The following is a 72,089-nucleotide window of genomic DNA, read 5'->3' on the forward strand; positions in this document are numbered from 1 at the left end:
CTGCGTCCTAGCGGGTTTTTGCCTAAGGTTCTATCAGAAAAGATAAGAAAATATTCCTCCATTGATTTATTCTATTATATGTGAAATTCTATGTTAAAATGTATGAAATTTGGTGTTATTAAATTAAATTACATTAATTGAGAGATTAGTTTGGCGCGTAGAGCTTTGGTTAAGACTTGGATTGGATTGTGAAGGAAATTCAATTAGATTCACGCCCAAATTTATCGTCAAAATTAATGACAGATTAAGGAATTTGACGATATATTATTTGGATGATGAAAAATTATGTCAAACCGACGAAAAATTTGACGATATTATGCCGTTCTAAATTTAATGGTAAATTCAGAGATAATCAATAAATTTTTTGTAGTGTAAAATATGAGATGAGAACATATATGAGAAATGTATGGTATTATCTAGAGGTGTAAGTTACCGAACCGAACTGAAAAATACCGTAAAACCGAACCAAAAATTACAACAACCAAATAAAAAACCGAAAAAATTGGTTTTTTTTTTGTTTTTTTCGAATTAAACCGATCGATTCGGTTCGGTTTTTGGTTGGTTTGGTAAAAACCGAACCGAGACAGATGTTCTCTAATAGTTGTTTTTACTAGTTTACCCTTAGTTTAACCTAGGTATAAAAGCCTAAATCTGAAACCCCTTCACTCTCTTTCCCTTTCACTCACGCAGCCTCACTCACACAGACACCCACTTTCCCTTCCATCTTCCATTCTTCCTCCTCCATGCGGCCACGACTGAGAGAATAAGAGGTTGAGAGAGCCAGAGAGCCAGAGAGCGTCATCCACCATCAAGGAATCCCTCCACCGTCGCTCGAAGCCGTTGCAAGTCATCCGTTCATCTCTATCGCTCGAAGCCGTCGCAAGTCATCAGTTCATCTCTGTCGCAGACTCGCAGGCGTAGCAAAGAGCAGTGCCGTCGTGTAGCCAGAAGCCCAGAAGCATCATCCAGTTCGCGCCCTCCACCGTCGCTCGAAGCCGCCGTCCAGTCATAAGCCGTGGCAACAAACCCTAAGCGGAGCAGCACTCCAGTCGCCGAGCAGCACTCCCATCCCAGTTTTATTTTTTTGCTTTTTTTTTTACTAATACCTGCATTATGGGCTTAAACTTTAAGAATAATGTTGTGTTGGAATACTGTGTGCTGCCCCAGGACTGCTTTTTCGTTTCTGTGGTTATCAGAAACAAACCTGCGTTGTTGGACAAGCCTGTAGCTGTATGTCACTCAAATAATTCGAAGGGAACATCTGAGATTTCCTCTGCAAATTACCCAGCTCGTAGTTATGGTTGGATATATACCAATTTATATATAACTCAATCAGCCATATTGTTTGCTCAGTTTTTTGGTTTCAAACTATGCTCTATGGTTGAAGATCCTGAACTTTTGGCTTCATCAATTAGAAAAGAGATCTATGAAACCAATAGGTGTACAGCAAGTGCTGGTATAGGGGGAATATGCTTATGGCTCGTATTGCTACTAGGACTGCAAAACCAAATGATCAATGTTACACAACTCCAGAGAGAGTATGTTTTGGAGTATTATGTGATTCACAACCTTATATCTTTCTTTCTTGTTCGTAAGCAAATTTTACTTATCTCATTTAGCGATAATAGTGTTTGTGCCATGAATTTTATGCTGAATCTCATATCCTTGTATATTTGCAGATCATAGTATCGATGTACTTGGTGCACTTGTTATTCTCTTTTTTTATTGTTGTCTATTATTCTTTATTTATAACATTTAAATGAGAAATAGCTCTTTTGTTCTTGATGGCAATTGGTAGTTGTAGAGATTATCTTCTTATTAAGTTCCATTACATATGTAGATTTTGCTCAAAAGTGATAATTCTAAGTTTCACTTGTATTGTGTATTATTGGAAGTGACTCTTTATGGTTCACTAGGAAGAGCTTATGATAGTTTATGTTCAATGTTTTCGATATATCTTATTCAATAACCTCTGGAACTTTTTTAGATCCCATTTCCGTTCTCAATGGACGATGGATGAAGTTTCTCTCCATCTATAATTTATTTGGTGATGTATAATTTTTCAGATCTTCATGAAAATCATTTTAAACAACTTTGCAATGCACTTTTACAAATAAAACATTTTTCGGAGTTTGTTCAGCTCTTTCTTCCTTCAATTGTTCCCTTGACTTCATAATTGATAATGCTAATATATGAATTTGTTATGGATGTGAAAGAATCAAGGTGGTGTTTGAGGTGGACACGTTGTATTTGAGAAGTAACATGTGGCAACTATGCTTGGGAGGTGTACACGTTGCGTTTGAGAAGTAACATGACATATTCTACATTGTTCTCACTTCTAAGAATTCTTAAAGCATTATTATTATTATTATTATTATTATTATTGTTGTTGTTATTATTATTTCTTGAACATGTTTTAATGCTGAATTTGTTGTTGGAAACAATACTTTTAGTGCTGATTTTTCTTAAAGCATTATGTTTATGTTTATAATCTATAATTCTATATTGATTTTTTTGTTTTGTTTTTGTAGAAATTGTACCAACCGGGGAAGATGATGATGAGTCTGGTGTAGATTCAGATTAAACATGGTGGCTGTTTGGTTTTTATTTGGTTTAAAGTGGCTGTTTAGGTTTTTAGTATATTTTAAAATGCGTTTGTTTTTGTTGTTTGCTAGACATTTTTAATTGTTTTTGTTTTATGTTTAATTGTTGTGACAAGTTGAATTTGTATTGAATTTGGATGTGATATAATCTTGTTATTCTAGATTATTGATGGTTTTAAACTTGATTTTATAGTAATTTAAATTCTGATTATTAATTTCAAAAACCGAAAAAATCGATCAAACTAAACCGTTATTGGTTCGGTTCGGTTCGTTTCGATTGTCCAAATAATAACAAACCAAACGGTTGACATCAGTGAAAAACCAAACTTATCGATTCGATTAATTTTCGGTTCAAAACCGAACCAAACCGAACCGATTACACCCCTAGTATTATCCCATTATAAACTCGGATATATGAGAAACGTATATATCCTCCAATAATAATATGAGAAAAATATGAGATGCGAACATGAGATCGATGATCAAAATATTTTTGAATGTATGTATTATATTTATTTATACTATATATATATATTAGGAACTATGAGGAATTTGATGTACAACTTTTTTTTTCCCTAAAATATCTTTCTTTTTACAGATATCACTAAAAATATTTGAACGACTCAAGGGTCAAGACCTTTTTCAATAAAGCTAAACATTTATTATTTTAACTAGTTTCACGTGTGTTATTATTTATATATATTTCATTAATAAAAAGTGTATATGAACCAAAATTCTGAGAATCCAATTGAATTGGTCCATTCAATTGAGTTAATTAAGAATTGGTCAGTAAATCGATTCGATTGAAGTAAAAAATTAATTAGTAATGAATCGATCAAAGAATAAAAAATTTAATGAGAAAATTAGTTAATTAGATAAATCGATACATTCTATTAACAGTTAACCGGTTTAAAATAATAAAACATAAAAAAATATTTTTTTCAAAAAATATATATTTATAAATATGTTATTTTATTATATTCAATTCAATTCTGATTGAATCTCAGTTGAGTCTCTAAATTTTTAAATTTTTAACACTACTAAATTAATGACCGATTCAATTTTGAGAAACTTGAAGTTAACTCACTATTATATATAAATCACTTGTGCAATGGTGTTAATTAATAAGTCACTGTAACCTAATGTCGTGTCTTTAAAAAATGTTTAGTGCTGCTCTCTTATTCAATAAGATAAATTTGGAGAAACAACAAAAATTAAACGACATGAATTTTGGATGTGTACTTTTAAATTTTAAAATGTATGTTGTTTTTCTTTTTTTTTTTCTTTCTTTTTTTTATTTTTTGATTTTTGCTGTTTTTCTAATAACACTGCCTTAAAATATAGATAGAATTATTCACACAAAAAAATGAAAAGAAAAGAAAAAAGGAATCTAGATATTTTATTTTAAAGAAAGAAAAAGAGAATAATATCACTTAAATATAATTAAACATGTAAACTAGCTAGCTAGCTACTACATTAGAATATCATTGTGGATTTAAAGATTCAAATACAATTTGGTGGTCAACACAAAGACATTATTACAATATATATACCCTCTAGTAGTGCACATGCTAGGGAGTAGAATAAAGTTATTAGGTATAAAAATGACAAGATGATGATATTATTCTTGTTCATTTATTGCTAATAATTAAAATTAACCATTTTGCATTAAAGCATGATCCTAAGAACCCACCATGATTTTGCTGACCAATTTATTCTCTGTCTAGACGATTGTCAAGGCATCCCATTTAGATTTGGAACCACAAAAGCATTTCAAAAGATTTTCCATCATAAATTAAATGAAAGACCTTAAGTTGTTTTTGAATGATTAGTGATTATATAGTAAATAAATTATAATTTTAACCAAGTTAATAGATACCATATGATCTCTCAACCAAAGATTTCGAGCTTGAAATCTGTCAATAGATTGATTAAATTTATGTTAAAAGATTTTTATTTCATAAGACTTCTGTTTGGCTGCATCGGGTTAGTTGAATTTTTAATATGATCATATTATATATATAAAAAATTAATTATTAAATTAATTATTTATATAGAATACATAAAATACAAAATATATATATTGAAATAGAATTAAATAACACATATATTTACACACAATATTGAATGACTGATTTAGTTATTATTTTTTTGTGTGCATATATAGCATTTTTGTTTTTCTTTTTGTAATATATAGAACTCAAAAGTACTAACAAAACAAAAGAAAGAATATATAATTTCCAGAGATCAAATTCATGGTATTGGTCCCATAGCTAGATTAGAATATCCCTCTTAAAAACAACTGTTTTATCTCATAATTGCTCAATCAATATTGTTCGTTAAACAAACTTGGATCATATCCAAATACCTAATTGATATAGGAGGTGACGATAATTAATAGAACAATCTTGTGATGATGAGTGGAGTTGAAGAAAAATAAACAAATAAATATCATTAGAAAGAGCATGATTCTTTGCCGCTAAACTTTTGGCTTTAATTCATTCTCTTATTATTCCATTCTTATTCTTAGGTATATATATATATATATATTAAAGAAGAATAGTCCTACGAGTATTAAATTAATCGCATCCATATGAAGGATCAAACAAACGTTTACCTCATGATTTGAAGCTCATCGATCTTCTTCCTTTTTCTTTAATTGATTTGCATGTGGTTGTTAATATTCAATTCGTTATGGATCCCTAACAAATTCTAGTAAATTTTTTATTCGTTAAAAAAGAAATGAAAAGTAAAATGTATACTCCAAAAAGCTGCCTCTTGATTTTATTTAACCAACGTCACTCTTTCGAATATGTAATCTAAATATGCTAAACATGATTTAATCTTAAATAATTATAGTTTAGAAATGTAGAGTTACATTCTTGCAAATGATTATATATTTTAGCTTAATAATAAAAAAATTAAAATTAAATAAAAAAATTCAAAAAAAAATATTTTGACATTCAACCAATGAAAATGTTGACGGTTGATTCTAGAATCACAATATGCAAACTTTGATTAAAAAATCTAACTCCTAAACTCATAAATCGAGATAGTAATCAACGATGGATAGAAATTTTTTTTTTTTTTTGAACAAATGAGCTCAACACAGTAAAGTGGAGCGATAGAACAAACAGACAGGAAAACATGTAAAGACTATAAATAGACAACTATCTCTATTGTCATCTCCGATATTGCCATCAATAACAAAAGGGATCCAAGCTACTCCACTCTCTGAAATTGATTAAGGATTTTTGGAACACCTCCTCCGTACTCCCTTCCTTCATATTGAAAAGCCGCCCATTCCTTTCTAGCCAAACGTTCCAAATAACCGAAAAAAAAAAAACATATGAGCCACTTGTTGCGTTCTCCCTTCCTATTAGCAACACCTGTCCAGCTCTCAAAGTGTTCTTTTAGCGAGCCCGAAAAAGACCACAATCTCCCAAAGTCACGTAGCCAATAACACCACACCTGCCAAGTAAACTCACAGCCCAGAAACAAGTGGTGAATATATTCTACGTCTTTTTTACCCAACACGCATATGTTATCACCCTGGCTAATAATTCCCAGTCTACCCAGTCTTTCTTTAGTGTTAACTCTTCCTATCAAAGTAAACCAAATAAATAACTCTACTCGCGGCGGAACCAAACCTTTCCAAATGGTTCAGGTGAAGCTGTAGCTAGTTATTTCTTCCGGGAGGAATTTTAACTGCATCACCTGCACAAAAGAGTTAGTTGAAAATATACCTTCCTTGTCGAACTTCCAAACAACTCTGTCTTGCTTTCCATGAGCTAGCTTAATCGGCCTTAAGGTTTCATGTAGCCAGTCCACTAATTCCAGCTCCCATTGGTATAACTCTCTTCTCCACTGGAAATTTCAGATCCACTCTAACCATCCCAAAACCCACAGTCCCCTATAACAGATCCTGTTTGGTTTGAAACAGAGAAAAGTCTCGGAAAACTCATCTTTAACGGACCACTTTGTAACCAAACATCTTCCCAGAATCGAGTCCGCCTTCCATCACCTACCTCCATAGATAACCCCTCTATTATCTTCTCTCTCACATTACTGTCCCTGACCTGCAACTGACAGATATCCTTCCAAGAGCCCCCTCTAGTAGGTAATGTCTGAGCTGATAACATCACATTAAGGTTTAAGTCATAGCATGAGCACACGACCCTCTTCCAGAATGGACACTCCTCTTTTGAAAACCGCCACTACCACTTGAACAGAAGTGCAGTGTTTCTAATCACTGCATCACCCACCCCCAACCCACCCGCCTTTTTAGGGGCCTGAACAATCTCCCACTTTACTAGTGCCAAACCATTTCTGCCTCCCTCTTTGCTCCATAGGAACCTCCTCTACAACGATATCAACTTATCTGCCACAGCTTTTGGCATCTTATACAAGCTCAAATAGTACACCGGCAAGCTATTTAACACAGATTTGATAAGTACAAGCTTACCCGCTTTATTGAGAACTTTTGCCTTCCACAAGCTGAGCTTTCCCTCAACCTTGTCAATTATCGGTTTCCAGGTCCTGACCAATCTCAAATTTGCTCCTAAGGAAATACCGAGATATCTGACTAGAAGACTAGCCTCCTTGCATCCCAATAAGCTACACATGTTGTAAGTCCACTGCTGATCACAATTTATTGGGATTAAGCTTGACTTATCAAAGTTAATAGATAGCTCTGACATCATCTCAAAGCATCTTAGCAATCTAGCATAGTTCCTGATGGTCTCCTCCTCTGGTGGACAGAACAATATAGTGTTGTCTGCAAACTGCAAGTGTGATAACTCTATATTGTCCTTACCAACCAGTAGCGGCAAAATACGTTTGTTCCTAATTGCCTCCTCTACCATCCTATGAAGAATATCAACAACCAGAACAAACAGAAATGGAGATAGTGGATCATCTTGTCTCAAGCCCCTCTCCATCTTGAAAGGTTTAGATGGTGAGCCATTAATCAGGATCGACATAGACGCTGTACCCAGGCACTCCTTCACCCATTCCCTCCATCTCCATCCAAAGCCCATCTTCTGTAGCACAATATCCACAAAGCTCCACTTTACCCGGTCATAAGCCTTCTGGAAGTCTAACTTGATAATTGCCGCTTTCTTCCTCTTTGTCCTTAACCAGTGCACTGTTTCACATGCAATAAGAGCTCCATCATGTATTTTCTGTCCCTTCACAAATGTGCTCTGGGTCTCCCCCACTAGACCTGGCATGACTGATCTCATCCTCCTAACCATCACTTTGGAGATTACTTTATACACACAACCTACCATGCTGATCGGTCGAAGATCCTTGATCTCCTTTGCTCCTGTGAACTTTGGTGCAAGGGCCACCCAAGTAATATTGGAATCCGAAGGCAACCTTGACGATCGAAAGAAATTCAGAACAGCTATCATGAACTCTGCACCAATCTCGTCCCAGCATTTCTGGATGAAATTCATATTATATCCGTCACTCCCTGGAGCCTTGAAAGATTCACAATCCCAAACAGCTTCCTTTATCTCTTCCATTGTCGGTAATCTCTCCAGAGCTATTGAGTCTTCTACATCAATTTGATTTACCAGACTGTCTCTGAAACCCACAACCGGTGAACTCTCCTGGTGGTACAAATCTTTGTAAAAATCTCTGATCGCAATCTTGATCCGAGCTTGATTTCTTACCAACCTTCCGTTAATTACCAAGGCATCTAGTCTATTATTCCTCCTTCTTGCCGACGCCAGGTTATGGAAGTACCTAGTATTCATATCCATATCCTTCGCATGCCTGGAGCGCGACATCTGCTTCCAGTGTAATTCTTTTCTGACATACCACTGCTTGCAACAGCCTACTAAGGCCTTCCTTCTAGCCTCCACTGTATCATCATAAACTCCGTTTCCTACCAAATCATCTAGCTTCCTTATCTCCTCCTCAAAGCGCTGTATTTTCTTGTCCATGTCATCGAAATTGTCCTTGTGCCATCTTCCCAAAGGCATCCTTAAAGCCTTCAACTTATCTGTGAATTGTAGCTCACCAAGATCCCTCCATTCTTCTCTGACCATTCTTAGGAACCCGTCATGTGTAAACCAGGAGTCCAAGCTACGAAAAGGTCGTGGGCCGCCTCTAGAATTGGTATCCTCCACTATAATTGGGCAGTGATCTGACAGGCCTCTCGGTCCCCCTTTTAATCGAATCTCCGGGAACTCCTCCGTCCATTCTACACTCACTAGAACTCTATCAATGCGGCTGCAAGAGTTGCCTCTAAACCATGTAAATTTTCGGTCATTCAACGGTAGATCCATTAACTGCATATCTTGTATCCAACACTTAAAATCTTCTGCAGAGCCTGTTAACCTGTCCTGGCCTTTTCTCTCTTCAACCTGTGTAAACTCGTTAAAATCACCCATATAGCATATCGGAACGTGACATAGACCATCTATGAAACTCAGTTCCTCTCACACTGCAAGTTTTTCAACCCTTGTATGAGCATCATATACCAAACAGAAAGCACAGTGAAAATTATTTTTCAATAAGACTCCTTCGACACATAGCCATCTCTCTCCTTTATAACAGTTATGCATTCTAAAAAACAAGTCATCCCACATTAGCAGCAACCCCCCGGAGGTGCCATCCGAACCCACATACTCCCACCCCACAGCATCGCTTCCCCAAATACGTACTACATCAAACTTAGTCACAGCTTGCATTTTAGATTCAATCAGGCCTAACATATTCAGCTTCTGTTTCTTTTTGAGATCTTTTATCATACTCACCTTTCCAATCCCTCCTAACCCCCTAACATTCCAACAGCTAAAAATCATAATAAACCTTTGTTACACACCTTATTGAGCTTTTTCGGTCTGCATCTACGTGCCTTCTCTTTCTGCTTAGCCAGTCTCCTCTTTTGGGCAAGCGCTTCATTCTGTTCCTGTAAAATTACCATTATGTCATCATCTTCATCGCACTGCATTGCTCCAGATTCTACTGCCAGATCCCAAGTCTTTTTATCCTCAATCATCTGCGCTTCTCTTTCAAGAGCCTTACCATCACTGAATCTTTGGTCCCCGGTACCAGCACACACGTATGCACCGTTATCGCCACTGCCCTCAACAAGGCTAGCAGCAGCAGGGTGTATCATTCCTGCCCCATTACCGTCCTCAAGAGTCTTATCCTGGCCACGTGTAATTTCCTTCCCCAGCAATGAACTTGGCTTCTTTGTCTCTCCGTCAAACCCGTCTTCCCTGGAGACTTCATTTCCTCTTGTCACCGATGCATCAATCACTGAAGGCATAGGAATGCCTCCCTTAGGTATCATGTCAGCCGCGCAATTCCCAGCTCCAAAGCCTCGTGCTCCCGCCGCATCATTAGCGTCCAAGGCACCTCCTCCAGCAATGATATGTGCAGCGGCGCATGGGCTGATAGATGGGTCGTAACCTTCATGATGGAGTCCAACCTGATCCGGCATAGCGTGCATGGAAGGCATAGGGAGGCGGCCCAAAGGATTCATGTCAGCCGCGCAGTGCCCAGCCACAGCACCTGTAGCGCCGTGCACAACCCGACAGTCACCTGGCTCTTCAGTTCGAGTGGCGCTCCTGCCTGAAGCTCCATCTGCGTCATTAGGGTCCAGAGTAACCCCTCCAGCAGTGGCCTGTGCATCGCAGCACGATCCGGGAGAAGGACCGTACCAATCCAGACGGATCCCGACCCGACCCGGTCGCTGGAGCAAGCTTGCCGTGTCCTCTTCAGCAGCATCTGGGCCAGCAGATGATGAGGAGCAGCCCATTAACCTCTCTACAGCACATTTGCCATCCGCTTGATTTTTGGGCCAGCCCTTTTTGGTTATCATTTTCCCTCCAACAGTCACTAACATTCAGCCCGTCACACCTATAATCCCAGCTAACGGTTTTTTCAGAATCAGCATCAATAGCCAAATTCTGACCTTCCTTGAATCCAGCAATTCCCTCAATAACAGCATCCTCCGTTATCCTCGAACATTTAAGGCCAATTAAATTACAATAATTCCATTCATTCAAAATTTTTTCTGAAATTACCAATCTATCCTCATCAGCTACCTCCTCTCTTTGCACCACCATCGCCCCATCAACCACCGGATCTCTGCTTGTCACTGGTACTATCGATAGCACGTTGCTTGTACCCAAGGTCCCGCATTCTTCTGGGGGGCCGACTTTGCTATCGTCCTCAACGTTGCACTGCGAACCATAATTCTCATATCCAATTTCTCTGACTAGGACGTCGAATCCACTAATACCAATGGTGATGTGAATCCACTCATTGATAGTATCCATAATACAAGTGTCGATCTGAACCCGACCCACACTGAACGAGAGACATGATTTCGTCGTGCCTTCGTCGCATCCAACAACTTCTCCCCATTGACTTCCTATTAGCTTGAAAGTTTCCTCAAACCACGTATGCAAAGGAACACCAAAACACTCCAGCCACACCCTTCGAGTATCACTACGCTCTTCTTCATCCCATCCCCATACGCTATGGAAGAACTTCAAGCAATTGTTCATCTTGAACGTGAAGGCTTCTTCAGCACTTAGGATACTATCGAAAGTCAAGAGAGCTTTGTACGCCCCTAGTTCTCGTATCTCTATGACCTGCGGTAGATTCTTACTGATTGTGGTCCTTAAAGACTTGTAGTCGATCGCCTTAGTTGTACCGCCTATTAGACTTCTCTGCAACCAGACCAGGTTCTCCTTTGCCACAGATACTTCTATCTTCTTCGTCCACCCGTTGCCATGAGGGTCTCCTTTCTTTTCCTCTTTTCTCATCTCTTTCACGTTCTTCTCCGGTTCCCTTTGGCCGAGGTCATGTTGCGGATGGATCTTCACCATATTCTGAGCATTAGGTGCCTTCTGATGTCTCTTAATATCCGTCGTTTCATCTGTGCGATGATATCGCGCTTCGCCGATGGAAACCACCTTTCCCCGCAACCTCATTCTATTCATTTCCGCAATAGCCGTCAACGCTCCACCCTTTGTTGTATACCGGATGAACGCAAAGATGTATGGTCTTCCATTTTTTCGTTTACGTGATAAGTAAATATCATTTATTCGTCCCGTCCAGTTGAACAAATGAAATAGCTCCTTCTTCGATATATCTTCGGGAAGATGTTCTACAAAGATATTGAACGACTCGTTTTCCAATCGGTAGTACTCTTCTCGATTCTAAACCCTAGGATCTCTGCTCAAAGGCCTAGCTCTACCCCTCCCAGTATTTTCCACCCCCTCTCTCTCTCTACCTCTCATCTTTTGTTGATTTCAAGAATATGATCTAAGAACATGGATAGAAATTATGGTCAGAGTTCGGACTTTATATATAAGAAAAGTAAGCGAAATAAAAAGTTACTTCACCTTAAAGGATGAGACGTTTGGGTTGAGATCTGAAATTCGGAAAATCTTTCTCGAAAGAAAGACATACCGAGTTTGGGAGTTTGTTATAGAATATTTTTATAGACCCAATACTAAAATTGGGTTCAAGAGTATAAGAAATTCTAAGAAACCAGTTTGATAATTAAGTACACTCTCGAATTCCAAAGGATATGTTACAAAGAGGACACTAACTCCTCATAACTCATTCTAATGCCTAATAATTCAATTTTGAGGTTAATTGTTATCTTGTAACCATCATTCTACTATTAAAGGAGAATGTTACAATATTGACTATATAAAGGCCTAAGAGTATCATATGAAGGAAGACCATAATAAGACATCAAGCATCTTATGACGAGAATAGTTCATGAAAAGAGCAATCCACAAAAGAGAAGCTCATAACATCATAACCTCGTAATATATGTACTATTCCATATATGTGCACTAAGGTATGATATCTCTAACTTAGTTTCTCTTGTGACCCATGCTAACATAGAGCGTCGAAGTCCTTACAAGAACACTCCCCACCATTGGGATATTAGAAACTCGAAATAGGAGGATGGCAGTAATATCGTGTCTCCAACTTACTCTCTACAATTTTATTCAGATAACTTCTAAAGAGCAAAAACACTTCTGAAAAATGGCGCCATCTGTGAGGACACATCACTTGTCACGTTCTCTTCTTTCTAAGTTCTACCCCGAGATGAGTTTAACATGATACATGTTCACAAGATGAACAATATAAAAAAAGAGCAGAAAATACATGGTTATAAAAAGACAAACATTAAAGCACATAATACAAAATTTTTACCAAAAAAATGAAAAGGTTTACAAATTTAAATTTGTGATTATATCATTATATTTTCAAATGCTTATAATTGCTAAATCAATTAAATGGTTAATAATTTGGAAGGTTAGAGTAACAACGTAAAAATTGTGAAGCAAGAAATAAAAAAAATTGTAAATTTACCACAAAAAATACAACTTAAAACCCATAAATCGAAGTTTATAAAATTAGAAGACGAAAACTCGTTCTCATGTTAAAAATTCTAATTAAGTTCTTTGAAGCCAAACCACATTCATACTTAGACACGTAAATATATGATTTATTTTCTCTAAATTTTTTTAAAATATTTTAGAATATATTATTATTTAAAAAATAATAATATGAAAATTTGTGGTAGATCGAAATAAAAGAATAATTTCTAAATAGTTATGTATTAAAAAAATTCATGAGTCAATTAATTTAAATTAAAAAAATCTATCATTCAATTGTTAAAACAATTGCTTTAAATTGAAAAAGTTTCATTTAGATAGATTACACTTAAATGAAAAAATTCATCAAGCAATTATTTCAAAAAAAATAATTTCTTTATTTTAAACTCAACATGTTGATGATTGAATTACTATTTCATGCATAATAAATTTAATAATTATTAATTTTGAAAACTTGAATTTATTTTAATATTTCTTCATTGGAATCTCGAAAATTCGGACACTCTAGCTATAAACTACCAGTTGGAGGTATCTACCACGGGAAGTCCATGAAATCAAATAAAAAAATTCAAGAAAATCATTTTGACATTCAAAAAATAAAAGTATTGACTCTTAATCCTAGAATCACAATATGCAAACTTTAATTAAAAAAACTAATTCTCAAACTCATAAATCGAGGTAGTAATCTACGATTGATAGAATTCGGACTTTATAAGAAAAGTAAGCAAAATAAAAAGTTGCTCCACCTTAATGAATTAGACACTTGGGTTGAAATCTGAAACTCAAAAAACTTTTCTCAAAAAAAAAAAGACATCGAATCTAGAAATCTGTTCTGAAATATTTCTATAGGCTCAATACTAAAATCGGATTCAAAAGTATAAGAAGTTCTAAGAAATCGGTTTGATAATTAAGTATTCTCTTGAATTCCAAAGGATATGTTATAAAGAGGACATTAATTCCTCATAACTCATTTTAATGCCTAATAACTCAATTTTATGAAATTAATTGTTACATTATAACTATCATTCTACTATTAAAGGAGAATGTTGAGTGTATAAAGGCCTAAGAGCATCATATAAAAAGAGATCATAGTAAAACATCAATCATATTATGATGAGAGTAGTTCATGAAAAGAATAATCTACATAAAACATGTTCATAACATCACAATTTCACAATATATGCATTATTTTAAATATGTGTACTAAGACATGATCTCTAATTTAGTTTTTTTTGCAACTCATACTAAATTAAGCGTCCGAATCCTTGCAGAAATACTTCCACTATTAAAAATAACAAATTCGTGACATTAAAAATTTAGAATAAGAGAATAGTGATAACATCGTGTCTCCAATTTATTTTTTATATCTTAAATTTAGACGAGTAAAAACACTTTCGAACAGTATTTTTGTCTTAATAATAAATAATTTGATTAAAAAAAGAAAGGTGTAGGACCACACATCATCGTAATTCAAATTAAAAAGCATATACCAAATACGTGATGTCGAGAACTATTGTGCATATGTTGTGAATTTGGAAGGTTTATATCATCCCAATCAAGAAGGAGAACATGGGTCATGGACACGTAGCATATGTATACTTGTTTCTTTCACACATTGAAACGAACAGACAAAGAAAACAGTTACGAACAAAATCGCCTAGCAAATTAACATAGGTAAGAGATCTTGTTCCCTGAATTTTGCTACACGGGTTTGGTTCCGTACTAGCCCTCTCAACGTTTCCATTAGAAAAATGAATAATAGGAAGTAGGAACAGTAGATCTTTTGAAAAATTTGCGATAAATTTGACGTGTCTTTTTTTTATTATTATTTGAAAAATAACGTATCAAATTCTACATAATGTAGACTATATATAGACGAAAAAGGGGATTTATGTGCGTATAATGTAGTAGATGACATCATATCAATTCACATTCAATTATTTATCCTCAAAGTATGATATACCTTCCATTTGGATTCAATAATATTTATATATATAAAAGTATTTTTATCCATAATAACGTTATGAAAATATAAATCTTTTGAAATTATGTTAGCTTTATTCTAACATTATAAATTATGTTAGAAAAAATTTATAAAATTAAATTACTTTTAAAAAAAAGTAATATAGAACAAAGTTCTTATTATCTTAAAAAGACTAAATTAAATTTTTTATAGATAAAAATATTAAATAATAAATTTTTTAGTTATTATTTTTATAGAAAATAATTTAATTTTTTATTAATAATTAATTTTAATATTTATTATCTAAAATTTAAAAAAATTTAATGTGTATACTTTTATATTTTGATTAAGTGTTAAGTCTCTTGTACAAATAAAAGTACTTAACTTTTATGTTTGCTATTTGAAAAAAAAATCTCTATATATATATAATTAGATTTTAATTAGTATTAAAAAAGTGACATGTGATACATTTTAATTATAAAATTAGTAATTTTGGTTGTAAGATTTATATTAATAGTTATAAAATTAACTCAAAATTAATTTTTTTAAAGCAATTGAATCTTGATTCTAATTATTAATCATAACATTAGTATTTTTTCAAATAAATTATATTTAATAAATATTTAAAGGTAAAAAAGCAAAAATATAAATTAAAAATATAAACAATAAAATTTTGAAATTAAATAAAAAATTAAAAAAATATAAATATAATAATAATATATTTTTTAAATAATATTACTGGATTTTTTTAATTATTTTATTTTATTAAATTTATTTTTTGTAAAATAAAAAGATGGGGAGAGATAGAAATAAGAGAGAAAAAAAGAGAAAGATAAAGAAGAAGGAGAAGGAGAGATAAAGTTTGTTAATTTTGAAGAAAAATATTTTATTTTAATTGTAATAAAAGAATATCTCATGATATATTTTAATTTGTTAAATTAGTATTATAAAATATCAATTATAAGTTATATATAGAATGAGAAGGGTAGAAAGAAATAGAGGAGAAAAATATAAATAAAAGAATGAAGGAATAAAATTTATTAATTTTAAAAAAAAATATTTTATCTTAATGTTAATGAGAGAGTATTATATATAAATTACAATAATAATATAATATAATATAGTTATATCTCAATTTTAATTTTAATTATAATTAAAAATATTATGTTGTATATTTTAATTATCAAATTTATAATTAATCATTGATAATTATATATAAGAGAGATAAATTGAGTGAAAGAATAAGAGAGACATAGAGAATGGGTCAAAAAAATAGAGGATGAGGAGAGAACTTTTTAATTTTGAAAAAAAAATTAATTTCAATTACAATAAAAAAAATAACATATGACATATTTTGGTTATAAGATTAGTAATATTTAATAGATTTTAATTTCCTTAATGGTAGTAGTAGTGCAAGAGGGAACCATTAGCAATATTGACATAAGGTGTATTTTTAGTGGTAGACAAAGAAGAGAAAATATGACGCAAATGAGACATATGATTAAAGCAACCGGAATCAAAATACCATTTAAAATTACCTGAAGGAGTCAAAAAAGTAGCAGGAGAATTACTAGAAAGAGAGAGAGAAGATGTTTAAGAAGAGACGCAAAATTAGATAGAGAGACAGGAGAGGGGTTGAGCGGAGCAGAGGCGGTAGATTCAGTAGTAGCAGCAAGTTGGGATGAGAATGATACTTGAGGTAATTAGGACGTGGTAGGCGAGTAGGACATGTAGTAATCAAATGTCTCGAGAGCTTGCAGTAATGGCAGAACAGTTGTGGACAATTGTAGCTAATGTGACCTTTCTGTTGGTATTTGCGACATTCAACAGAAGGAAAGTTTGAGAAGAGGTGCCTAGAACGGTTACAGTTTAGACAGAATTTACCCTTTCTATCTATGGCAGTAAAAACATCTAATTTTTCCATAATAGTAGATGCAAAAATCAAAGAGATGAGAGAAAACTACAAATTCGGGGTCAAAAACGAGAAAACGGAAAGTAGAATTGGAAAGAGCTCACCAAAAAATCTTAGGGGGGTCCCACAATTTGCCACATCAGCGCCACATCAGCAGGGGTAGGCCACGTGGCAACGCGTGATAGGAGAAGGAAGATGCATTAGTGCTTACGCGAAGAAGGAGGTGGCACGCGGGTCAGAGAGGCGGGCCGGATCGGGTTCAACGTGGGCTGGGGCGGGCCGTGTGATGTTTTGGTTTCGACACGTGGAGCTCTGGGTGCTGTTGATCCTGGCAGTGGATCCAACGATGCTCGAGGTGTCTAGAGAGTGGAAAACCTGAAGCGAACACTGATCTTCAGGAGGCACGTGAGGGCGCGTCTGGCGGCGGCTGGCGACGAGTCTGGAGGCGTTGGAATCGTGACGACGAGACGAACACACTGGTGGCGGCGGTGATGAACCAAAGCGTTGGAAAATGATCGAAAAACAAAGGTAAAACACTGCCATAAGAGAAAGACAAAGGGGCTATGAATGAATTTTCATGGGAAAAAAAAAGAATCTATATTCTGAAATCATGTTAGAAACAAGAGAGTAATTTGAAGAGTGCATTATTCACGTTGTTGTTAAATGTACAATGCACAAGGGTATATATAGATATTAGAAGAATTAAAGTAATAAAAGTATAAAATATTACAATAAATACACAAATATGTTATATAAATATAGGTGATATTAATTGATCCTAATTTATTCTAATTATAATTTAATATTTTTAAAGAGCATTTATATTGAATATTTTTATCACATTTTAAAATATTATAAACATATTTTTAGTAATAACAAATTTGAAGGATATTTTTTCTTTAAACAAAAAAGGCAAAGCTTATATTTATCATTTCAAATATTACTATACATGTGTGGCTGACTGGCTGTGATGCATACTGGAAATATGAATATATAATTATGGACCAAAAAAAATAAAATAAAAAAAATGAATATCTTTCGTTCACAGTTATTGGAGAAGAATATAATATTTATCAAAATCATATATCCATTATATATATCTAATTTTGAGGCCAAAAATTGCCACGTGGCATCTTCTCATTATCCCTAAATAAAAAATGTTTCCCGCTTTTTTTACTCTATTCGCGCTTCTTTACTCCAATCTCAATCCCCAATTGTTGCATATTCAGATTAATGCTTAACAAAAAGTTTCTTCCAAATTTAACCATCTTTCACCTTTGAAATTCCCATGCCCTGTTCCGCTTGAACCTTGGTTTCCGCTTGAACCTTGGTCTCCAACAGCTTCCGCAACCTTCAGAGAACGCTGCCTTACAGTCACTTCACTGGATCTTCTTCTTCCATTTCCATCAACTGAGTCGCTCAATCATCTGCTCCCTAGCACTGTCGACGATTCAACTCACCACCTTACCACTGCATCAATTACTTCAGTTTCATGTGAGGCAGCTGTGTTATCCTTTCTATCCTTTCTACTCTTACCTTATGATTAGAGATTGGGTTTGTTCATAACTCTATGCTTATATTCAAGCAAGAGATTGGTCAATCCCTTTACTTTCTTTCACTGTATAGTACATGTTTGATGATTTTGAACTTAATAATCGGTGAATTACTTTACTTCTTTTTGTTTGCACATTACATGTTTGTTGAATTGCTATGCATAAACTTAGTTGCTGATTTTTTTGAAGCATTGCTTCCTTGCACATTACATGTTTGATGAATTGCTTTGTATTATAAATATTAGGTAGCCAAACTTAATAATCAGTGAATTGCATCACTTCCTTTCTCTTGCACAATACATGTTTGATGAATTGCTAGGCCTAAACTTAGTTGCTGATTTTTTAATAGCATTGCTTCATTGCGCATTACATGTTTGATTAATTGCTAGGCCTAAACTTAGTTGCTGATTTTTTATAGCATTCCTTTCTATTCCTTACTCTTCCTCTGTCTTTATTTTTCTTCTTCTTTCAAAAACAAAGAACACTTAACAAGAAGAAAGTCTTTTCACCAGGTCCTAGAAGCCTTCCAATAATTGAAAATCTTCACCAATTAGATACTTCTTCCCTTTATCTTTAGCTATTCCAATTCTTAAAGAAATATGGCCCTATATTCTCCATTCAATTAGGTCTAAGGCCATCAATTGTTATTTCATCCTGGCCAAAGAAGCATTGAAAAATCATGATCGTGAATTTGAAGGAAGACCAAACATGATTGCTCAACAAAAACTTTCCTATAATGGATTGGAGATCTTCTTTTAATTTTATATTCTTATAAGCACACTATAATATATTAATTCAGATTGAACTTTGTGTGGACCTAATCAGTGTGGTGTATTGCATTACATGATATAAATTGAAACTTTAATTATCACATGAACCTCATTTCAATCTATTATACATGCTATCATTCTTATTTCAATCACATATGGCATTTAACTTGAATTTATACATAAGTTGTTTATACATATCTAAGTAATACTTATTCATTAGTTTGTATAAATTTTATTAGACATCTTTAATTTAAATTGCTTTCTATTTTAAATTATTATATTATGATTTAGTATTTGATATTAGAGCTTATTAGTTTATTCTGTTATAATTTTTGCAGTTATTATTAGAAAGAAAAGAATGAATTCTACTAAAGATGAGTGCAAAAAGGCTAGATTAAGAAGAAAATCAATATTACTGCTGAAAAGAGGGCGACAAAAAAAAACTGGTGACTCTCAAACTAATGAAAGGAATATGAAAAATTTAGGAAAAAGAAAAGTGTTAGCTGAAATCACTAATAGAGAGTCAAAAAAGAAAAAGATTTTCATTGGTATTGGAGAAATTCAAAAAAAAGCTACAAGGATAGAGAGTTTGTTGCAAGTACTTCATACCTACCAGTACATATGTTGACTGATGAACTTGAAAGACTAGAGTCTTTTACACAAATATTTTTTAATCCAAATGCATTTCAATATGGAGTAGCTGCTGGTCAAGATTATTCAAATACAAAGAAATCTATGACACATCCAAGTTGTCATTTATCTTCTGGACGACATGTGATCAGTGGGATGAAGTTATTTTCTCAAGATTCTGAATTTGATATTTTAGAAGATGGATTAGTTTTTGTTAGAGTTGATTATGATTTCAACTATGATGATATTTCTGGTGAGTTTGCTATGAGAAATTAATTTTTTTATGCTATTAGTACTGTTACCTATTCTGAGTTAGTTTAGTGTTTAACTTTTCTATTTTATATGCAAGTAGCTTCTCAAAAATTTTACTCTCTGAGCATTGGTTTATATGAAAGTAACACTGATTTTCAAGAAGGTACTATTATGCTATGTTTTTATTATATTGTTTCACATATATTTATTTTGTCAATTACTTTTACATTTATTTCATTTTGAAGTTAAATTTATTTAGTTGAGAAATATTATATTTGATATGATACAGGTAATGGTCACCAAGAAAATAACTTTCAGTTCACATATGGAGGTAAAAGGTTACTTTTTACCTATAAATATTCTTTTTCTTTTGTATTGTATATTCTAAAGAAAAAAATTTGTCATATAATGCAGATTATTTTGATTTCGGTGATCCAATTTCAATTTGTCAAGAGTGTGGTGCTTTAATGTGGTATGATGAAAGAAATCGAAAAAATAGAAATTATATCATTCCAGAGTTTAGTCTATGCTGCAGTTTAGGAAAAGTGCAATTGCCTTTTCTAACAGAGCCTCCTGAAGTTCTAAAAGAGTTACTTTATGACTATGGTTCAAAGCATTACAAGAATTTTTAAAATAATATCAGAGCATATAATCAAATATTTGCATTTACTTCTTCTGCTGGAAAGGTGGACTCATCTATAAACAAAGGCCATAGACGTGCTCCAACGGTCTACAAGATTAGTGGAGAAAATGTTCATTATATTGGTAGTTTAATGCCTATGCCCGGTGAAAAACCTAAGTTTGCTCAGTTGTATATCTATGACACAGAAAACGAAGTATACAATAGGATAGCACCATTTAGGTAATTTGCTTTATCTAAACTCGATTACTAATATGTTTTTTTCCATTTATATTTTCTGTCTATTTTCTATATCATTTTGTTTAGCTATAGAAGTTCTTATTTTTTTTTACTTCTTTTTTATTGATGTTGTAGGTCAAATGATTCTGAATATGCTATTGACTCTGAGATTGTTGGCAAGTTACAAAAGATGTTAGATGAGAATAATGCTTTGGCAAAATCATTTAGAATGGCAAAAGAAAGATTTGCAGGTTCTAATACAGAACATGTAAGGTTGAAGCTTTTAAGTTCAAGGGAAAAAGATGGAAGAATTTATAATTTGCCTGATGTTTCTGAAGTGGCAGCTTTAGTTGTTGGTGATATTGATTCTCTTTCATCAACCAGAGATATAATCTTAGAAAGGCAAGATGGTCGCTTAAAGCGTATAAATGAGATTCATGTTGCTTATCTTGGTTTACAATATCCACTTCTTTTTCCATATGGAGAAGATGGCTACAGAATTGATATTCAACATAAAATCATCGGGAGTTTGAAACCTAACAAGAGGAGCAAATTGACCATGCGACAATTTTTTGCATTTAGGCTTCAAACCAGGAAAACAGAAGCTCCAACAATACTGGTTTCTAAAAAACTTTTTCAGCAATTTGTAGTGGATGCTTGCACTATGATTGAGTCAGAACGTTTGTTATATTTTAGGATTCATCAAAAGGAACTTAGAGCTAATGATTACAAGAGTTTGAAAATTGCTAAATCTACAGGTCAAATAAGTGGCTCAAGTGTAGGAAAAAGAATAGTTTTGCCATCAAGTTTTATAGGAGGTAGGCGTTATATGGATGGCTTATACCATGATTGTGTTGCAATTTGTGGCCATGTTGGTTATCCAGATTTGTTCATCACTTTCACATGTAATTCAGAATGGCCAGAGATCAAGCGACTCTTAGACCCTTTACATCTCAAACCAGTAGACCGTCCTGACATTGTTTGTCGAATGTTCAAAATGAAGCTTGATATGCTAATTAAATATTTGAAAAAGGAAAGATTCTTTGGTAAAGTTGTTGCTGGTAAGGTGTACATTAAAAAAAAGTATATACTATTTTAAGAACATCAAGTATATCTATAGTTGCTAATATGTACTATATTATGATTTATGTGCAGATGTTCATACAATTGAATTTCAGAAACGAGGTCTACCACATGCTCATATTTTGATATTCTTGGATTCTTTAAGCAAATTTCCAGATCCAAAAGATATAGATAAAGTAATTTGTGCTGAGATTCCTAATCAATTTGAGCATCCAGAGTTGTACAAGGCTGTAAAAAAATTTATGCTTCATGGTCCATGCGGTTCTATAAATATATTTTCACCATGCATGAAAGAAGGTCGTTGTTCAAAGTTCTATCCCAAGTCTTTTGCTGATTTAAAAACTATTGATGCTGAAGGGTATCCAATATATAGAAGAAGAAAGACTGGTTGTTATGCTGAAAAAGGAAATGTGGCTCTAGATAATCGCTATGTTGTTCCTTATAATCCTTCTTTGCTAATGAAATATCAAGCACACATGAATGTTGAGTGGTGTAATCAGAGCAGAGCAATTAAGTATCTCTTCAAATATATAAACAAGGGTTATGATCGCGTCACTGCTATTTTAGATAATGCTGATGATAGTGAATGCTCAAATAAAGTTATTGATGAAATAAAAAACTATCTTGATTGTAGATATATATCCCCATGTGAAGCTGTTTGGAGAATATTTGCATACCCTATTCATTCTAGAGAACCTGCTGTACAGAGATTGAGCTTTCATTTGCCTGGTCGGAATCCAATTCTATATGAAGATGGTGAAGATATTGATGATATTCTGTCAAAACCCGGGATTGATCAATCAATGTTTACTGCATGGATGGAGGCTAATAACAATTACTCGGAGGCTAAAGAGTTGATATATTCTGAGTTTCCAAGATTCTTTGTTTATAATAAAAAAGAAAAAATCTGGTCAAGAAGAAAGTGTGGCTATACTATTGGAAGGCTTTATTATGTACCTCCAACATGTGGAGAGTTATTTTATTTACGAATGATGTTGAATTTTGTTCGAGGTCCTACCAACTATGACCAAATCAAAAGTGCAAATGGTGTTATTCACAATAGCTTTAGAGATGCTTGCTTTGCTTTGGGATTACTTAATGATGATAGAGAATATATTGAAGCTATCAAAGAAGCTTCATGTTGGGGTTTAGGTGATTATCTAAGGAAGTTTTTCACTGTAATGTTGATGTCAAATAGTGTGAGCAGACCAGAACATGTTTGGAAAGAAACTTGGAGGCTTCTATCTGATGATATTTTGTATAATGAAAGAAAATTGTCTAAAAATTCAGGTTCTCCTTTGATTCTAATAAAAATTTATTTTTTAATGATTCATATTGTGTTTCTTACTATAACTATTTTATTTGTTCTTATATTGTTTTTTCTTTTTATTTGCAGATTTATCTTTGACTGATGAAGAGCTGAAAACAAGATGCTTATATGAAATTGAGATGATATTGCAAGATAATAGGAAGAGCTTAAAGGAATATCCTCATATGCCTTTTCCAGAATGTTTTGTGAGGCTGAAATTTCAAAATAGTTTAATTTATAAGGAGCTAAACTATGACAAGAACAATTTGAAAAATGAATTTCAAACATTATTCTCATCCTTAACACAAGAACAACAAGGTGTTTTTGAGAAAATTGTGGAAGCAGTTTCTAAAGAAGATGGTGGAGTATTCTTTGTATATGGCCATGGAGGAACAGGTAAGACTTATCTCTGGACAGTTTTGACTTCTTTTTTAAGGTCACAAGGAATGATTGTTCTTACTGTTACATTGAGTGGAATTGCTGCTTTGCTACTACCTGGAGGTAGAACAGCTCATTCTAGGTTTGCTATACCATTAACGGTGCATGAGGATTCTGTATGTAATATTAAACAAAATAGTGAACTAGCTGAGTTGTTAAAGCAAACAAAGCTTATCATATGGGATGAAGCATCTATGGTTCACAGATATAGTGTTGAGGCAGTTGATAAAAGTTTAAGAGACATTATGTCATCTACAAATAATAATAATGCTAATTTGCCTTTTGGTGGGAAGGTAGTGGTTTCTGGTGGAGATTTTAGACAAATTCTTCCTGTCATTCCTGGAGGTGGCAGGACAGAAATTGTTAATGCAAGCATATATTCCTCTTACATATGGGACTATTGTAGTGTTTTGAGACTTACAAAAAATATGAGATTAGAGGAATCTTCACATGCTGATAATGATGAATTGGCTTTGTTTTCACAATGGATCTTAAATGTTGGAGATGGCAATATAGGTGGGCCTAATGATGGCATCTCTGAGATTATGATTCCTACTGAGTTGCTCATATCAAATTTTGAAGATCCTCTTAGTTCTATTGTGGATTGTATATATCCAAATCTTCTTGAAAATCACTTGGATTCTAATTGGTTGCAATCACGAGCAATTCTTTGTTCTATGCTTGATGTCGTTGAGAAGGTAAATCAATATATTATCATGAAAATTTCAGGAGATGAAAAAATTTACTTGAGTTCAGATAGTGTTGACAAATCTTATGGAAGCGGACAGTATGCTACTGAAACACTTACTCCAGAGTTTTTAAATAGCCTCCAATGTTCAGGATTACCTCATCATGCTTTGAAGTTGAAGGTTGGAATTCCTATAATGCTTTTAAGAAATCTAGACCAATGTGCAGGTTTATGTAATGGCACCAGGCTAATTATAACAAAGTTATCTAATCATGTTATAGAAGCAGAAGTATTAGTTGGAAGCTATCTTGGCAAAAAGGTCTTAATCCCACGCATGTGCATGTCTCCTTCTCAATCACCATGGCCTTTCAAATTTGATAGGAGACAATTTCCTATTGTTGTCTCATATGCCATGACCATCAATAAAAGTCAAGGACAATCTCTTAGCAATGTTGGAGTGTATCTTCCTAAACCCGTGTTTAGTCATGGACAACTTTATGTTGCTATATCTCGTGCTCGAAGTAAGAAGGGATTAAAAATTCTTATTCACAACAAAGAAGGGCATGTTTTAAGTAGCACAACAAATATTGTATTCAAAGAAATTTTCTCAAATTTAAAATAGCATGTTATTTTTTATTATTACTATTTTTATTTTTTTATTATTTGTATTCTACATTACAATTAAACATTTTAGATATTTTTATTATATTTTATCATAGTTAATTTTAGTCTAAATATACCCGTGATTTTTCACGGGTAAAAATACTAGTATTACAATAAAAACGAAGGCAAAATCAATTTAAAAAGAATGCGCTGTTTGTACTTTGTATTTCAATAGTGATCAAAAAGGAATTTGGATCCTTTAAATTTTAGATTTTTATTTTAGAGGATAAAATAAAACTTTTTCTTATTAATTATTTTTTTATGTATTCTTTTAGTTTCACCTATTAAATAAATAGTAATAGATCATAGGGGTGTTCGCAGTGCGGTTTGGATCGGTTTTGAGTTAAAAACTCATTCGATCCGAACACTAGTTTTACTTGCGGTGCGATTTGGATTGGATACTTTTTTTAAAAAATTCCGATCCGATTCGATCTAATTTCAAGCGGTTTGGATTGGATTGGATTTGCGGTTTTGTAAATTAAAAAAATTAAATACATATAACAAGTCTCAACATCAAATTTTAAATAATCAACAATGACATAACAAATCTCAACAATATTTTAAAAAACTAACGATAACATAACAATGGAAATAAAATTCTAAGTTAGTTAAAATAAAAAAATAAATAACATTTTGAACATAAAATATTTATTAAATAATAATAATACATGAATAATATAAAAATGTATAACAAATTGAATATGTTATAAGTATAATTGTAAATATAATAATAAAATAATAATATTATAATACATTGTATGGTTTGGATTGGATTGAATTGGTTATGAAAAGTAGATCCGAAATTCGATCCGATCCAGCGGTTTGCAAAAAATAGAATCCAATCAAATCCGAATTAGTGCGGTTTTAGTCGGTTTTCGATTTGAATTGGATTGGATGAACGGTTTAATTTGGATCGGTTTAAATTTGAACACCCCTAATAAATCATATTTTACTCTTTTTTACAGTTAAATTCAAATTTTAGAGGATCTAAATCCAATTAAAAAATAAGGAAATGTGTGTATTATTGTTGGCGCGAGGAATTTGTGTGGACTGAAAATGCCAAAATAAAAGTGCGCAATTCAAGTTTAAGGTCAGCGAGTCACAGAATATAAGGAAACATCCAAAGTGGGCCTTATAAGAATACACATCTATGGTCTATGCCAAACAAACCAAAACAGATTAGAAAAAAAAGATCGGAATTGTGATGGATAACACTAGATTTGAGTTGCGTAAGAAGGTTGAACTATCTTTACTAGTTCTCATAACATAATTAATTTAATACTATCTTCAGTTCATAACCAGTCATTTTGGCTATTTTGTACACTAATTAAGAAACCTAAAACTAAGATTAATTGTAAAATTATTTATTAAAATACCTGTACTTAATAATTAAGTTATAGTGCTAATGCTCCCATGGTTATTATATGAAAGAAAAAATAACAAAAATATTTAATAAAAATTACATTGAAATAAGAATGAAGTTTTTTTTTCAAGTGATCGTCATTGTGGTGGTATACTATTCTACTAGTACTAGACACCAAAAAATATACTACTATTCTACCCCTTTCAGTTTCAGTCCATCCCCTTCTAAGGATGCTTTCGGTGAAGTAGATCAATTATTTAAGAATTGACGATATACATAATTGTTAGGGACCTTTTATCCACAATAATAATTTTAAGGGACCAAGGTATTGGGGATAAAAGATTGACACACGATTGACACTGTTATAGTACAATGATGCATGTATTTTTATTCCAATAGATTAAAAGAAAGGCAAAAGGTTCAAGTTGTCATTTTCTTCAAAAATCAAGACAATAGCTGCTATAGCCTATAAGCCGTGTCACGATAGTTTTGGGTGACCTATGTTCGATTTCACAGCCTTTCTATTCTTTTTAAGGTATTACACATGTCACGGTTCTGTCATGTAACAAAGAAAAAATACAAAGGTGTGTATATTATAGACATTTTGAAAAAGGGATTTTTCTGAAATAAAATAAAAAAAATTATTATTTTTCCAAACCTAATATTCCAACTTTAATTTCAGAAATATAAATTTTTTTTGAATGAGTTTGCCCAACTCTTATATAATTTTATAGAGTTTGCCGTACTCAGGTAAACTTCTTCTAAATTTTCAAAAATTCCAATTTTTAAGTCATTATCATCCTCTCGAACGGTGTATAAGAATACACAAAAATAGACGAATAACAAGTGTGGCTTTTTTTTCAATATCGCCGACACCAATGACAACTGTTCATATTCTGACCTAATACTAAGACTCAGGTCTAGATAAAAGGCTCAATCTAAAGATTGGCCTTCACTCGACACCGACCTTCTCTTAAGAAGTCGGATCCAGCACAGACTTGCTCTAAGGAAGTCGGAGCGAAGATTAGCTGGCAGATAACACTTATTCAAATTAAGTAACTGCCCCTAAAATCTCTCAACCCACTTCCAGGAGGCATATCTCAACTTCCCTAAGATAAAGGGACAGTTATCCACCTTAAAGGGTGGAACTACTCCAACGGTGGTTATTGGTTCACCACTATAAATACACTGACACTCCTCAGGTATCTCTAAATTCCAATACTCTCTAAACTTGCTTAGACCCTTGCTGACTTAGGCATCGGAGTGTCTTTGCAGGTACCACCCCCATTCCTTCACACATACAAGTCGGACGGAGGCTCCCAGACGCAAACTTAGTCAGAGGCTCCCTCCTTCAGACGATTGGGCCAACCCAACGAGTCCAGTCCACTAATCTCCGGTTACCCATCGTAACATTGGTGCCGTTGTCAGGGACCCGAGAGATCAACTAGTAATGACGGATGACTCGCACAAAGATGGCCACACAGCGTCCGATTCTGAGCAGGAAAATCAGGATGTTGGAAACAATAATGAGGATATCGACACTCACTCCTTGGTGACCAATCAGCATAAAGAAGGCACCTCAGGATTGAAAAACCCGAAGGCAAAATCTTCTGAAGGGCGCGAGTCAGGAAAGGAGGGACAACACCACGCAGCTGATTTCATGGGATTGTTCCACGACCATCAAGGGCGCTTGGAACAGTTGGAAAAAGAGCTGGAACGACAGCGAGAGGCAGAGAGAAGCTTGAGGAACGAGATTGAACGGCGAAAAGAGCTAGAAGAAAAACTCTTAAAGTTGGAGTCTGCTCTTAAAAGTTGAAGCTCCCACAGCGATCGAGAAGATTCTCCCTTGGGAGGAGAAGACCTGTTCAGCGAGGATATTATGAGGGCAAAAGTTACAAGAAACTTTAAAAGCCCTTATATGGACCTCTACGATGGAACCACCGATCCAAAGCATCATTTGAGCAACTTCAAAAGTCGGATGTATCTGGCCGACGCCTCTGATGCCACTCGCTGCAAGGCTTTCCCGACAACCTTGACGAAAGCAGCGATGAAGTGGTTCGATAGTCTTCCCCCGAGGTCGGTCACCAGCTTCGACGACCTCTCGCGAAAGTTCCTGATGCGATTCTCCATCCAAAAAGACAAAGTGAAGTACGCACCAAGCCTCCTGGGAGTAAAACAGGAGGTCGGAGAACCTTTGAGGGACTACATGGAGAGGTTCAATAAAGCGTGCTTGGAGATTCAAGACCTGCCCATAGGGCAGTGATTATGGGCCTAGTCAACGGACTTCGAGAAGGTCCCTTCTCCCAGTCCATCTCGAAAAGGCATCCGACTCCCTAAGTGATGTACAGGAGAGAGCTGAGAAGTACATTAACATGGAAGAAAATACCAGACTTCGAGAACTAGGCTGGCGACCTGGGCACTCTCACTCATCAAAAGAGAAAGAGAGAGAGCCCAAGAAAAAAGAGGAGGTCGGCCCTGAGAGGCCCAGGAGATACCACTCTTATACCCCTCTACGAGTTTTCCTAGTTGATGTCTATAGGAAAATTTGTCATACTGAAAGACTGCCTCCCCCTAGGCCTATTAAAAATAAAAGGGGGGAGTCGTGGCGACTACTGTGAGTACCATAAGCTATATGGTCACTCAACAAATGATTGTTACGGCCTAAAAAATGTGTTAGAAAAGCTGGCCAAAGAAGGTCGGCTTGATAGATATCTCATGGAAAGGTCGGACCATCATGGCAAAAGGAAGCGAGATGACGAGGACCGAAGAGATCCCCCACCACAAACCCCGGAAAGACATATGCACATGATCTTAGGAGAATTTGGCGGAGGTGGCCACACAAAGTCGTCTCGCAAGAGACACTTGAAGGAAGTCTATCAGGTCGGAGGCGAACTCCCGACCTACCAACTATTTCTTTCACCAAAGAAGATGGGCAAGGAATCATTTCTGGACATGATGATCCAGTTGTCATAACCATGATCCTTGCCAACACCCATCTTCACAGAACCCTGGTAGATCAGGGAAGCTCAGCCGACATCCTTTTCAATCCAGCACTCGATAAGCTGGGGTTAGATGAAAAGGAATTAAGAGCTTATCTTGACACACTATATGGGCTAGGAGATACACCAATAAAGCCACTGGGATTCATACCCCTTCACACAACTTTTGGAAAAGGGGCAAAATCCAAAACTTTGAGTATCGACTTCATAGTCATCGATGTCGGTTCAGCCTACAATGCCCTAATCGGCATAACCACCCTAAATCAACTCGGAGCAGTTGTGTCCACCCTCCACCTTTGCATGAAATTTCCAACACCAGAGGGAATAGCAACCATTAGGAGAGACCAGAAATTGGCGAGGAAGTGCTACAATGAAAGCCTAAACCTGAGGGGAAAGGGCAAGGAGGTGCACACCATTGAGCTACGAGGAATCCGAGCTAAAGAAGAGTTGCGACCGCAACCCAGCGGAAGAACTGAAGAGGTCCAGGTCGGAGAAGAGGAAGGAAAAAATACCAACATAGAGGCCAATCTGGAAGAAGATCTGAAACAGAGGCTCATAAGGCTCCTACGAAATAATTCCGACCTCTTTGCCTGGAAAGCCTCCGACATGCTAGGGATAGATCTCGAGCTCATGTCACATAAACTCTCAGTGTACCCCGGATCGCGACCGGTCCAGCAAAGGAGACGGAAGCTCGGACCTGAACGAGCTCAAGTGGTAGAAGAGCAAGTAAAGGCCCTCCTAGAAGCCGGTTTCATCAAAGAGGTCAAGTATTCGGCATGGCTTGCAAATGTAGTGCTGGTCAAAAAACAAAATGGCAAGTGGAGGATGTATGTCGATTACACTGACCTAAACAAGGCGTGTCCCAAAGACCTATATCCACTTCCTAACATTGATACCTTAGTAGATTCCAACTCGGGGTATCAATACTTTCATTTATGGACGCATACTCAGGGTACAATCAGACTCCGATGTACAAGACGGATCAAGAAAAAATATCATTCATCACGCCTAGGGCAAACTATTGCTTTGTGGTCATGCCCTTCGGACTGAAAAATGCTGGAGCCACATATCAAAGGCTGATGAACAAGGTGTTCATGCCTCACCTTAGGAGATTGATGGAAGTTTACGTAGACGACATGCTAGTAAAAACCAAGGATGAGGCCGATCTCCTGGCTGACCTTTCGCAAGTTTTCAGCACCATAAGGATGCATGGGATGAGACTAAATCCTGCAAAATGCACCTTCGCGGTGGAGGCAGGAAAGTTTCTAGGATTCATGCTTACACAAAGGGGAATCGAAGCCAATCCCGACAAGTGTAAGGCAGTCATAGAAATGAAAAGTCCGACTTGCTTAAAGGAAGTCCAGCAGCTGAACGACCGACTAGCCGCCCTCTCCAGGTTCTTGACAGGATCAGCATTAAGATTTCTACCACTCTTCTCTCTACTAAGAAAAGGATGCCAGTTCGAATGGACTCCTGAGTGCGAAGAAGCATTCTAGGAATTCAAAAGGTTTTTAAGCCAACCTCCCATTCTGACCCGACCTAAAGTTGGGGAAGAACTCGTCCTGTATTTGTCCGTAGCAGACAAAGCTGTAGCATCAGCTCTAATATGGGAAGACGAGGTCGGACAGCATCCTGTATACTTCACTAGCAAGGTTCTACAAGACCCTGAATTAAGGTATCAAAAACTCGAGAAATTTGCGTATGCCTTAATAGTAGCCTCTCGAAGGCTACGACCTTATTTTCAAGCTCATACAATAAGGGTTCGAACGAATCAGCCCATGAAGCAAATCCTCCAGAAGACGGATATTGCGGGTAGAATGGTTCAATGGGCAATAGAGCTATCCGAGTTCGACTTAAAGTACGAAACTCGGACGGCAATAAAAGCCCAGTACCTCACCGACTTTGTAGCAGAATATGAAGGAGATCAAGAGGAAGAATCCACTACGTGGGAGTTATATGTAGATGGATCCTCAAATAAAATCAGAAGCGATGCAGCCGTAATACTAGTCAACCAAGGGGAAACGCAAATAGAAGTCTCCCTCAAATTCGACTTTCCAGCTTCTAACAATCAGGTAGAATATGAAGCCTTGATTGCAGGGTTAAAACTGGCAAAGGAAGTCGGTGCAACAAAAGTAGTTATGTTCTGCGACTCCCAGGTGGTGACCTCTCAAATAAATGGAGAGTATCAGGCTAAAGACCCCAATATGAAGAGGTACTTGGACAAAACCTTGGAGTATCTCAGGCGATTCGCTAAAACCGAGGTCAAAGATATAACTCGGGATCTCAACAGCAGAGCATATGCCCTCTCCAAGCTTGCAAGTACCAAGCCAGGAGGGAATAATAGAAGCCTGATTCAAGAAAATCTCCAAGAGCCCTCTATCTCAAAGGCAGAAGTCAAACAAGATGTCCTTGAAGTATCCGGATTGGACCTCGAATGGATGAACCCACTAGTCGAATATCTGAAATTCGACATCCTACCCAAAGGGGAAAAAGAGGCCAAGAAAATCCGGAGGAAAGCACAAAACTACACTTTGGTGAAAAATATCCTCTACAAAAGAGGGATATCAGCACCATTATTGAAGTGTGTCCCGACCTCAAGGACGACAGAAGTCTTAGAAGAGGTCCACAATGGTATCTGTGGGAATCATCTCGGAGCAAGGTCCCTGGCTAGGAAAGTCATCTGAGCTGGGTTCTACTGGCCGACTTTGCAGAAAGATGCCACCGAGTTCGTAAAGAAGTGTCAGCCATGCCAAATGCATGCAAACTTCCATGTCGCTCCCCCCGAAGAGCTCATAAGTATAACTTCTACATGTCCTTTTGCAAAATGGGGATTGGACCTATTGGGACCCTTTCCCCAAGCGCCTGGACAAGTAAAGTACCTAATAGTAGGGATAGACTACTTCACGAAATGGATTGAAGCAGAACCATTGGCCACTATCACCGCCCAAAGAAGTCAGAAATTTCTCTACAAGAACATTATCACAAGGTATGGGGTACCTTACTCCATCACCACTAATAATGACACTCAGTTCACCGACTCTACCTTCAGAAACCTGGTAGCCAGTATGAAGATCAAGCACCAGTTCACCTCGGTAGAACACCCACAAGCAAATGGGCAAGCCGAGGCAGCCAACAAAGTTATACTGGCAGGATTGAAGAAAAGGCTACAAGATGCAAAAGGAGCATGGGCTGAGGAACTCCCTCAAGTACTATGGGCTTATCGAACTACACCTCAGTCTGCCACAGGAGAAACACCCTTCCGACTTGCTTATGGCATAGAAGCCATGATACCAGTTGAAATCAATGAGCAAAGTCCAAGGGTGAGCTTCTACGACGAGGTTAGCAACATATAGGGGCACAAAGAAGAACTCGAACTACTCCCCAAAGTCCGAGAACAAGCCCAAATAAGAGAAGCAACGCTAAAGCAAAGGATGACAAACAGATACAACAAAAAAGTCATTCGAAGAAACTTCGCCCAGATGACTTGGTCTTGATTAGAAACGACATTGGAGTTAACAAATCTGGGGATGGAAAGCTTGTTGCCAACTGGAAAGGTCCATACAAAATTAATGAGGTCTTAGGAAAAGGCTATTATAAGGTGACCGACTTGAACGGCACCGAGCTACCCAGGTCATGGCATGCTTGTAATATGAAAAGGTACTATACTTAGAAGCGAACTTCACTCCCTGATGTACTCTTTTCCTGACTTCATGGTTTTTTCCCAAAAGAAAGGGTTTTCTTGAAGGGGGGTTTTTAACGAGGCATCAAAGTGGAGACTAAGGGGCAACAATTTTTAACCCTTGGTAGCAAAAAGTACCTTTGCAAAATAAAATAAAGATCTTATTCTACATCTCTTTATAAATTTCATTAAGATATTACTATTTTTTCAATGAAACGCGCTGACTTAAACTTGACAAAACGTGAAAATCCCATGAATCGACCTAGTAGGTCGTCAGGATAAAACGACGAGGTACAAGTCGGTGTAAAGAGGTTATAAAAACGGATCATAATAACTCGGAAATATAACGACTAGTAAGTCAGAAAAACTGAGAAGACTAAAATGCATCGCGAAAATAACCTAAGTTATGAGCAATTCAGATAGAAAAATTTGAATTCATAAGGAATACAAAAAAGAGAAAAAGGGAAAAATCATAAAAAATCAGAAGCAGGAACTGGCTCGAAATCTTTGGAAAATCTAAGTCATTTCAAATAAAGCACAGCATGCCCAGATAAAAGGTTTTTCCAAGAAACAAGAAAAGATCAAAAGGGTCTTTTACAAAGAGCCTAACAAAGAAAAACATAGAAAGCATGCACAAGCTAATTAACCATAAAATCCCTTATCCAAAAAAAGGGGATTAAAAGCATTTTTTGTTAATGGCCGTAAAAAGACAAAAAGTGTCAAGAACCAACCACAACAACAAGCAAAATAAAAATTGTTCAAAGAAGGGGGCTCACAGGCTGGGCCCCACACTAGCCAAAAAATCACTTAAGCAGCAGGAAGGTCATCATCACCAAAAGGCAAAAAGGCCGGGTCAGCAGCAGAAGAGGACGGAGCAGTTCCTTCAGCAGTGGGAGTCGGTAAGCCTGAAGACGTCGGCTGAGATCCCTCTCGTTGATCCTCACGAGGAGGAGATTCTAGAATCCTTTGACCACGGGTCTTCAACTCAGAATCCGTCTCAGGACGGGGAGGAGAGACAATAGCACCATTCACCACGATCTTACCAGGATCCAGAGGAGAAAGGTCCAGGCTAGGAGCAATAACTGTGACCTGCTCCTTGAAGATCCTCCAGGCCTCCTCCAAGCTCTCTGCCACGGAGTCCTCCAGATCCTGATAAGCCTCCCTACCCTTCTCCAACTCCCGCTGGAGGTCGATGTTGTCGGTGAAGACCCTGACATAGTTCTGCTTGGCTTTCTCTTTCAGCCCCTCCGTCATGGCACACTGGGCCATCAATTTTTTCTCCCTGTCCTGAAGTCGGGACTTCTCCTCCTTTAGACCAGCAACTTCCTCCAAAAGCCTCTTTTCTTCCTCCTGATATAGGAGAATCCTCCCCTCCAGTTCATCAACTTTATGGGTAGAACCCAAAGAGCTAAGGGAATTCTTTTCAAAAATATCAAAAAGTTTTATGCATACCCCAGCTGCCCAAACACTCCCCTGAACCAGGATATTAAGATGGTTTTGAACGGAAGCATCATCCATATTAATATGAATATGGGAAAAGATGTGATTCTGAACAAATTGAGGACCATCAAAATCCCTAGAGGAAGCACATGACCCTGAAGTCTTGCGCCTCTTCCTCTCAGGCTCAGGGGAAGATTAGGCAGGAAGGATATGAGAAGGAAGAGAAGAGGCAGAAGTAGACGTTACCGTAAGGGGACGAGAAGAGGTCCCCAAATCACGAGGAGGAGGAGGTGGAGGAGGGGGAAGAGTGCCGGCAGCCCTCGTGGGGTCAACCCATGAACGACACCTCCTTTTAGCATCCTGGACCTTCTGGTAAGAAGCACTAGAACCCTTCTTCACCATTTCTGAAAAGAAGGAAACAAAAAGAGTTAAGACTTCTACAAGTCGGAAATAGCTAGTTACAAGTCGGAAACAGCTAGTTACAAATCGGAAATTATCAAAAGCAACAATAAAGCTACCTAGTTGGGTCCGCACAAAATTCGAAGATCCCTGAAGAAACTTTTTTGTATCCAAATAAGGGGCTCTTCCCCAAGCTTCTCGGAAGAACCCCACAACCGCCTCCTCAACCTAGTCCAAATCATCCAGGCCGTATTTTTCGACAGGAGAGGCCTCCAACCAATATAGAGGAAATCGGGGAGAGGAATTTTCATCAAGAAAGAAGGGATGGTGACCCTCTATGGCTTGGACTTTAAAGAAAAATTTTTTGAAGTCATGAAAAGATTCATTAAAGATGGAAAAAAATTTTCGACCTTGGATGGCCCGGAAAGAGATCCACTACTGTTTATTATTTTGCCCACTGAAGGGCTTGGTCATATGGAAGAGATAGAAAAAGATCCTCAAAGACGTCGGAAAATCCAACTCTCGACTTATAAGTTGGTAAATTTTTATAAAACCCCAAGAATTGAGGTGAAGTTGGGTGGGAGCAACTCGGCAGTGGTTCAGAACCTCTACCTCAAAATCAGAAAAAGGTAGAAACACCACTCAGACGGGTAAAAAGACTCTCATGCATAAAAAAGAAATGAGGGTCATCATCGGCAACCAACTCATACTTTGGTTCGTCAGCATCAGAGCAACAAATCCTATAGTGAGTACGAAGTTCGGTGATATAATCTGTGTCCACTAAGGGTTCCTCCCCAAGAACGGTATCATCCACCCACAGCAAAAGGGACTCAAAGGAAGACATCTCTTATAGTTTGTAAAAAGACAACGAGACCTACAAAGAAAAAATGGAAAGAATAAAAAATAGGGTCTCTAAAAGGCCAAAACGGTCTCTCAAAGAAAAACAAAATCGCTGGGTCTGCTAACAAACTCGTTACTATCATACAAAAAACTCCTCTAAAAATGCATATTAGAGCATTCAGTAATAAGGAGGAGAAAGAAAAGGGCTAATCTTAGAGGTAACGACGAGCAGGAGCAACAGCAGAGTACGTCAAGAAAGAAGGCAAAAAGCTTCTCTTTGAAAAGAGTAAGGATTGCAGGCAAGAGAATTCAGAAAACGAAAGAAATGGAAGAAAGAGAGGGAAAAGTATTTATAAATGCACCATGGGCAAAACAGTAAAATGAGGCTATCATTAAAGATATGCGCCGTTACCAATGTAATCGCTCCCTACGTATAAATATGAAACCCCTAACGGACGCGAGGTTTGATTAGACGCGATTATTGAAGATTTTTGAAATCACGTCGGTTTTAAAATCACGTCGGCTACAAGCCCAAGTTCAAATACTCGAATCTAACCCATAATTAAAAGAGATTGGACTCGAGTAGGGGCACTGTTCATACCCTGGCCCAATACTAAGACCCAGGTCTAGATAAAAGGCCCAATCCAAAGATTGGCCTTCACTCGACACCGACCTTCTCTCAAGAAGTCAGATCCAGCACAGACTTGCTCTAAGGAAGTCGGAGCGAAGATTAGCTGGCAGATAACACTTATTCAAATTAAGTAACTGCCCCTAAAATCTCTCAACCCACTTCCAGGAGCCATATCTCAACTTCCCTAAGATAAAGGGACGGTTATCCACCTTAAAGGATGGAACTACTCCAACGGTGATTATTGGTTCATCACTATAAATACACTGACACCCCTCAGGTAGGGGTGGCAAGCGGTGAAGCCCGCCCCGCCCCGCCAGAAGCCCGCCCTTTGGCGGGCTGGCCCGCCCCGCCCCGCCTAGTGAGGCGGTCCCAGAATCCCAGCCCGCCCCGCCTAACGACGGGCTGGCGGGCCGACGGGCTAAGCCTGCCAAATATCCTTTTTTTTTACTTTTAACTATTAAATAATATATATAAACGCATAAAAAAATCTCTTCTGTTTTCTACTTTTAACTATTATAATTTCTAAAAGTATAAATAAATTATAATTTTTATATTCACAAACATTAAAGTCTTTATAATCTAATAAACATAATTATAAACCAAGTTTTCATCCAAAACATAATTATAAATATTGTTCCCAAAGCAAAATAAACATAATCCAAAACACTCAATTTTCATCTTCATTCTCTTGTAAGTTGGGTTGGGAAAAGTTGGATTTTGGCAAAAAAATTGTAAAAATACCCCTTGCAAAAAAAATACTAAGCCTGGCGGGGAAGCCCGCCCCGCCCCGCCAAAGCCCGCGGTTTAAGCGGTGCGGATTAGGCGGGCTTTTGCTATTTGGCGGCCCAATTTTCCAGTCCAATCCGCCTTTTTTGGCGCCCATTTGCCACCCCTACCCTCAAGTATCTCTAAGTTCCAATACTCTCTAAACTTGCTTAGACCCTTGCTGACTTAGGCATCGGAGTGTCTTTGCAGGTACCCCCCAATTCCTTCACACATACAAGTCGGACGGAGGCTCCCAAACGCAAACTTAGTCAGAGGCTCCTTCCTTCAGACGATTTAGCCAACCCGAGTCCAGTCCACTAATTTTCGGTTACACATCGTAACAACTATTATTATAGTCTCCAAAAATACACAGGTATACAGAAATAAATCATATTAACAAGAATTTTTTAATTACAAATAAAAAAATCACTATTTCAAAAAAAAAAATATTAACAAGAATTTTTTAATTACAAATAAAAAAAATCACTATTTCAAAAAAAAATAAGACTTACTCCTTGTGTACTTTTATGTACTCTAAAAATGATAATAGTTATCATTATTAACCTTCTAACTTTTTTTTCTCACCCAATCTGATAAGTACGATAAACTTGCCCTAAATACAAAAAAAAAATCATATTTAAGAAATTAAAATTAAAAAATCGAATTTGAAAAAATAATTATTTTTTATTTTATTTCAGAAAAAAATCCTTTTTGAAAAACCAACCAACAAAACACTTAAATGAAACTGATTCGCAATAAATTTACCTTTGGCTTAATAAACTGAAAAAAACAACGTACAACCAAAAAATAGACATTTTGAGAAAATAATTATCTAAAATTAAAAAAATGATAAATTACAAAGGTTAAAACTTAAGTGTTGTTAATTTTATAACTTACATCATACACATAATCCGCTATCTTAATTTAATGACAATTAAACTCATTTTTTCATTTTCAATCTCAAACTTCTAACAATTACTTAAACATGAATAAACTATCCAATTTAAAAAGAAAAATAAAAATCGTATTAAAATATATATCTTCATAAAATAAATTAATAAATAGATAATAATGATAATATTCATAAATTTTAAAGTTATTTTGAATTATGTAGATTTAATGTTAAAGGTAGCTAGGCAATTAAACATTCCATGGCTGCAGGTTACGACGTTTCATAAACTTGGAACTTGTTCAAAACCTAGTAATGCTGTACCATCTACCAAACAACCAGAAAATCTGCAACTGAGATTTGAATCAAACATACATACGACTTTACGGAAATTGAATCAAGAATACTTTTCCAAATTAGGATGAGCACACAATCAAATGAGATTTTTAAGACCTGAATTTGACAGGGTAAAACCAAAGAGAAAACGAAAACAAGCAAAAACAAGAAAACACGTAGAGAAGATGCTAACGAAACTCGAGTTTTACAAGGCATAATCTCCTAAACAGTTCCATCAGTAGGAAAATCTCAGTCATCCAGAGGACGCGTCTCAACCGAAGAGAAAGCACCATATTTCAACAAATGACAGCAACTCAATCTGTTCGATTTCTACTACTTTCGGCATTTCTGACTGGGTTGAAGTAAGGATGGGCCTGGGTAACATCAAACAATTTCAACAACTGTACCACATTCACAAGTCATTGCGTAGTAAACAGATATACTGAACAATTCAGGTTTTACCATGGCTTCTTTTGCAGTTGGACGTTCTTGGTGATCATACCGTAGTAGCTTGTCCACAAAGTCAATAGCCTTAAAAAGACAAAAGAAAAGGGGTTTTGGGGGGGGTTTAAATTAGAATGAGAATAAGCTACAATATGGAATTATGAGGAAATTTAAAACAATTATTGTATATTACCTCAGGAACAGCCAAGTGTTGATTTTCTACACTAATGAACTTTGTCCATGGCTTTCGGCTATGCCTATTGCAATATTAGTGTGTTAACTAACAATGGTTGGAAGGAGTGAAGCACCAATTTGAGCTTCAAAATATTAACAGTGATAATTTAAACCCCAAAAATTATTTTTCAAGTGGTACCCGAATGATTCAAATGACCCCACAAATTAGTCTCAAGACCATTTTGCTAGCAAATTAATCCAATAGTCATTTCATTATTAATACTGAAAAACACCAATAGGAATGACTAATTAAAACAGCATTGATCATTGAGGTACCATGGAGTAACAAAAACATCTTTTCGGGACTAATCTTTCTGGGTCAAATTAAACCCTTGAATGAACAAAAGCAACATCTATACAGAATTATAGCACATAAACAAACCTCCCAACAAGCGCTGCAAGATGTGGGTCCAACTCTATGCGATACTTATTTAAATATGCACTTAATTCATCTGTACCGAGTACCTATAGCAGTGGAGGAGAAAACAGAGATCAATCTACATTCTTGATCTCAATCTATTCAATGTTCAAGTTGCATCTAAAACATGATATAGCTAACAATATGAGCGAACATCCTTTGCAGATCCAAATCTAGTTTGGATTTCCGGTTGACTTTCACAAACATGAATAACAGAAGATAAAACAAGCAACTAGCAACACGCTTAGATAAGTTTCTAAAAATCAAGATCTGAACAGAGGAAGGAGACTTTCGAAACCCATTGACATTTCAATACTTCACAGAAAGAAATTATTCCACCACAAGAACAACCACTGAGATAAGCTATAGTACAAAGAAAAAATAGTAAAGAAAACGGCAACAAAATTAAGGGGGGACTACAATAGACCAGAACATCACACATATGCATTGGACCAAAATCCATAGTCAGAATCAGGCAGGTACAAATTAAAAACATCAAAAGACCAAGAGCAAAAGCAGAAATGCTTTTTCACCCAAACACAGAACCAACACAATCTGGCACCAACACCACTAACAGTCTTCACTTACCTTGGCTATTTTGACCAGTTGATCGTAGTTATCATGTCCATAAAAGAATGGCTCCTTCCGGAATATCTGAAAGAACATACAACTCAGGTAAATGCAGAGTTCAAGGTATACACTGTCTTCAAAGAAGATATTAATACATCCCCTAGTTAAAGATTACAACGTTTTACATGCCAAGGACCAAGCATAGACAGTAAATATTTAAAAAATAAAATAAAATAAGTTTGCACAATATGCATCTCTTACCATTCCAGCAAACATACAACCAAGACTCCATAAATCAAGAGAGTAATCGTAGTCTTGAAGATCAACAAGAAGCTCAGGGCCTTTGAAATATCTACAAGCAAAGCACATATAAAGATCACAATTGTGAATGACAACATGAAGAGCCCACCATGGGGGATTTGCCGAGTTAAGTAGTGTTTTTTCTTTTCTTTTCTTTTTTGTTCAGTTTTCTTTTGACCAAAATACTAAGCTATAATATAGTTGTCCATTTTTTTTAAACTCTATTTGGTCCCAAACCAATTGAACTCTTTTTCAAATCAACTACATACTTCCTCTGGTAACAAATAATTGTTCATTTTTTAAACTTTATTTGGTCCCAAATAGAGAATATAGGAAGCATCAATTAATTAATTTTTCCCACAAACCTATTAAATGAAATAGAGAAAGTATAAGAATAGGATAAGTAATAAGGGTGATTTTGTACACTCAAATTTGTCTAAACTCAAAATGTTACGAATTATTTCCTCAACCCAAGTGTTACTGCAAATTTGGGAAGGAAGGAGTACTTTCTATAGTCCATTTATAAAGAACAAACATATGAGATAGAATTACATATTTGGCATTTATCTGGTGTAAAGCTCATCATCTGTAAAGAGGGCTTCCTCTCTTAAACATGTTAATAGATTGGAAAGCTATGATTAATAGATAAATCTTTTGTTTGTTTACTCCTCTATAGGGGAATTTTTATTCTCTATCTTGTATTATCCTTTTGATCATCTTATTGAAATTCTTCTTTTATCCAAAAAAGTAGTACAAATATATACTCTTCTTTATTAAAACAAACAAACACCATCAATAACTATTGCCCATTTTCTAAGAAGCAACAAGTCTTTCTTTCAGATGCATTTACCTTTAAATATGGCACCAGTAAACATAGTTCAGGTTGTTTAAATATTAGTTGAATTATAATTAATCCCTTTTTGTCTTTCAGTTCAAGTTTAAATTTTCTTAAAGAAGTATCAGATTATTTTAAAATATGTAAAAACTACACCAAAAAGAGAAGGAAAAAAATAAAAAAACTGAGTTAAAACATAAGCGCCTATTTCATTAGTTCACTGGTAATAATGTAGATGACTACTATTCTGAAGTTTTCCATATTTGATCTTTGTAATCAGATGGCTTAAGGATTCCTGCGAAAATTATTAAAATTAGCATTGAGCACACCAAATTTTGAAGATCCAAAACCCTTTCCTTTCTGGTCATCCTCAAGTTTCCATCATACCAAATATCACTTTATCTGGTTTGCAAAACCAAATGAAATCCTCATAAGCTTGGAACTTGATCAACTTATTCCTTTGGAATTAGTGGTATTAATTTTACTGGCATATATATAAACAAGACATTCTTATGGCTGATAGAAGGAATAATTGCAAATAGTGGATAGCAAGAGAAATTGACTACTTTATTAAAATTGATATATCATCTGAAAAAGTAACAAATAAGACAAGGCGTATAAGAACCTGGACGCAACGCGAACATTATATTCTTTCCCAGGATGATAAAACTCTGCAAGCCCCCAATCTATAAGCCGAAGTTTTCGCTGCTCATGGTCAATCATCACATTATGTGGCTTTACATCCCGATGCATAATTCCTTGAGAGTGGCAGTAATCTAGTGCCTGGCAGAAACTTCAAATAATTTAGCACCTCTAAGTTGATGACCAAAAACTATTGGAAAAAATTGCATTGGTCAAGAAACCTTATGCAAATTTAAATTACAAACTTAACTAAGTAACACAATTTCAATACATACACCAAATGCAAATCAGGATATACAGCACGTTTGACTATATGTGAGAATATGTAAAATTGCAGGATGCACAGCATACAGAACTTCATATTTTAGTGCTGCTGCAGAACAGTTGATGAAATTTAATGACATGTACCTCTCCCCCCAATCAAGATAATCATTATTGAATAACCCATAAATAATTTGCACAAAGGGGAAAAAAACCAAAACAAAAAAAAGCAACCTAGTGCACAAGCATCCCACGTTAACGCAGGTTTCGAAAAAGGGTCGCACCCAAAGGGTGTAATGTACGCAGTACTAAATACTCTTCATATAAAATGGGTATACCAAATGTGCTATGATCAACAAGAAATAAAAAGCATTTAAGTTGAAGAATCTTAATCAGAGACATTGGCATTACAAGCATGTCACATGAGGAAAAAATGGCTAAACAATCCCTTGCATGCAAGCCTGGCTTCGTAAAATGATACAATGAGAAAGAAACAGGTTCTTTAATTGTTATAATCATGAAAGGGAAGAGTACTTGCATCAAAGCATTGCAATAACAGAAGTGGAGCATAATTGAGTTCTACAAACCCCTTATATGACATAAACCAAATGCGAGAAATCAGGCCCCAATAAACCAACCAAAATTCATCCCTTTTTTGTATATTAATATCATTAAGATCGGACAACCAAAATGGATCATTCATCTTCACTATACCTAAGACAGAAGTATTCACCAAATCTCTACAGCAATCAGCAGAAATATTAAACAGTTACTAATTTCAATTAACAGCAATTTTATTTTATTTTTTTAACAAATAGGGTTTAATTTAACAGCAAAATTCACAAACACAACAACCAACCCATTTAATATATCTTGTATCCAGTGAGACACAAGGGGGGAAAAGCACCAACAGAAATATGAGAGCACCGAACTTACTTGTCTGAAAAATCTGTCATTAAAATAAGAGAAACACGCTCCAACTGAACAAAGTTATCATACAAAGTTTAGTCGGAGAATATTTCTCTTATTTTAATGACAGAATTTCAGACAAGCAGGTTCAGTGCTCTCATATTTCTTTGGTATGATAACTGATTTAAGGCAAGGCACAACCACCACCGACCAAATATATAGTACAAAGTGTTGTATAAACAGTATTCACAGAACAGTGCAAAATGAGATGCAGAATAGAACAGCTTAAGTCTTAATATTTCTAAGTCAAATGAAGCATTTAATATGAATGAGTAACAAATGATAGCATTAGATGTTCATGTTCTTTGACAAAATGAGAGATTTAAACTTGCCTTTAAAAGTTCATAGATGTAATATCTTATATCATAGTCCGACAATGTGGGATAAAGCACTTTAAAATCAGTGTTATTAACATATTCAAATATAAGGCTTGGGGTCTTTGACTGCTGGTCTCTAACAATGTCGAGCAACTTTACAATATTGGGCCCCCCACAAAGATTCTGTAAAATTTTGATTTCCCTCTTGATCTGCATTCAAAATGCAAAGCAAATATAAGATTTTGAGAACATCATACAAAATCAGCATATGGAAGGCAATTATATTGTATTTTTCAAACACAACTAAATAACTAACAACCGGTCACCAAGAAGCTTTGCTATTAGACCATACATATTCCAAGTGAACAAATGGAACTAAGTTGAACCACCCTCTATCACAACGCCACTTACATGACAGTCAAATCCAAGAATGAAGACACAATGCCATCGGCAGTAAAGATGCATAGGCAACAGTGGTTCAGAAGAGACAAAAAAACATGACTCATCGGCTCATCTAACCAGGTGGGGATGGCTAAAATTATATGCATCAAACTATAGTTATAACACCAATTTGTCCAATCACTATCAGTATTAAATTATCGAAGAACCATTTAAATCAAGGACTTCAGATAAATCTCTCTAGTACCTAAGCAATGGATCACGCTTAAAGTGAAACTACATATTACCATTCTAAAATGCCCCACACAGAAGTAATAGTATAACTATCCAAACTGAAATAGAATCTCAAGCCACCTCTGAATACATTATCCTACAAAGAAATAGAAGAAAACACATATACACCACTATGTTTTCTACAGCCACTCGCCATAGGGATACAACTGACATCTCGATCAAGTAAAATCATTTTGAGTGATTCTGACAAACCCTACCCCCAAAAGTAACAATCTGTGTCTGTGAGTGTATAAGTGAAACTTTCCAACTGCAATCCAATGTCTGCATTATACATACTTATACATACTCTATAGTCTATACTTATACACTATAGCCTTTATATATTTACTATCTATCTCCACTATTACAACATATTACGTGGCCAAAACTATACTATTACTATACCATATTATTATATTAACAACAAACCCAGTTGAATGATATAAACGATAACAAGATATTTCAAACCAAAAAAAATCAAAACTGCATAAAGCACACAAGAATATCACTAACCTTCTTCTTCTTCACAGGCTTCAGGATCTTTATGACGCATTTTTCGTTATCGGTGCAGTGAACACCCTCAAACACCTCACTGTATTTCCCTCTTCCCACCTTCCTCACCACCTCATAATCATCTTGCTCCCTGCAACTCGCAAAAAAACCAACAAGGAATGAACACACACCACGGGGAAAATAAATAACTAGACCCTAATTTTTTGTTGTCAACAATTTGCAAAATCCAAAGAAATTTTAGAAATAATAAAGAGGATAGGGATATCGAAATTGAAAATTGAAGAGAGGAAAATAAGGAGAGTGGATTATTCTTTACCCCCACTGGACGTTGAGGGTTTCGTAGTCCCAATATTCTTTAGGGCGAACGACGTTGACGTCGGCGTAAACCCTTGCCTTGGACGACGCGCCGGGGCGGCGCGTCGATTTGCCAATCTTTTGTGCCAGGGTTTCGGCGGCGGCGAGTGCTGGCGGAGGGCGACGGAAGGTAGAGGCGGCGGCGCGTGAGGTGAAGCGGGTGAGAAAGAAGAGGAGAGGAAGAGCTCGCGGTAGGTTGGGATAGCGAAGGGAAGGAGGAGTACGGAAGAGAGAAAGCAACGCGTCGCGCGAGAGGGAGAAGGAGAAGGAGGTCTGTTGGAACTGGAAGGGCCTTATGGCCATTTACTTCGAAATTCGAGGAGAAAAACAGAATTAAAACCACTTTGATGATTCATGACTTTGGACTTCGAAGTTCGGACTCAATTTTCGAGCTCTCTTTTCCTTTTCACTTAAAATATATATATAAAAAATAATATTTTGTCATTTCTGCACATTTATTATTTAAGAAGATATCCAAATATGTGAGTTTAAATAGAGAGTAAATTTTATTTTTTGTCACTAATATTTTTTAAAAATTATAAAAACATTTTTAATATTAATTTATTTTAGAGTAATCCAAATTAATTCTCAAAAATTTTAAAAGCAAATATTTTAATTCCAAAACAAAATTAATAGACAGATTAATTTTAGCATTTTTTTTTCTCAGACATAATATTTCCCAATCTATTTTCCTGTGTAACTCACTAATGGAAGAAAAAATAATCTCTAGCAAGGAGGAGAAAACAGTCCTTAAGGTAGCGTTTGGTGGAGAGACAGAAACGAAAAGACTGAGACTGAGAGACAGAGACTAAGAGACAGAGATTGAAATAGATCTCAGTATTCTGTTTGGTGCAAAATGGGAGACAGAAATTGAAACAAGAATGAAACTCTAATTTAATTTGCACAAAAAGTAAAATTGGAATTAATTAATTGAAATGAGAGTATTTTAGGTATAAAATGTTATTAAAGTTTCAGTCTTCATTTCTAAAAATTTTAGTCCTCTGTGTCCCTACTTTTTGGAGGTACTGAAATACTGAAATTTTGGAGACAGAGACAGAAATTTTAGTACCAGTCTCTGAACCAACAAACACGATACTGAGTCTCAGTCTCTCTATCTCTGTCTCAGTACTTCAAAACAAACGCTACATAATAGTTTTGTTCTTCCTCTTCTTCTTCACTGCCTGAAGTCTCTTTAACTTAGAAATCATTTAGACCAAAAGCATTGGTCATCTCAGTGACTACTGCGACAAAAACGTCTCCTCTACCTAGTGTCTGTCCGCTGCGGCTCCGCCCAGTGCTCCACCGCCGGTTTCACCTCCTGCGGCACTTGCAATGCCCCTCCCTACCTAAGATGCCCCTCCCTACCTAAGATGCTGCAACAACACGTGGCCTCATATTAGACAACACCATCACCCACACCACCATTGACGGCAAACTTGCCAAAGACATAGTATCCGTATAATCCACTAACAGCTTTAACCCAGTGACGGATCCAAAAAAATTTTGGTAGTGGGAGCAAAATTTATGTAACATGATAATAATTTTAATAATAAAAATAATATGCGCATATAAAAAATTAAATATTAAATTATCTATTAACCACTATATATCTGTGTATAAATATATGTATTGTTTAACTTATTTTTAATGTGTATTTTATATTTTAATATATATTTTATACAGATAATTATTTTTTATGTACATATAGCATGATTATTGTTATGATTATATTTTGTTATTGTAAAATATGATTAGTCTTCAAAATATCTAATATACAAATTAAAACACTAAAATAGTAATTTAAATAATAATATATAATTTAAAATTCTATTCTTTTAGATTTTATATTTTTAAAAAAGTAAGTAATTTTTCTTTTAACACTACCATCAAAATTTCTCTCTTTCCATATATATTACTAAACAATTATTTAAAAATTCACTTCCCAACACAATTAGAAGCCGATTCTTATTGATATTCATAGTTAAAAAAGTTCTTTCAATTAATATAGTTGCTACGCAAAAATTAAAGCTAATTTGAAAAGAAGATAAATAATATTTTTTGAGTTGATTTTTAAAAAAGAACACTAATTTCGTTTAAATATGAGAATTGATCATTTTAACGAATGTCTAATATAAAATTTTTAAATTAATGATTAAGTACCAAAAGTTGAATAAAAAATTATTGTAGGGTCAAATTTAATAATCTAATGGGGGCAAATAAATATTATTATCATATACTACTTAAAAAATTTTCAAATTGTAGTGGGGGCGCTTGCCCCACACTAATGCACTTGGAACTGTCCCTACTTCAACCCAGGCCAAAATATCACTGTTTTACGCTTCTTCTTCTCCTACACTCTCACTTTCCTCTTCAAATTGGATTGTCCTTCATCCCTCTCTTCTCACTGCAACCATCCTCTAATTTAAATTTTTCGGTTATAATCGTTAACAGAGACAACACCGTGTGCAAAGACAATGACATCATTGTGTGTTTTTGGTTTGAATGATTTCTGAGCTGAAGAGACGGTGATGGCAGCGAAAATGAGGAATAAAAGAAAGTTACCAGAAATTATTTTGTCTTTCTTGTTAGGGACGGTTTTATCCTTTATTAGTGTATCATACCATATTGAAAATTATTATGTCCAACGAAAAAAATTACTAAGAATTGATTTGTGTATTAATTTTTTTTGAGTAAAATATTCGCTTTTAAAATTTTTAGGAACTGATTTGGATAAGTACATTATTCTGTATTTTAATTTTATTTTTAAATTTTAAAAAAACGTTAAAAATTAAAAGTAGACGTTACCCTTAATTAACACTTGTTTAAAATTAAGAATAAAATTAAAATAAATTAAGCCTCAAGTGTATTTTAATCTTTTCAAAATCGTTAAAAATACAAAGTAAACTTTACTCTTTATGTTATTACTACATCGAAATTAAATTTATATACAAAATATGAACTGGTATAACGAGTTTAGTTTTCTAATCAATAGTCTTGCTTAATTCTTATGAATAGAAAACATATTTTATATTTTACTATATTTTAACATCTATATTTATATTAGCAATATATAATATATAATAATATAATAATAACATAGTAAAAATATATGATCTATATTACAATTGTAAAAGAGGATTCTGCCCATAGACCATAGTGAAATTCCACCGTGTCAAGCATGGAAGCATTGTTAATGACATGTATATCATCCCTTTTGTGGCATGCATGGTTACATACGAAACTGACATTCAAAGAGGTTTATGCTATTAGTAATGACTTGATCAAAGAAGTTTCAAGTAACAGTGTTAGTTTTGTTAGTTCTATCAGTATTGTGATTTATGTTTTTAGCCGACCTTAATTTATTATAATGTAAGATCTCTTTAATGTGTATTAGTTAATGCAATATAAGACATAATATATTAATCAGATGATATAATGTGATCTATTAGTATATTTAAAATTATAAATATTTAATTATTAATTTATGTATCTCTTCTTCTTAAAGTTGTCTCCAATCTATGTTAGTATGAGTAGTATACGAAAATAAAATTTATATCTAAATAGATTGGTTTAATTTTATTATTATTATTATTATTATTATTATTATTATTATTATTATTATTATTATTATTATTATTATTATGGATAAGTATTGTTTTGATCCCTAACGTTGAGGGTCAGAATCGAAACCGTCTCCAACGTAATTTTAGATTTAAAATCATCTTTAACGTGTTTTTTCGTATTAAAATCGTCCTTTTAATTTTTTCTGGACAAAAATGCCCTCCACTACCATCAGCACTTTACCTCCACCACCACCAGCACCTTTACTCCCACTATCACCACCAGCACCTTTACCTCCACCACCAAGAAAAACAACATCAATAAAATCAACACAAATTCAACAAATCCAGAAATCAGAAATTCAACAAATTAATACAAATTTAACAAATTCAGAAATCAGAAATTCAACAAATTAATACAAATTTAACAAATTCAGAAATCAGAAATTCAACAAATCAACCCAAAGTCAACAAATTCAACAACCAAATCAAAAAACAACAAATCAAAATCAGAAGCAGAGGCAGTCATAGAATCAGAAACTGAAACTCAAGCAGAAGCAGATGCAGAATAAGAAGATGCTGATGCAGAAGCCGAAGCTGCAGAAGCAGATGCAGCAGAAGAAGAAGCAGAAGAAGCAGATGCAAAACTACCGGCGCTTGGCCACCCATCACCAGTGGCGGCGACGGAGCGTGCGAGGACAGGCGACGCACTCCACCCTCGGATCCCTCTCTCTCCTCGGCCACCCATCACTCGCGGACCGGCGACGGAGCGTGCGCGGACCAGCTCAGCCTCGGATCCCTCTCTCTCTCCTTCGCGCGTCGCCCTTCTCGCGTTGGGCTCCTCTTCCCGTTGACGCACTCCACGGCGGCAGAAGCATGCATGAACGGTCCTCCCCTCCACCGGTGCTCCCTCTCTCTTTCCCCTCTTCTCTTCTCCCCCGTCGCAGCCCCTCTGCTTTCTTCTTTCTTCCGGCGACGGCAGCTCCAAGCTTCACCGGCGCCGTCCTCTCCCTCCTTCCCCTTCCCCCTCTTCCTTTCCCCTTTCCCCTCTCCCTCCCCTCACCCTTCGCGTTTCTTTTCGGCCCCCCTCCAAAAACGTGTTTCCTTTCCCTCCCACCTCCCCCAAAACGCGTTCTTTTTTTTTATTTTATAATTTTTTTATTAAAGTAGGGATATTTTAGGAATAAAATTAAAAAATTTATTAAAAATGACGATTTTAATACAAAAAAACACGTTAAGGATGATTTTAAATCCGAGACCAAAACAATACTTATCCATTATTATTATTATTATTATTATTATTATTATTATTATTATTATTATTATTATTATTATTATTATTGAGCTTTCCATGGCGACGCGTGCGCGTACCTGATGCGTACGCGTGATTTGAAGATTTGCACGGCGACGCGTGCGCGTACCTGACACGTACGCGTGACACGCGAAGAAAACCATCGACGCGTACGCGTGACTGACGCGTATGCGTGACATGTGTGACATGCAGAGAATGCAGAAAATGCTGGGGGCGATTTCAGGCCGAGTTTCGACCCAGTTTTCGGCCCAGAAACATAGACTAAAGCCAGGGGATAGCAAAGACTCAAGGGAGATTCACACAAGAATGGTTATGCCCACTCCAAGTTAGGCGTGGACCCTACGAAGCAAGTGGTCCCCATCCATCAATTGAAGACATGCTGATTTGTGTAATTAATCCTGATCTAAACTTTATTTTTATTTTAAAAATAGGAAAAGATGTTATTTTAGTTTTAGAAGATAAATTTTAAATTAGTTAGGATTAGATATAAAAGGGGATTCCAACAGGGGATTCCAACACAACATTATTCAAATTCACAATTCACAATTTACAATCCTTATTTTTACTCTGAACCATGAGCAACTAAACCTCCACTGTTAAGGTTAGGAGCTCTGTCTATTGTATGGATTGATTTTATTGTTTTTCTATTTTAATTCATGTCTTGATTTATATTTAAGAATTGTTTTCGTTCTTTATTTTATGAATTGGGTGGAACGGAAGTATGACCTTCATTCTAATTGAGTTGATGTATAACTTGGAAAAGCTCTCTACTTGAACAACAGCTTGAAAACAATTTCTCCTAAATTTTTAGTTTATCTGAATTTAACGGGATACGTGACATATAATCCTTTTATATTTGGGTAATTAGGATTTCTGTGGCATATAACTAGAATTGAACTTCACCCCCCTAATTGGAGTGAATTGACCAAGGAATTGGCTGTTGATGAATTTTAGAGGAGACTAGGAAGGTTTAAGGAATTAGGGTCTAGTCACATACAGTTGCCATGAATTAAATCTTACATGATTAAAATAAATTAATAAGAAAAGTCAATCCAGAAAATAGATAACTCTGAAACCTTAACTGCCTTCTCCATATTTTATTCCTAACTCATTTACTTTACTATTTTAATTTCTGAACGATTGTTTAATGCTCTTTGAATATTCAAACACTCTTTTCTGTTTGTCTAACTAAGCCAATCAATCAATCATTGTTGTTTGATCCATCAATCCTCGTGGGATCGACCCTCACTCACCTGAGGTATTACTTGGTACGACCCGGTGCACTTGCCGGTTAGTTTGTGGGTTATAAATACTGCACCAAGTTTTTGGCGTTGTTGTCGGGGATTGATAGTGATTAACAACTATCAGTTGTTTGATTGCTTAGATTAGGCATTTTAGTTTTAATTTTATTTAAATTTTTGCTTAGTATTTTCGAAAAATTTTTAATAAATAGCACTAATAATTTTCCTTAATTTCTGAAATTAAGTTTGGTGTCACCTAGTTAATTTTATTTTAATTTTTTTGTTTATTTTCCCTGTTAAGTTTTGAAAATTTCTGTCTAATTTTTGTTTGCATTTTCGAAAATTATTTAATTATTTTATTTAGTATTTTTATTTTATTATTTTACACAAGATACTTCACTGGGAATTCTCTACACTCTGACGTAGAGATTCCCATCTTTTCTTGTTTTCTGTTTGTTTATGCGCAGGAACAGAGACAAAGAACATCTCTTAGACTTTGATCCTGAACCTGAAAGAACTCTCAGGCAACCTTTACAACAAGCAAGACTTTGCAAGGCTGCAGAATCCACTATGGATCACAATAATGCTGTTAATGGCAATGTGGCAAATCCGAATGGGAATAAAGAACAAAAGAGAGTGCTTGGCTCTTACTCTGCTCCTACTGCAGATCTTTATGGTAAAAGCATTGTGGTGCCTCCTATAATTGCGAACAACTTTGAGTTGAAGTCACAATTGGTCACCCTAGTGCAACAAAACTGCCAGTATCATGGTCTTCTCCACGAAGACCCAAATCAATTTATTTCTAATTTTCTGCAGATTTGTGATACTGTGAAGACAAATGGAGTGAACCCAGAGGTGTACAAACTCATGCTCTTCCCGTTTGCTCGGAGGGATGGAGTAAAGCTATGGCTAGATTCCCAACCCAAGGAGAGTTTGAATACTTGGGACAAGGTTGTTACTGAATTTCTCACTAAATTTTTCCCACCAAAGAAGCTGACTAAGCTTAGGGTGGAGGTTCAAACCTTCAGGCAAAGGGATGGTGAAACTCTTTATGAAGCTTGGGAGAGGTACAAGCTACTGATTAGGTAATGCCCTCCGGACATGTTCTCTAAATGGACCCAACTAGACATCTTTTATGAAGGCTTGGGTGAAATGTCCAAGATGTGCTTAGATAATTCTGCAGGGGGCTCATTGCACAAGAAGAAGACACTGGAGAAGACTATTGAGCTGATTGAATTGGTTGCTAGCAACCAATATTTATACTCATCTAACAGGAATCTTGTAAACTCTGAGGCTCCTCAGAAGAAGGGTGTTATGAAAGTAGAAGCTCTTAATGCTTTTCTTACTCAGAATAAACTTATGTCTCAGCAAATAAGTCTACTTACTCAACAAATGGGTGATATGTAAGTCTCAGCTATCAACACCCAAAACTCACCTCAAGAGGCCTCTTATGACATGACAGGTAATTTTATACAAAATGATAATTATGACTATGCTCAATGCTCTTCTGAACAGATCAATTACATGGGGAGTGGTCCTAGAAATTCCAACAATGACCCATATTCCAAGACATACAATCAGGGGTGGAGAAATCACCCAAATTTTGGGTGGAGGGACCAACCTCAGAGACCTCAGAATTTCAACAATACTTCTCAGGGCGGCTTTAAACAGAACAATCACAATAATCGCCAATTTCAGTCTCAGCAGCAACAACCACCTCAGCAGAAAAACTCTAAATCCCAAGAAGATTCTAATTGGGAGATGATGAGGAGTTTTATGCAGAAAACCAGAGCCTCCATTAGAAACTTAGAGGTGCAAATGGGCTAACTGAGCAAGCAAATACTTGAGAGGTCTGCAAGTACATTTCCAGGTGATACAGTGGTAAACCCAAGAGAAGATTGTAAGGCTATTCAATTGAAAAGTGGTAAAACAGCTGGTTCTGAGACAAGGGCCAATGAATAGCTAGTTGAAAAGAAAGCTCCAGAGGAGAAAAAGGAAGAAGTAGAGCACGCCCCTCCAAAGCGTGCAGACAACCCGTTTCCTGACTCTCTTGACACGTATCCTACATTGCCAAAGGCTCCTGAATACAAGCCAAAAATGCCATATCCTCAAAGACATCAGAAGGCTTCCAAAGAAAAACAGTTCTCTAAATTTTTAGATGTCTTCAAGAAGCTACAGATCAACATTCCTTTTGCAGAGGCTCTTGAGCAAATGCCCCTTTATGCTAAATTTATGAAAGAATTATTGACTAACAAGAGGAATTGGAAGGAGCAAGAAACCGTGGTGTTAACCAAGGAATGTAGTGCTATTATTCAACATAAACTTCCTGAGAAAATGCAAGATCCAGGGAGTTTTGTGATTCCTTGCACCATTGGAGATGTCAACATCCAGAGAGCTTTATGTGATCTTGGAGCTAGCATTAATCTCATGCCATTTTCAGTGATGAAAAAGCTTCAAATTGAGGAGGTAAAACCCACTCGTATTTCTCTTCAACTTGCTGATCTTTCTATTAAATTACCTGTGGGTGTTGTTGAGGATTTACTTGTGAAAGTAGGACCTTTTATTTTTCCTGCTGATTTTGTTATATTATACATGGAAGAGGATGTAAAATCTTCTATTATTCTTGGTAGACCCTTTTTAGCTACAGGTAGAGCTCTGATTGATGTGCAAAAGAGTGAATTAACCCTGAGAGTCAATGAAGAACAGGTGGTCCTTAATATTTTTGAGGCTCTCAAGCACCCTAATGATTCTGAAGGGTGTATGAGAATTGATGTTGTTGAACCACTTGTTCAAGAAGTACTGGAAGCTGAGGTACATGATAACATTCTGGATCCTATTTCTGAATATGAGTTAGTTGAAGTTGATGACTCACCATCCCAGAAGGTACTAGTTCACATGCCTAAAGCAGAGGAGGAAGTCCCCAAGCTTGAGCTCAAAGATTTACCTCCTTCTCTGAAATATGTGTTCTTGGGTGAAAATGGTTCATATCCAGTGATTATTAGCTCTTCCCTGAAGCCTGAAGAGGAAGAGGCGCTTATTTCAATGCTCAGGAGCCATAAAACAGCTATTGGGTGGACCATTAGTGACTTGAAGGGGATTAGTCCAACCAAGTGCATGCACAAGATCCTCCTTGAAGGTGATGCTAAACCAGTTGTGCAACCACAAAGGAGACTCAATCCAACTATGAAAGAGGTGGTCCAAAAAGAGGTAATGAAACTATGGGAAGCATGTATTATTTTCCCTATTTCTGACAGTCCTTGGGTAAGTCCTGTGCAGGTAGTTCCCAAGAAAGGAGGGATGACAGTGATCAAGAATAAAGAGAATGAGCTTATTCCTACAAAAATCGTCACATGATGGAGAATGTGTATAGACTACAGGAGGCTCAACACTGTTACCAGGAAGGATCACTTCCCCCTGCCTTTCATTGATCAGATGCTTGAGAGGTTAGCTGGTCATGCTTTTTACAGTTTTCTAGATGGATATTCTGGATATAACCAAATTGCAGTGGACCCTCAAGATTAAGAGAAGACAGAATTCACATGCCCCTTTGGAGTATTTGCCTACAGGAGAATGCCTTTTGGACTTTGCAATGCTCCAGCAACTTTTCAGAGGTGTATGCTTTCAATTTTTTCTGATATGGTTGAAAAGTTCATTGAGGTATTTATGGATGACTTTTCTGTTTTTGGTAATTCTTTTGAATCCTACCTTAAGCATTTGTCTCTTGTCTTGAAATGGTGTCAAGAATCAAACCTTGCTTTAAATTGAGAAAAATGTCATTTTATGGTTACAAAGGTATTGTTCTTGGACACCGGATTCCAAGTAAGGGAATTGAGGTTGATAGAGCAAAGGTGGAGGTAATTGAAAAATTACCACCACCAACTAATGTTAAGGCAGTCAGGAGTTTCTTGGGTCATGTAGGCCTTTATAGAAGATTTATAAAGGATTTTTCTAAAATTGCTAAACCTTTAAGCAACCTGTTGGTTGCTGATGTTCCTTTTGTCTTTGATTCTGATTGTCTGCATGCTTTTGAAACTCTGAAAGCAAATTGTATCTCTGCCCCCATTATAGTTCCCCCTGACTGGGATTTACCATTTGAATTGATGTGTGATACTAGTGACCTTGCTATAGGAGCTGTTTTAGGACAGAGGCATGGTAAGCTTGTACATGTCATTTACTATGCTAGTCATGTGTTAAAATGATGCCCAAAAGAATTACACAACTACAGAAAAGGAATTATTAGCTGTTGTGTATGCTGTTGATAAGTTTAGGTCCTATTTACTTGGTTCTAAGGTTATTGTTTACACTGACCATGCTGCTTTGAAGTACCTTCTAACCAAGCAGGACTCTAAACCAAGATTAACCGTCAGTTGTCCAAACTTGAATAATCCCCGGCAATGGCGCCAAAAACTTGGTGCACAAAATTGTGATCACACTTTTCACAACTCCGCACAACTAACCAGCAAGTGCACTGGGTCGTCCAAGTAATACCTTACGTGAGTAAGGGTCGATCCCACAGAGATTGTCGGCTTGAAGCAACCTATGGTTATCTTGTAAATCTTAGTCAGGAGATTAATGATAAAAAAGATTTTATTTATGAAAGGCAAATAACATGAAATAAATAATACTCGTGATTCAGTGATGAGGAACAGGTTGAGGTTCCAGAGATGCTCTGTCGTCTGAATCTCTGCTTTCCTACTGTCTTCTTCTCCAAACACGCATGGCTTCCTTCAATGGTAAGCTGTATGATCCTCTCGGATGAAAAATACCAGGCACGATTTTTGCACGGCTAATCAACTGTCGGATTTCTCGTCTCGGATGAAAAATACCAGGTATAACTACTGCACGGTTAATCATCTGTCGGTTTTCACTAGCGTAGGAATAGGATCTCTCTATCCTTTTGCACACTGTCACTGTGCCTAACATTCGCGAGTTTGAAGCTTGTCACAGTCATCCCTTTCTAGATCCTACTCGGAATACCACAGACAAGGTTTAGACTTTCCGAATCCCAAGAATGCTGCCAATTGGTTCTAGCCTATACCACGAAGGTTCTGATCTCACGGACTCGGTTCGTGGATCAGAGACCCAAGAGATATGCACTCAAGCTGTCGCCCAATGACTACGTTGAGCTCAGGTAGAACGGGAGTGGTTGTCAGGCATGCATTCTTAGATGTGAGAATGATGATGAGTGTCACGGATCATCATCTTCTCCAGATTGAAGTCCGAGTGAATATCTTAGAACAGAATCAAACGTGATTGAATAGAAAATAATAGTAATTGCATTAATCCATTGAGACACAGCAGAGCTCCTCACCCCCCACCTATGGGGTTTAGAGGCTCATGCTGTAGAAGATACAATATCAAATGTACAATGTCATGAGTTGCCAAATGAATCTCTAAAAGTAGTTTTTATACTAAACTAGTAACTTAGGTTTACAGAAAATGAGTAACTAGGTGTAGATAGTGCAGAATTCCACTTCCGGGGCCTACTTGGTGAGTGTTTGGGCTGAGCTTTCAAACTTCCACGTGCATATGCGTCAAATTGGAGTTAAACGCCACCCTGGGTGCCAAAATGGGCATTTAACGCCAAGAAGTGTGCCAGTTCTGGCGTTTTACGCCAGAAAAGGGTCTCTAGCTGGCGTTTAACGCCTGTTTGGGCCATCAAATCTCGGGAAAAGTATAGGCTATTATATATTGCTGGAAAGCCCAAGATGTATACTTTCCAACGCAATTAAGAGCGTGCCAATTGGGCTTCTGTAGCTCCAGAAAATCCACTTCGAGTGCAGGAGGGTCAGAATCCAACAACATCTGCAGTCCTTTCTCAGCCTTTGAATCAGACTTTTACTCAGATCCCTCAATTTCAGCCAGAAAATATCTGAAATTACAAAAAAACATACAAACTTATAGTAAAGTCCAGAAATGTGATTTTTGCGCAAAAACTAATAAAAATATAATAAAAAGTAACTAAAACATACTAAAAACTATGTAAAAACAATGCCAAAAAGGGTATAAATTATCCGCTCATCAGTGTTGCTCTTTCAGGAGTTTGATATTGAGATAAAAGATAGGAAAGGGTCAGAAAATCAAGTAGCTGACTATCTCTCCAGAATTGAGCCTGAAGCAGGAGTACTACCACCCACAACTGTGACTGAGACATTTTCGGATAAGCAATTGTTCCTCATTCAGCAGGCTCCATGGTTTGCAGACATTGCAAATTATAAGGCCATGAATTTTATCCCAAAGGAGTACAATAGGCAACAAGTGAAGAAGCTATTGACTGATGCAAAGTACTACATTTGGGAGGAACCATACCTTTTTAAAAGGTGTTCAGATAGTATCATCCGGAGATGTGTCCCAGATAAAGAAAAATAGCAAATTCTTTGGCACTGTCATGGTTCTGAGTATGGAGGCCACTTTGGTGGTGAAAGGACAGCTATAAAAGTCCTTCAGAGCGGGTTTTACTGGCCGACTCTCTTCAGAGACTCAAGAGCATTTGTGAAGCACTGTGACAGATGTGAAAAAGCCACAAATCTCCCTGCCAACCATGAAATGCCATAGCAAGGAATTCTTGAGGTTGAGCTGTTTGATGTGTGGGGTATTAATTTTATGGGACCTTTCCCACCCTCACATTCAAATAATTATATTCTATTGGCAGTAGATTACATGTCCAAGTGGGTAGAAGCTGTGGCTCTGCCCACCAATGATGCCAAGGTGGTAATGAGCTTCCTTTAGAGATATATCTTTAGTCGGTTTGGTGTCCCAAGGACACTCATTAGTGATGGTGGAAGCCACTTCTGCAACAGACAGCTGGACTCTCTTCTGTAGAGATATGGAGTTCGTCATAAAGTGGCAACCCCTATCACCCTCAGACAAGTGGACAGGTTGAAGTTTCCAACAGGGAACTTAAGAGGATTTTAGAGAAGACAGTTAGTGTTTCAGGAAAGGACTGGTCTAAGAAGCTTGATGATGCTCTCTGGGCATACTGGACAGCCTACAAGACTCCTATTGGCATGTCCCCTTATCAGTTGGTCTATGGCAAAGCCTGTCACTTGCCAGTTGAGCTGGAGCATAAAGCTTACTGGGCAATCCGATATCTGAATCTTGATTCAGAAGCTGCAGGAATCAAGCAAATGCTTCAGTTGAATGAGCTTGATGAATTCAGATATTTGGCCTATGAGAATTCCAAGCTCTATAAGGAGAGAACCAAGTTACTGCATGACAAGAAGATTGCCATAAGAGTCTTTGAGCCAGGACAGAGAGTGCTTTTGTATAATTCAAGGCTCAAACTCTTTCCCGGGAAGCTGAAATTCTGGTGGTCAAGACCGTTTGTGGTTACCAGAGCTTCACCATATGGTTATGTGAAAATACAGGAAGAGAATTCTGACAGGAAATTTTCAGTGAATGGCCAAAGGTTGAAGCACTATCTTGGAGGCGAGATCGATCGCCAGAGGTCCGCTCATCTGCTGACTTAGCAAAACTGACCGTCAAGCTAGTGACGTTAAAGAAGCGGTTGTCGGGAGGCAACCCGATAATTTCATATCCTTAGTTATTTTTCGTAGTAGTAGCTTTCTTACTTGTTTGATTTTTATTGAGTTTTTACTATTTTTTTTATCATGCAGCTATTTTATAACAGGAACCGAACACTTCAGGCAACACACACTCACATATTTCAAAAAAAAAAAAAAACGAGCACACAACGCGCAAGTGCCGCTGACGCGTACGCGTCATATGTGTGTGCGTGAAAAATAATATTGGACAGAGAGTTGAGCATGAGTGGGGCTGGAACTATGCTAGGTGCATAAGTCGCATCACGCGTGCGCATCCCTGACGCGTGCGCGTCCTTTCCCCAAATGACCATCCACGCGTGCGCATGCATGACGCACACGCGTCATATGAAAATTGTGGTTCCTAGGCCACACGAACAGAGAGTTGTGCATGCACGCGGCCGCCTTCACGCGATTCGCACAAACCAAATCGATGCGTACGCGTCCCTACGCATCCCTGACGCGTACGCGTCACTTGAAATTTGCGCGATCCACGCGTACGCGTGCCTTACGCGTACGCGTTGCATGCGACGCCCAAATTAAATTCCTCAGCGCCTGAATTCAAATCATCCACCCCCCAATCCTAATTATCTCTTGTTCTTTTATCATTTTATTCTTCTTTTATCTTACTATTTGTTATTGTTTTCAGTTCTTCTTTACTTGAGGACAAGCAAACCTTTAAGTTTGGTGTTGTGTCGATACACTTATGGCTTTTCTGCTTATTTAATAGCACCAAAGGGAGATGAATGTTCTTCATGGAGGAATGAGATGGCCACTAACATAACTAAGGTGGTTGAGTTCCTTTCATTCTATTTCTCTTCCGTTCTTATTTTGTTGTTTTCTTTTTTCTGTTGCTTTGATTGCCTGCATGGTCTTTAGTACTTTCAGTTCTTAGAATTAGTTTCATTCTATTATTTGTCTCATGTACCTCTCACTGAACTTGAATCTAAAAAGAAAAAGAAAAAGAAGTGATATATTGCATGAGAAATTGAGTTTACATTGAAGAGTAGTCTTATTCACTTAAATGTGGTGGTATTCTCTGAGATTCTGAATGCATGATATGAACAGTGCATATTTAAATTTGAATCAAAGAATGTTAATGTACAAGGAACAAAGATTTAGAGAATTATTATGATTTCTCTTAAATAAACAAAAATTTAATCCTGGAAGTAAAAGAGACAGCGAAAAAAAGAAGAAGCAAGGTCCAAGGCTCTGAGCATCAATGACTAGGGAGGTCAGACATGATTAAAAGCTCAAAGAGTTGTTTCCCTAGTTATATGTGATAAACCACTATTTTATGGTTTATCTTGTGCTAATTTGAGTGATTTTTATCAACTCTTTACTCACTTATTCATATAAATTGCATGGTTTTACATTTTCCTTCCTAATTTCGTTCTATAATTGGAAACTTGCTTCCCAAGCCTTTAAATTACCAAAAATTAATTCTCATTTATACCATTCGATGCCTTGATATGTGTGTTAAGTGACTTCAGGATTTATAGGGCCGGAATGGCTTAGAGGATGGAAAGAAAGCATGCAAAAGTGGAAGAAATACAAGAAGTTGAAGAAATTGCTAAGCTGTCCAGCTTGACCTCTTCGTACTTAACTGACCCTAACTTGAGCTATAGAGGTCCAAATGAGGTGGTTCCAGTTGCGTTGGAAAGCTAACTTCTGGGGCTTCGAAATGATATATAATTTGACATAGTGGCCTTAAATATAAGTGACGCGCATGCGTGAATCCACGCACACGTGTGGTTCTACAGAAAAACCAGCGATCTGTACGTAACTGAATTCGTCCCCAGCTATTTCTGGGCTGTTTCTGACCTAGTTTTTGGCCCAGAAAATATATATTAGAGGCTATAAAGTGGGAGAATCTATTCATTCATTCACACAACATTTATTATTCACAATTTTAGGTTTGAGATGTAGTTTTAGAGAGAGAGAGAGAGAGTCTCTCTCCTCTCTCTTAGGTTTTAGGATTAGGATTTCTTCTTCTTCTCAATTCCAGGTTCAATGTTCCTTTAAATTATTAATGTAAAGAGTACTTTTTTATTTAATTTTAATTATTTATTTAATTATTTCTAATTTTATTTCAATTATCATGTCTCTTTTCCACTCCTTTCTCCCAACAACAAAGATGGTATGCATGTTGACAAAGTAGACTCCCAACTTGACTTGGGAGTTGATTAAAAGGAGACCCTTGAGTTGGAATACTCAAGTGATTAGTTAAATTGGAAGTTGTTGCCTAATTCTCTATTTACTAACGCTAATCCTTCCCAGGGGAAAGGATTAGGATTTGCGAATAAGAGTTAGCTCAATCACTTGACTTTCCTTTATTTAGTAAGGGTTAACTAAGTGAAAATAACAACCTTTTGATACTACACTTGAGAAAATCCAACAAGGATAGAACTTCTAATTAATCATTCTTCTAGTCAAGGCTTTTTATTTTAATTACATAAAACCTCTTGTTAATTTTCATTGCTTTAATTTATAATTATTTATTTTTCCATTCCTCATTCCAAAATTTCTCAGAAAATTCATAACCAATAATAACTACACCTCCCTGCAATTCCTTGAGAGACGACCCGAGGTTTAAATACTTCGGTTATTACTTTTTAGGGGTTTTGTTACTTGTGACAACCAAACTTTTGTACGAAAGGATTCTCTGTTGGTTTAGAAACTATACTTACAACGGGAATTTATTTGTGAAAATTCTTTACTAGCAGAAAGTCCCGTACGTCAATATGCTTGTGGTGTTCTTGTGTCAAGTAATCCTTGAGACAAAACATTTAGAGTCGAGATCAATTAAAATTAGCGGAGTATGCCAAAGGCTTTGAGCACCACTGTCTGGGAGTAGCTGAAAGAAAAATCAGAACTTCAAAAGAGTTCCCCAATTAAGTGCTTGTGGTGTTTCTGTGTCAAGTAAAACTTGAGACAAAATATTTAAAGTCATGGCTAGGCTCAAGGTGCAAAGCACCAAAGAAAAGAAAAATTGCTGTGTTCAAGGGTTAAATTAAGCTACAAAAGATCAAAGAATTCATAATATTATCCGGATTCTAATTCCGAGTGACAGTAACATTCTTCTGATTCAAAGGAGAGTGAGATGCCAAAACTATTCAAGATTGCAGTTATAAACCCCACTGTAAGAAGAGACATGAGCTTAATCGAACTCTCATTCTCATGAAAATTCACATTCTAAGCCTATATTAGTTTGGTTGCTTGAGGACAAGCAACAATTCAAGTTTGGTTGTTGTGATGTGCGAGCATCTTTCTTACCTTTTCCTAGTGAATTTGCATTTAATTTGTTAAGTTTGATCAAGAATTAATTATCTTTTAGCCACTATAGATGCTACTTTGAGTTTTGTACAATTCTGTTTATTTTAGGTAGCATTTGGTTGGATTTGATGGAGTTTCTGCAGAGAAAGAGAAGAAACCAAGGAGCTGACCAGTAAGGAGCGACGTGTGCGCGTACCTGATGCGTACGCATGATTTGAAGATTTGCACGGCGACGTGTGCGCATACCTGACGCGTACGCGTGACTGACGCGTACGTGTGACATGCGCGACATGCAGAGAACGCAGAAAATGCTGGGGGCGATTTCAGGCCGATTTTCGACCCAGTTTTCAGCCCAGAAACATAGACTAGAGCCAAGGGATAGCAGAGACTCAAGGGAGATTCACACAAGAATGGTTATGCCCACTCCAAGTTAGGCGTGGACCCTACGAAGCAAGTGGTCCCCATCCATCAATTGAAGACATTCTGATTTCTGTAATTAATTCTGATTTAAACTTTATTTTTATTTTAAAAATAGGAAAAGATATTATTTTAGTTTTAGAAGATAAATTTTAAATTAATTAGGATTAGATATAAAAGGGGATTCCAACACAACATTATTCCAATTCACAATTCACAATTTACAATCCTTATTTTCACTCTGAACCATGAGCAACTAAACATCCACTACTGTTAAGGTTAGGAGCTCTGTCTATTGTATGGATTGATTTTATTATTTTTCTATTTTAATTCATGTCTTGATTTATATTTAAGAATTTTTTTCGTTCTTTATTTTATGAATTTGGGTGGAACGGAAGTATGACCTTCATTCTAATTGAGTTGATGTATAACTTGGAAAAGCTCTCTACTTGAACAACAGCTTGAAAACAATTTCTCCTAAATTTTTAGTTTATCTGAATTTAACGGGATACGTGAGATATAATCCTTTTATATTTGGGTAATTAGGATTTCTGTGGCATATAACTAGAATTGAACTTCACCCCCCTAATTGGAGTGAATTGACCAAGGAATTGGCTGTTGATGAATTTTAGAGGAGACTAGGAAGGTTTAAGGAATTAGGGTCTAGTCACATACAGTTGCCATGAATTAAATCTTACATGATTAAAATAAATTAATAAGAAAAGTCAATCCAGAAAATAGATAACTCTGAAACCTTAACTGCCTTCTCCATATTTTATTCCCAACTCATTTACTTTACTATTTTAATTTCTGAACGATTGTTTAATGCTCCTTGAATATTCAAACACTCTTTTCTGTTTGTCTAACTAAGCCAATTAATCCATCATTGTTGCTTGATCCATCAATCCTCGTGGGATCGACCCTCACTCACCTGAGGTATTACTTTGTACGACCCAGTGCACTTGCCGGTTAGTTTGTGGGTTATAAATACCGCACCAAGTTACTCGTTTAATCAAGTAGAGCTGAACCCCTTTGTTGGTTCCGACTTCTTTAAAGAGGTCGAGCACAGGTAGAGGCCACCTTCCAAGGCTTGGGTCCTTTATCCTTATTGGGCCTGGCTCTTATCTATTAGGCCAAGTGGTGCGCGAAATTGAACTCCGCACAACTGAACCGGCAAGTGTACCGAGTCGTCCAAGTAATACCTCAAGTGAGTGAGGGTCGAATCCCACGGAGATTGTTGGATTGAGCAAGCAATGGCTATCTTGTAAATCTTAATCAGGCGATTAGAAAAGATGGTTGTTTATTTGAAAGCATAAACGAAATAGTAAAGAACGAAATACCAGATTGATTGTGAAAGCAGCGATAAGGATTCAGTTAAGGCTTCGGAGATGCATATTTTTTCCGGATTAACTTTTCTTACTGTCTACTTCAATAACAAATGATTCATTCAATGACAGTCGTAATTGACTAACTCATGTAGTATCCTCATCAAGTTAGCCCCTTCTAAACTATATCAGTCTACCATATCTGAGCAACTCATGCAACATCCTCATCAAATTAACTCATGGCTTCCCACTATAGCCGAAGGTGAAGATCTAAGAAATCCACTCCCCTTCGCGATCCTACTCAAAACGCCATAGACAAGATCGGATCTTCCGGATCAGGGAATGTTGCTTCTCAAACTCTAGCCTTAACGCCACAGAGACCTCAGCAACCCACGGTCAACGAGATTTTATGTCACTTATCCAAAGTCACCCAGGCACTCTCTTGAAATCTGCAGTGCATTCTCTAGTTATGGTTCAATGCTATTTGGGTCAGGACTCACACGGAACCCATGTAGAACAAGGATGAATGTCACGGTTCATCATCAATTCATGAGATGAAGACAAAAATGCACAAGAGAATGGAATCAAACGTGTATTGAAATAGAAATAGTAATATTATTAATCCATGAGAATCAGCAGAACTTCTAACCCTAACTTAGGAGGTTTAGTAGCTCACAGCTTATAGAAAGTAATAGTAAAATGTGTAAAAGGGCAAAGATCTCTAACATTGGTCATCTTTGTTCTATATATACTAAGAAGTACAAAAGTATGGTAGATTAGACTAAAGGTACGAAAATCCACTCTTGGACCCACTTTGGTTGAGTATTTGGGCTGAGCTTGGCGTCCATCTTGAGGAATGGGCATTGAACGCCCATTGGGGGAGGGGGTGATTGGCGCTTCCTTGTGTCTCTTGGTGGCATTGAACGCCAGGAATGGGGTGCAATGTGGCGTTCAATGCTGGCTTAGGTTCCTTTGGGGCATTGAACGCCAGAAAGGAGGTGACTCCTTGGCTTTCAACGTCCAATATGGGCAGGCTCCTTCGAAGAAAAGTATAGACCATTATATATTGCTAGAAAGCTCTGAAAGTTAGATTTCCAATGCCATTAAGAGTGTATCATTTGGACCTCTTTAGCTCCAGAAATACTCATTTGAGTGCATTGAGGTCAGAATCTAACAACATCTGCTATGCTTTCCTTACATCTGAATCGGACTTTGCCAAAACTCCTCAATTTCAGCCAAAAATTACCTAAAATTATCAGAAAACACAACTTAAAGTAGAATCTAAAAATGTGAATTTAGCACTAAAACCTATGAAAATATAATAAAACTTAAACTAAACATAACAAAAACAATATGAAAATGATTCCAAAAAGCGTATAAAATATCCGCTCATCAGAACACCAAACTTAAACTGTTGCTTGTCCCCAAGCAACCAAAAACAAATTAGAATCAGAAAGAAAAGAAGGATACAATAAATCTCAGAGTTTTCAATAAAGCTCAGTTCCAATTGAGGAGCAGGTCTAGGAACCATTTACTTCTGAACAATTTTAGCATCTCACTATTCTTTGAAGCTCAGAAGTGTTGGTGTCTTTAGGAATTCAGAATCCAGATGATATTATTGACTCTCTTAGTTTTGTTCTTTTTTATTCTTGAACACAGTTTCGTTTAGAGCTTGGCCGTGACCCTAAGCATTTTGTTTTCATGTATTACCACTGGATACATAAACGCCACAAGCACTTAACTGGGTGAATCCAATTGGATTGTGATTCAGCTTTGCTAGAATCCCCAGATAGTGGTACCCAGAGTTCTTAGGCACACTCTTTTGCTTTTGGGATGACGACTTTAACTACTCAGTCTTAAGCTTTTCACTTGACACCTTCACACCACAAGCATTTAGTTAGGGGAATGAGCTCATTTGAACTTTTAGGCCAAGATTTTGTTTCTTTTAGACCTTCCTAACCATTGATGCTCAAAGCCTTGGACCTCTTGCTCTTGCCTTTTGGTTTTAAGAGCTACTGGCTTTTTCTTTTTCTTTTCTTTTTCTCTCTTTTTTTTCGCAATTCTTTCTCTTTTTCTTTCTTTTCTTTTTGATATTTTTTCTTACTTCAAGAATCAATATTTGAAATTTTTAGATTACCAATAATACTTCACATTTTCCATCATTCTTTCAAGATCTAACACACTTAACTTCAATATCAAATATGCACTGTTAATTCATGCATTCAGAAGGTAAAAGTAATGCCACCACCATCAAATAATTGGACTATTCTTATTATATAACTCGAGTTCATGCGTCTAACTTCTCTTTTTCAAATAAAATTTTTCTTTTAAGTATGGTGAGATACATGAAATATTTCATAGCTTTAAGATATAAACAGAGATGATCATGCACTAGAAACAGGAAACAGAAAATGAAATACAATGAAAAACAGAAAAATAACATAAGCAAGGGGGTAATAGAACGTGACCACCTTAGTGACGGTGGCTATTGCTTCCTCTAGTGGATCCAATGGAGCGTTTAAGCTCCTCTATGTCTCATCCTTGCCTCTGTTGCTTCTCCCTCATAGCTCTTTGATCTTCTCTTATTTCGTAAAAGATGGTGGACTATTCTTGGTGTTCCATTTTCAGCTGATCCATGTTGGATCTCAATTCTCCTTGAGAAGTATTCAGTTGATCCCAATGATTTTAGGGAGAAAAATGCATCCCTTGAGGCATCACAGGGATTTCTTGTTGAGGCGGCTTGGTGTGCAGAATTTAAATTCGCACAACTGAACCAGCAAGTACACTGGGTCGTCCAAGTAATACATAAGGTGAGTCAGGGTCGATCCCACGAGGATTGTCGGCTTGGATCAAACAGTGGTTATCTTGTAAATCTTAGTTCGGCTAAAAAAGTTGTTTAGTTGTTTAAGCGCATAAAAGTAAAATAAAATAAAAATAACATTACTCAGTGGTTGTAAATTCAATGATAAGAAGGTGGTTAAGGCTTCGGAGATACTTTATTCTTCTGGACCAATACTTTCTCACTGTCTACTCCAACTGTGAATGATTTCTTCTATAGCAGGCTGTATGTGATCAACGCCGGTTGAGAGGCTGCCAATCTTCCTCTAGGCGGAACACCAGGTTTAGTGCGTATCCAGTCTGAATGAGGGTGAAGCTCCTGCAATCCATCCCCTTGGTGATCCTACTCAAAACGCTACAGACAAGGTCGAATCTTCCGGATCAGAGAATGCTGCGCCTTGATTCTACCCATTACCACAAAGACCCTAATCTCCCCATACCTCAGCTGAACTGATGTCTCGAGAAGTCCCCAACGAAGTCGTGGATTATCCGTCTATGAGATGTATCCTCAAGCTAGTGGTTCATTGATATCCGATGAAAGATGCTCGCTGAACCCATGTAGAATAAAGATAACTTGTGATGGTTCAACTCATTCATAAGGTTGAAGAACGAAGATACATCTTAGGAGAGAATCAAACACGAATTGAAATAGAACAGTAGTGCTTTTATTAATCCATAAAACTCAACAGAGCTCCCAATCTTAACCTAGGAGGTTTAGTTGCTCATACTATACATAGAACAATGTAAAAACATGTAAGGTGGTCGAAGATCCTAAAACAAGGGTGATCTTCTCCTATATATACTAATATAATAACTAAGGACTTTAGAAATATGATAGGCTTAGGCTTGTAGTGCAAAAATCTACTTCCGGAGCCCACTTGATGAGTGTTTGGGCTGAGCTAGGGGTGTCTCCACGTGCTAGTAGGGCTCTTGGGTATTGAACGCCCCCTTTGGACTCCCCTTTGGGCGTTGGATGCCAGCTGCTCCCTTTTGGGCGTCCAACGCCAGGAATGGGGTAGATGGCTGGCGTTGAATGCCAGTTTTGGGACTTTATCTCCAAAGACAAATATGAACTATTATATATTGCTGAAAAGCCCTGGATTTTATCTTTCCATAGCCGTTAAGAATGCTCCATTTGGATATCTGTAGCTCCAGAAATGCTTACTTGAATGCACGGAGGTCAGATCCTAACAGCATCTGCTACGCTTTCCTTGCCTCAGAATCAGACTTTGTCAAAACTCTCAGATTTCAGCCAGAAAATACTTAAAATCACCATAAAACACAACAACTCATAGTAGAATCCAAAAATGTGAATTTTACACCAAAACCTATGAAAACATAATAAAACTTAAACAAAACATGCTAAAAACTATATGAAAATGATGTTAAAAAGCGTATAAAATATCCGCTCATCACAACACCAAATTTAAACTATTGCTTGTCCCCAAGCAACTAAAAACAAAGTAGGATAAAAAGAAGAGTAAGAGACAATAAATCTCAGAGTTTTCAATGAAGCTCAGTTTCAATTAGATGAGCGGGACTTAGTAGCTTTTTGCTTCTGAATAGTTTTGGCATCTCACTATCCATTAAAACTCAGAAGTGTTGGCATCCTTGGGAACTTAGAATCTAGATGATATTATTGAATCTCCTAATTTAGTTCTTTTTTATTCTTAAAAACAGCTTTTAGAGTCTTGGCCGTGGTCCTAAGCACTTTATTTTCCAGTATTACCACCAGATACATAAATGCCACAGACACTTACACCTTCACACCACAAGCATATAGTTAGTTGGATCCTTTTACCCTTGTCTATTGGTTTAAAAGGTTATTAGCTTTTTGCTCTTGCTTTTTGGTTTAAAGAGCTTATTGGCTTTTTCTTAAAATTTTTTTTTTCACATACTCTCTTTTTTTCGCATATATTGCTTTTTTGTTGCTTTTTCTTGCTTCAAGAATCAATTTCTTTTAATTTTTTAGATTACCAATAATACTTCTCATTTTTCATCATTATTTCTAGAGCCAACATTCTTAATTCCAATTTCAAATATTCAATGTTCATTCATACATTCAGAAAACAAAAGCAATGTCACCACATCAAGATAATTGAACTATTCTTAAGGTAAAACTTGAAATTCATGCATCTTAATTTTCTTTTTCAAATAAAATTTTCTTTTAAGTAAGGTGAGAGATATATAGAATATTTTATAACTTCAAGACATATATAGAAATGATCATGCAATAGGAACACGAGAACAGACAACAAAACATAATGGAAAAGAGAAAAATAACATAAAAGCAAGGGGTGATGGAACGGGGTCACCTTAGTAGCGGCGGCTACCACTTCCTCTAGAGAATCCAACAGAGCGCTTGATGTCTTCAATGCCACGCCCTTGTCTCTGTTGTTCTTCCCTAATAGCTCTTTGATCTTCTCTAATTTCATTGAGAATGGTGGAATGCTCTTGATGCTCCATCCTCAGCTGATTCATGTTAAAGCTTAATTCTCTCACAGAAGTATGCTATTGATCACAATAGCTTTCAGGAGAAAAATACATCCCTTGAGGCATCTCAAGGAACTCATGTTGAGGCGGCTCCACATGCTCATGTTGTGGTTCATGTGCCGGCCCTCTAGTATGCTCCATCCTTCTTTTAGTGATGGGCTTGTCTTCCTCAAATGGAGTGTCACCTTCTATGACCATCCCAACTGAATTGCATAGGTGACATATAAGATGAGGAAAAGCTAACCTTGCTTGGGTGGAGGGCTTGTCCGCCACTTTATACAACTCTTGAAGTATCACCTCATGTATTTCCACCTCGTTTCCGAGAATGATGCAATGGATCATGATGGCTCGGTCTATGGTCACTTCGGACCGGTTGCTAGTAGGGATGATAGAACGTTGGATGAATTCCAACCATCCTCTAGTTATGGGCTTCAGGTCAAGCCTTCTTAGTTGGATAAGCTTGCCTTGGGAATCTCTTTACCACTGTGCTCCTTTCACACAGATGTCTGAGAGCACTTGATCTAGCCTTTGATCAAAATTGACTCTTTTAGTGTAAGGATGTGGGTCTCCTTGCATCAAAGGCAAGTTGAACACCAACTTCACACTTTTCGGGCTAAAGTCTAAGATTCTCCCTCGGACCATGGTGCTCCAATTTTTAGGATGTGGGTTCACACTAATGTCATGGTTTTCGTGACCCATGCATTAGCATAGAACTCCTACACCATTAAGATCCCAACCTCTTGGATGGGATTGGTTAGGATTTCCTAACCTCTTCTTCGGATTTCATGTCGGATCTCCGGATACTCATTCTTCTTAAGCTTAAAAGGGACCTCAGGAATCACTTTTTTCTTTGCCACTACTTCATAGAAGTGGTCTTGGTGGCCTTTGGTGATGAATATCTCCATCTCCCAAGATTCGGAGGTGGCGGCTACGGCATTTTCTTTCCTCTTTCTAGAGGGTTCTCCGACCTTGGGTGCCATAAGTAGGATTAGAAATTAAAAAGTAAGGCTTTTCCAACACCAAACTTAAAACTTTGCTCGTCCTCGAGCAAAAGTAAATAAAAGAGAGGAATGGAGTAGAAGAAGAAAATAGATGGAGATGGAGGGGGGAAGAGCAATTCGGCCAAGTGAGGGCTAAATGTGTATGAGTAGTGTATGGGATAAGTGGAATGTGGGGGGTATTTATAGGGAGAGTATGGTTAGGGTTTCGAATTAGTGGGGGGAGGGGGGAGTTGGTGGGAGTTATGATGGTTTGGGGAAGAGGTATGGATGTAATTGGTTGAGGGTTTATAGAGAAGTGTGTGTGGGGAAGTGTGAAAAGAAGAGAGAAGAAAGTGGGGTAGGTGAAGATGCTGTGGGACCCACTGGTCCTGAGGCTAGGGAATTCAAATTTCCTACCCCCCTTATGGGCGTTGAACACCCAGCTTTTGCTCCCTGGCTGGCGTTCAATGCCAGTACTATTACCCTTTGTGGGTGTTGAACGCCCACTCTTGCCTTCTTGTCTGGCGTTCAACGCCAACAAGACATGTACTCCAGGGTATTCTGTTTTCACTGCTGAATGTTTTTGTCTCTGTTCTGACTAATGCACATGATCATGAACCTAAAGAAAATAACTAAGAAAAATAAATTTAAAAAAAAATATAAATAATAATTATGGTTGGGTTACCTCCCAACAAGTTCTTCTACTTTAACGTCACTAGCTTGACGGTTAGCTTCTTACGGAGATGGATATGGGCTCAGAATTTCGCCCCTTACAGTGAACTTTCTTCCTGTCTTCTCATGGACGAGCTCCACATGCTCTAAAGACAGGATGCGACTCACTGTATATGGTATGACTGGTTTCTTGGTGAAGACAACTCTCATGCCAGGTAAGAGGCCTTCAGTGGGGATCTTTTTATCCCTCCAGCCTTTAAGTACTTTCTTCTTAGTACCTTTGGTCTCAGTGCTTGTTGATGGCTGCTCAACACCAAACTTAGGATTGGTGTCTGGGGGCTTAGTAAAGCTCTGCAGTGAGAGAGATGGTTGGAACACTAAGTGTTGCACAGATATCTCTTTTTTTTCAGAAGGAGAGTTGAGGTGAGGCATCTTGAACAAAATGTGCTCCTCCCCTAGTTGTAAAATCAATGCTCCCTTTGCTACATCAATGATAGCATTGGCAGTGGCTTGGAAAGGTCTTTCAAGGATGATGGATTCATCCTCATCTTCCCCAGTATCAAAGATTATGAAGTTTGCAGGGATGTAAAGGTCTTCAACCTTTACCAATACATCCTCTACTAAGCCATATGCTCTTTTCATTGACTTGTCTGTCATCTCTAGTGAGATATTTACAGCTTGTACCTCAAAGATTCCCAACTTTTCTATCACAGAGAGTGGCATAAGGTTTATACTTGATCCTAGGTCACACAGAGCCTTTTCAAAGGTTATGGTGCCAATGGTGCTAGGAATTAGGAAGCATCCGGGATCCGAGAGCTTCTGGGGTAGCTTTTGCTGAACCAAAGCATTGAGTTCTTTGGTAAGTAATGGAGGTTCTTCCTCCAATATCTTTACTCCAAATAACTTGGCGTTTAGCTTCATGAGAGCTTCTAGGTACCGAGCAACTTGCTCCTCCCTAGTTTCCTCATCCTCATTAGAGGATGAGTATTCATCAGAGCTCATGAATTACAAGAGTGCTTGCAAGGGGACCTCTATGGTCTCTACATGAGCCTTGGATTCCTTTAATTCTTGGATAGAGACTTCATCAGTGGGTGTTGAATACTCAGTAGGAATACCCTTACCGGCGTTCAACTCCACCTCTTATGGCTTTTTGGGCATTGAACGCTCAGTATGGACATCTTCACTGGCGTTCAACGCCAGCTTCTCTACCAATTTGGGCGTTGAATGCCAGTAAGGTCTACCTTACTGGGCATTCAACGCCAGCTTTTGTGCCAGTTTTGGCGTTGAACGCCCAGTAAGGTCTTCCTTACTAGCGTTCAACGCCATTAAAGGTGTAGCATTGGGCGTTAAACGCCCAGTAAGGACTTCCTTACTTGCGTTCAACGCCAGATTACTCCCTTCAAATTCGGCCTCAACTTCAGTAGTGATGGCCTTGCACTCTTCTCTTGGGTTT

The 72,089-nt window shown here is 36.7% G+C and overlaps 3 protein-coding genes and 1 non-coding gene across 4 annotated transcripts; 3 read left to right on the forward strand and 1 right to left on the reverse strand.

Moving 5' to 3' along the window:
• Nucleotides 1–512: 512 nt before the first annotated feature.
• LOC112720637 (uncharacterized) lies at nucleotides 513–2,799 on the forward strand. Its single transcript, XR_011867473.1, has 2 exons — nucleotides 513–1,538; nucleotides 2,532–2,799. It is a non-coding gene; the product is annotated as an uncharacterized protein (transcript).
• Nucleotides 2,800–18,070: 15,271 nt separating this feature from the next.
• LOC112721222 (uncharacterized) lies at nucleotides 18,071–25,070 on the forward strand. Its single transcript, XM_072205947.1, has 6 exons — nucleotides 18,071–18,360; nucleotides 19,528–20,402; nucleotides 20,486–20,933; nucleotides 21,066–21,991; nucleotides 22,086–23,303; nucleotides 23,410–25,070. Exons 3-6 carry the CDS (start codon nucleotides 20,845–20,847, stop codon nucleotides 25,068–25,070), a joined length of 3,894 nt encoding a protein of 1,297 aa, XP_072062048.1. The 5' UTR covers nucleotides 18,071–18,360; nucleotides 19,528–20,402; nucleotides 20,486–20,844.
• Nucleotides 25,071–29,449: 4,379 nt separating this feature from the next.
• LOC140176083 (uncharacterized) lies at nucleotides 29,450–30,523 on the forward strand. Its single transcript, XM_072205948.1, has one exon. It carries the CDS (start codon nucleotides 29,450–29,452, stop codon nucleotides 30,521–30,523), a length of 1,074 nt encoding a protein of 357 aa, XP_072062049.1.
• A 7,952-nt stretch (nucleotides 30,524–38,475) lies between these two features.
• LOC112720638 (casein kinase II subunit alpha) lies at nucleotides 38,476–45,445 on the reverse strand. The gene is made up of 10 exons (XM_025771654.3): nucleotides 44,944–45,445; nucleotides 44,628–44,757; nucleotides 43,458–43,652; nucleotides 41,879–42,036; nucleotides 40,380–40,470; nucleotides 40,137–40,202; nucleotides 39,513–39,595; nucleotides 39,090–39,153; nucleotides 38,915–38,983; nucleotides 38,476–38,826 (listed from the first exon to the last, which is right to left on the reverse strand). Exons 1-10 carry the CDS (start codon nucleotides 45,282–45,284, stop codon nucleotides 38,767–38,769), a joined length of 1,257 nt encoding a protein of 418 aa, XP_025627439.1. The 5' UTR covers nucleotides 45,285–45,445; the 3' UTR covers nucleotides 38,476–38,766.
• Between the last annotated feature and the right edge of the window lie 26,644 nt (nucleotides 45,446–72,089).

Source organism: Arachis hypogaea, chromosome 11 (genome assembly GCF_003086295.3).
Source record: "Arachis hypogaea cultivar Tifrunner chromosome 11, arahy.Tifrunner.gnm2.J5K5, whole genome shotgun sequence".
In the NCBI taxonomy this organism is placed as follows: Eukaryota; Viridiplantae; Streptophyta; class Magnoliopsida; order Fabales; family Fabaceae; genus Arachis; species Arachis hypogaea.

Excerpts from the sequence above, each read along its gene's own strand:
- LOC112720638 (XM_025771654.3), bottom strand. The coding sequence starts at position 45,284 with ATGGCCATAAGGCCCTTCCAGTTCCAACAGACCTCCTTCTCCTTCTCC. Across the intron at positions 42,037-43,457 it reads ACATCTATGAACTTTTAAAG|GCACTAGATTACTGCCACTC; the intron begins GCAAGTTTAAAT and ends AGTTTCTGCCAG. Across the intron at positions 38,827-38,914 it reads CAACTGCAAAAGAAGCCATG|GCCCATCCTTACTTCAACCC; the intron begins GTAAAACCTGAA and ends GATGTTACCCAG.
- LOC112721222 (XM_072205947.1), top strand. The coding sequence starts at position 20,845 with ATGCCTATGCCCGGTGAAAAACCTAAGTTTGCTCAGTTGTATATCTAT. Across the intron at positions 20,934-21,065 it reads AATAGGATAGCACCATTTAG|GTCAAATGATTCTGAATATG; the intron begins GTAATTTGCTTT and ends TTGATGTTGTAG. Across the intron at positions 23,304-23,409 it reads AAAATTGTCTAAAAATTCAG|ATTTATCTTTGACTGATGAA; the intron begins GTTCTCCTTTGA and ends TTTTATTTGCAG.
- LOC140176083 (XM_072205948.1), top strand. The coding sequence starts at position 29,450 with ATGATCCTTGCCAACACCCATCTTCACAGAACCCTGGTAGATCAGGGA.